Genomic DNA, 70,144 nt, shown 5'->3' on the forward strand with positions numbered 1-70,144 from the left:
TGGGGCAGGACTTCCATGGCCAGTCATGCCTATCTGGGTGAAGCCACCTCCTGGCTTCTCCCCAGAGCTGTCTCACTGCACATGTGGACAGCTTTTAGCAGTTGCCTGTCTGGAGGCCTGGCAATGCCCTGGCTATTGTACCTCCTTGCATCTCAGCCTCCGCATCGCGGCTGGGTTGTGCCCTTGGAAAAGCCATGTACAAGTGTACTTGTACTCATGGCAGCTGGGGCCGGGCTGTGCCTGACAAGCGGCAAAGCTGTTTCTCTGTTCTGTTGGCAAAGTGCTTGTGAAACACAGGATGACACAGCCTCAGAGACGCGTAGGAAATTCCCATCACAACCAGAGAACACCCCATGGTCCTTGAACTTGTGAGGACTAGCAGCTATCATTATGCATGCGGCATCTTCCCCCTGGGTGCCTACAGAATTACAACGCTGGGTTCTCCCAGGCTAATCACTGTTTTGAACAACAAGATTGATTGCTTTCTCCTTTAATTATTTGCAGATCACTGAGACTTTGCAAAACGCTCTAGGTGACATAAACCGCAGTTTAGTGTGTTGGCATTTGCCCATCTCGGGGATTTTTCAAGCTTAGCCACCAGCAGGGCTGTGGGAAAGGAGGAGTGCAAATATCTATGTCCTCTAATGACCTGACTTGCATACCAGCATTATCATCTGCCTTAATGTGAAGCTTTGGGGAGCAGACTGGGTGTCTCATCCCTGTCCCCAGTTCCTTTATGATTACTGTGGATGAATTCAAGCACTTAACAGCTTTTGGCTGCTAATTTGCAGCTCAAAACTGTTGGTAGCAAATTAGCCTGTTGCCATTTGTGTGACACTGACAACCTGGATTCACGCTGTTTGACACGCTGCTTCCAGGCAGCAACACCTCCAGCACGATCTGCCCAAGGTTGTGGGGCTCTTGGCTCATCCGCGCTCCCTGTGCCTCTCAGTTGGAGGGTCACTCTTCTTCCTTCATCTCTGCTGACCTGGAAATTGTTTCTGCGAGTGCTTTGTATATGAGTTCTCTGGCAGAGGCTTTGCCTGGGAGTCTTTGTGGCGTGCTATTTAAACCTCACAGATCTGTGCCTTCTTAAAAGGTCACAATATCTGCATAGACTTTTACAGCTGAAGCTGCTGGAGGGCTGGGGAAGATATTGTGCTTGTCGAGTCACATTCGGCAAAGAGCAGCTATTCCTGTCGTCACACAGAAATAGCTGTTCTTGTTCTGGGGAGGATGCTTTGCTATTGGGCTCCTTCGTCTGCCATGGGGTACACAGATGCCAAGTCAAAATGCGGGGCTCATCTGAGGCTTCAAAGTCACGGCAATGCGATCTCCTCCAGAGCTCCCACTAACAGCATGGTGCAAGCCTGGTAGTTATTCAGCTGACAGAGTCCCTTCCAGCACGTCACCTCCATCTCCTGGCTCCTGAGAGCCGCGGGAAGGAGCCGTGCAGGGACTCAGCTGTCCCTGGGGTGGCCCCAGCTCCCGTCAGGAGCGGGAGGACCCGTCCCAGGCCAGGAAGGAGGGTGCTGAGTGCCACCTTGTCCCCTTGACTGACAATTTTTGTGCTGAAGAAACAAATGAGCTGTAGGGAAATGCATGTCTGCTATATATTTCCAATTAAAGCACAGCTTGGTGCTGATTAGATCTAGAAGTTACATCAAGAAAGGCGAAAAATGTAAATAAGCAGTATTATTTCTTTTTTTTTTTTTGTTCCCTCTTGTCCTTTCGACAGATGGAGCCACGCTGATTAGATTAGCTGATCTCTTTCTAAAGAACAAATTGTTGATGGGAAGCTATCTTTGTGGGTTCGAAGTGCGCCCGGCGCTGACTCTGCTCCGGCTGGGATGACGCTTTGTTTGTTCCCCGCGCGCTGAGCGGCTTCCGCCGGCCCCGGCAGGCAGCCCTGCGCCTGGGCACTGTCCCCGCGCCGGTGGCAGCAGCCACCGGCCCTTCCTGCTGGTGACAGGCTGGCTCAGTCTGCTTTTGGGAGGAAAGGTTTTTCTTAAATGAAATCACTTCCTCAGAGTAATTACATCAGCTAATTAGGGACCTAATTGGCTAATTAGAGAAAAGTGACAGTTCCTTTGCTGTACGGGGAAGGAACACCGTGTAACGGCAAGAAATCTGCAGAGCTCCTCCTCGCTGCCAGCGCCTGTGGTGGAGGAGATGCTGGGTGAAGCCGTCAGCCTGTGCTGTCCTTTGGCTGCCTCGTCAGCCTTGCCTGGAGGGACACGAACTCCAGGCTCCAAGAGCTGCCGTTGCAAGCAGGCAGCCTGCCCCGCCAGTTGCTGGGGATGCGGGAAGGTGGGATGTAGCTGTGTGGGATCAGTGCAGAAGGCCTCACAGGGAAGCAGGACGCCGGGTGCCATCAGCTTCCAAAGGCATCGTTGGAGGCAGCGACTGGAGCATGGCAGAGTGCTGCTAGCTTGATCCCCTGCTCCTTTCCTCTAGGCTTGACTTTGTTGGTGTATCTACTTGGCAGAAAGGTTTGGGATGGACCAAGGGGGAAGGATGGATTTTACTTTCATTGTCTTTTTTGCTTGCTTCAGACAAACCGAGGCACGAGCGCTGCCTGAGTCTGTGGTTTGGTTTGGCTTCATCTTCGGGAAGCCGTTGGATGTGGTTCGGTTGTTGAGGGCCTGGGGTGGGAGCTGGAGACCTGGATGCTTTTCTCTGCCCTGGCACTGATTTGGTGTGGCCTCGAGCAAATTTCTCCACAACCCTAGGCCACTTTTTCTACTCTTTTGCCAGCCTTGCCTTATAAATAATCTCTTTGGAGAAAAACCATGTCTGTGTGTATCCACAGCAGTGCTCTGATCTTGTTTGGAGCCACGTACGCTCCGTCTCTAATTGACTTGAGCATCTAAATACTGCCTTACTAATCCTGCGAGCATCCAGATCTGAAATTTAAGTCCTTGTTCATGTGTGAACTAACCCTCCATGTGTTGAATAGCTTGTGTCTGCCTCCGTCTTGGGATGCGCAGGCTAGGTGTTCCTTAGCTGTCATATCCAGGGACCTTGATCCAGTAAGATCCAGGAGGGCCAGAGCAGCCATCTGGGTCAGCTTCTGGGAGAGCAGAAGGTGGTAGGCACCTTCTTAACAAACGCAGGTTGCACCATGCACCCAGGGCAGCCAGAGACTGAGATGCCCTCGGTCTCCTGGTTGAAAAGGTCACTCTTTGCATGAAATAACGATATATGATCACGGTCAGAGAGACTGACGGTGCCCCAGCTGTGCGGGGCTCCGAGGGGAGCCCTGGCCCCAGTCTGTGCCCCGACGTGTGTTCAGCCTGGCTGAGACCCTCCTGTGCTGCATGTTGGGATGGGTGCCTCCGCTCAAAGCGGCAAATCTTGTGTGTGGTGTTCTCCTTGGCGCTGCCTATCGAGCACCTCTGCGGATCCTGCTGGCCCTGCCTTTGCAGTCTGCTTAGTGCACGCGGGAGGGCTGCAGCAGGAGCCCGTGCAAACTTCCCCTGCCTCACGTGCATTACGATGGAAGTAATAAGAGCTGCCTGTTGGGTACCCGTGCGTTCTCCCTGCCTGGCAGGCTCATTCCCATGACGCGAGGGTGTGCGGTCTCCTCTCTGGAAGCACTGAGGTTTTTCAGGTCGTGTGGCACAACCTTGTGTCTTTCCATATTAACGTGTTCTCTCATCCTAAAGCTCTAGTAAGCTGAAATCGGGGTCCAGCAAGAGCTAGAGGTGCTCCCAAAGTCCATCCGTCCATCCCTCTCATTTCTTAATCATCCCAAGCGCTGTGTTGGTGCCAATTCTCACTGAGCAGAGTAAAGCCTGGCCAGCGAGGCAGCCACGCTGCTGCTCAGGAGCAGGATTACAGCTGTGGGTCTGCCATTTTCTGGCAAGCCCAAAGCCCCAAGCAGTTGGTTACAGTGACTGAATTTAGTGTGAAAACACTGCAAGGTGGAGTTTCTCACTATCTTCATCCGACAATAAAACCAGCAGGCTGCGTCTACACACAAACCAGCCCCTGTGCACCCCGTGATGGATATAACCTGAGATTGGAGTCCAGACTGAGGGCCAAACCCAAGAGAATTTTGTATGGTTTTGAGTTTATTGTGAACATTTCACCAGATTCTAACATACAGTTACTTGTTCTGGTAACTGCTTATTCAGTATTTAAATTACACCAAAGGATACTCCCTCTGACGCTGTAACGCAGTCTGCAATCTTCCTCTTGCTTTATGTATTTGCCACGAGGTACCACGCAGTCATGCCACGGCCCTCTCGGGGGGAAAAGTTGAACCTGCTCTGAGATGTTTTCGCAGCTGGAAGAAAAAGGCCTTGTAATGCGTAAAGATAAATCGGTTTCAAAGTATTTTTGTAGTGCATTAAATAATATTTTATATATATAGAACAAAACGGACAAGGAAAGGATGTTAAATTTTTCCAGTAAATTTCTCAGGGAAATTTTAATTGACTCTGTTTCTACCAGAGGAAAGATCTGACTGTGATCATGATGTTAAGTGCCAAGTAAATGCCTCGACCAGGAGCCAAGGCTGCCTGTGGTCTCCGGTGGCTTGAGAGTGAAAATGGGCACAGCCGAGCGCTGCTGCAGGTAGAGGCTCTTGCTGGGTGGGCAGCACAGTGGAGCAGAGCATCCTTTGGGGCATGTGATGCCTTGCTCTCTGTGGAAACGGCTCTTGCATGGAGCAGGATGGGGAGCTTATGCACATGGGGACAACCCCAGCCCCCTCGGATGGCCCGGTGAGCTTTCCTTCATGGGAGGATGTGAATTAGCTTGGAAATCTGTGTCTTCCTGGAAGAAGAATTTTTGAATGAAAAAACCCAACTTTTTTAAAACGGGTTGTTTGCAGAATTTGATTTTTTGGGGGAGTTTGATCAGCTAACCTAGGAGAAAGCAGCACTCCTGAACAAGCCTTTCTCTTGTCTCTCTTGCTTGAAATAGAATTTTGGTTTCTATAAAGTAAAACAAAAAAAATCAGTTTTGAATTGACGTTTTGACTTGAAATGTCATTTTGTTTTTAATTGAAGAATCAGAGTGAAATGACATTTTAAGTCAAAATGTTAATGTTTTGTTTAGACATCTCCCATGGGAAAATTTAAATATTCCATCAGAGCTGACATTTGTCTGTGAAAGAATCCCAAAACCCAGGGTTTTCTCCAAACAGGGGTGAGAAGGTTTTCCATGCTGGGTGTTTAAACAGGCTCTGCAGATGATCTGCTGGTTAGCAAGGGGCAGGCAGGGGTGTCCTCAGGTGTGTCATTAACCAGACCTGCTTGGGCTGCTCCTAATAGCAGAGAAGGAGTGGATTGAACGCTCCTTCGGCGGAGGTGAGCAGGTCACCAGGCTAATGCTGTGCTATTAAGCTGCTGCATCTCAACGAAATCCTCTGGCACTTGAAATAATGAGCTCTGCTAATTCAGTGTGTTTTTTACGCCCTTGCTTAGATGGAGAGATCCTGCCTTTTCTCCGCTCATCAGGCTGAGCGGTCTATCCCGAAACCTGTGGGTTTCGCTAATTCCGTTTGAAGGAAACGCTCAATTACTGCAAAGTAAAGGTTTGCTTTGCTGGAGAGCCCCATCTGCAGAAGCACCCACTTGTGCAGCAGCGAGACGCCCCTCCCGCAGGGCTTCAGTTGGACTTTGTGGCGATTTTCAGGGAGAAAAGAACAGGAATCAAACGCAGCGAAGAGGTTTTCTCACCTGCATCACGTAACCAGTGTTAGTGGTGAGGTTTCCTAATCCCATCACACTCCTGTGGCACAAAGGCACAATTTGCTCTTGCTCTGGGGACATGTCCACAGCTGAGTGCTGAGTGGCTGCGACATGCGGGAGCAGGTCCTGGGCTGCGTGTTCCAGTGGTGAGGGAGCAGGACGAGATGGGGAGTGACACCTCCCACGAGCAGAGCAGCGCTGGCACGCCTGCCAGAGCCCATTGCAGAGCGGGAGCAATTCCTTACTGCTTGGGGTCAGAGCAATGCTGTGAGGATGAGGAGGGCTGGGGGAAGGTCCTTCCCTTTGGCCACCTCCCTGGGATGCCCCTTGCAGAGGAGCGGGTGCTGGAGCTTCCCGAAGCGCTGCCTGGCTTGGGCAGAGTGTGGTGGTCTGTGTCTGGTCCGTGGTGTCCCTGCTGTGAGGAGCAGGTCTGCAGCTCCCTGCTGTCTGGACCACAACTCCACCTCTTCCTCCCTGTTGGATGGAAGCAGCTCAAAGTCAGACAGAAATTTCAGGGCAGGAACATTACCCAAAAAGGCTAGAAGAGATTTTGACAAAGCAGATCATCTCCATGGCCAGATCAATGAACGGGAAATGTTCGATGACAGGAGAAGGGAAGAAGTGTTCTCACGGGAGGGGGTCTCCTGTGGGAGCAAGAGCTGCCTTGTGGCTGCACTGCTCCGGGTATGGCTCAGAGCAGGGAAGAGCGAGGTTGCCATGCAAGCTATGCTGATGTCCATCAGCACGAGCTGGTCGATCGCTGCAGTGTCAGATCTCGCTCCCTTATGTTTATCGCCTTTATGCAGGTGGTGTGTTCCTGCAGTTGTAGTGCTGCTGGGGGGCTGCTCCCCCAGTGTGAGCAGACACACTGCTGCCCCATGTTACCAGGGATCTGGTGTGACAGCAAGATCTGAGCATCTTTAAACCACCAGCTCTAGGAGGTGTTTGCCCATGGTACTTCCATTTTGACACAGGCTGCTGTTCTGTTATCTGTGTCAAATCAAGGAAAAAAACCTCACCCTCAAAAGAGAACAAAAGAGGACCCTTCCCTGCTGCCTGCTTTTCTTTCTGAGCAACATTTGAGAAAATGCTGTGAGTCTCTGAAGACACCGAGCAATGGCTCCAGCAGCCGCAGAAGCAGTTGACAGATTTGTCTGAGTCTCCTGAAATACCCAAGTCCTGGCCGGTTCTGGTGGTTTTGGCTTCTCCGCACCCAGGGATACATGAGCAGGCAGCCTGCCGGCTCCCGGGAGCCAGGGACAGTGCTGAGTGTCTCAGGAGGAAATTAAAAATACATCGATTCTCATTCTCAGACATCTTGCCTGGGGGTTAATGCAGTGTCTGTTTTTTTTCCCCCTTAACCAGAAAGAAAATAACTTTCAAAAAGCTTTGGTGTTTGCTTCTGCCTTGGCAGCCTCTCTGCTGTGGGAGCGTGCTGGAGGGATGGGCTGGTCTGCGTCAGCGAGGGGTTGCTGGGGGGAAAGTGCTGGGCTTTGGAGCTGTTGCAGGACTGTCTTAAAACCTGGAGAAGATCTGGCCCTGGGGATGCTCCTGCAGGCTCAAAACAGCTGGAGTTCAGCCTCCTTCCCTCTAGCTGTGGGGTACGGGGAGCGCACTGTGCATGCAGAGATACAGAAACAGGACGGGGATAAGGGACCTTGGCTTGGGTATTGCTTCAGGCTGTGCAGGGCCTGTCTTCTGCACAGAGGCACACTTGTAGCCTCTGAACAAAGTTCCAGTTTGTAGCTGATGAATGCTGCCAGCACAGAAAACCACCATTTCCCACATGTGCTTTTTCAGCCTTGTCCTGGCTGCACTTGTGCTGGGCTTGGGTGCTTTGTTGCTTCCTGGTGCAGTTGGGAGCATTGTGGCCCTCTGCTCTTCCCAAGGTTTTCTTCTTTACCTGTTTTTGTTTTGTGACAATAAAATCCTTCCGGCAGCAAAGAGCTTTGTAAGCAATCCCTGCTGGTAAAAACTCATCCAATCTGCATAGCATCCACTGCGATCCAGCGAGATAGTACTGTACTTGGTCTTTGTTGTTTAGTTTGGAGGTGTTTGCAAATAGTAAATTATCTTTAATTATTGCTCAAAACCAACCAAACAACGTATCCAGTGTTAAACCCCGCCGTGCTGAAGTACTGGGCTCCACGGCAGAGCTGGCTGGCAGGCACTGCGGTGTGCCGATGTGCGATGCATCCTCACTGCCAGCAGTACCAAAACCCTGGAGGGGTGATTAGAAGGAGGCTTTTGGCTTGTCATTTTGCTCTTGTGGGTTGTCAAGCTGCTTTGTCTGTCTGTCTGTCTGCGTTCACTGGCTTCTTCTCCCCCTCTTCCCCATCCCCTTTTGGTGAAGCTCGGAGGGAGGCAGCGGCATTGCTGTGACAGCGCCGGGGTGAGCGCTCGGTCCCGGGAGGATGGCAGGGTATGCTGATCAAAGGTGGAAGCTGAGCAGTTGGTCCTTTTGGCTATAGGACACGTCTCTTAATTTCACTTGAAGGTCCCTGCGAGCATGCGCTGGCTCTGGCTGCCAGCATGCGCCCGTCAGCTCACGTTAATAACGCAGTGGGGCTTGCCGAGTCTCCTCTCTGCAGGGAATATCGCAGCTCGTGCCTCTCGTGTGGAGCATCCTCCCCTTTGCCCAGCTGCAGCTCGGTGTTTGGCTAGGGGAGGCCAGGAGGGCGAGCTTGGGCGAAGGGTGAAGTTCCCAGCTTCAGCTGGACATTTCAAGTTTCCCATTACCCAGAGAAACCACAGACCCGTCTGTACTTTAGTTTAATTGCTGCTTTTCTGAAACACTTCAAAGAATGTTTCTAACCGCAGTATGTGGCACATATTATTAGATTTGTTTTTGGAATATAATGATAAACTGTTGCCATTATGGAGGTAGACGTAATTATCTGAAATCTATTTTAATCTATTCTGCCTTTTAAATATTCTATGTTCCCTTTTAATAAGAGGTAGCATCCACCCTTTGATGTTATAGCGGAGGTGTAGAAAGCTCTCCTCTCCTTGCTGCAAATGTTAATTGAATAGCCTCCCTTTTCTCTTCATTAGCTGCATTAGCTTGCATTAACACCTTTTAATATCTCTTTAAAATCTTGTTCAATTTACTTTCTTTAATCTTTTCCTTTCCCAGAGTGTTGCATCACTTTGATCCTCATCTCCTTCTTTTCTTTGATGACAACTTTGAGTTTAATTTGTATTTGAATTGAAATGGAAATTTCCTAATTCCCCAGAATTCAGCATGCATTTTACACAGTTTTGGCATCTGCATTAGCATTTGGTGCTGCTCATGCGGGGAGGGGGACCGAGGGGGGAAGGCATGAGAGCAACCATCGAGATTGCTGCCTGAAACACCCGCCGCTGCCCTGGCATCCCCTCCTTGTGCACACACACACAGGCGAGCTGCTTTGCTGTCAGGTATCTTGAGGATCACAAGACAAGGTTAATAAAGGGCTTTTTGCAACGCCCTGCTGTCAAGGGCCTGGCTCCCAGAGGCTGGGTGTTCTTGATTGTGCCAGGCTGTGCCATGCCGAGTTGTGCCAGCGCTCAGCACCATTGCAGCATGCTTCCATGAGGTGCTCTTGCAGGAGCAATCCTCCGCTCCCTCCACATCAGCTGAGCAGCTCACGAGCAGCCTGCAGAGCTTGCAAAAGCCCCCTCACTGCTTGGTAGCCCCCAGCTCTGAGCCGGGCCAGACAAGGTCTCGTGGGCACAGGCACAAAGCCCTTCATCACGGCCTGCCCAGCCGACACAGCAAGGAGGTGCTTGGTTAAGCCTTGTGTGGGTTTTTGTGGGGGAGCAGGATGGGTGATGCAGTGCTCTTCCCCTCTGCTGGACCCCTCCTCGTTGCTCCCAGGGCTGGTTGGGGCTGGTGATGGTTTGGGCAGGAGAACTGGTGCGTGCAGCATGGCCGGGCCCTATCTGCCCTTACAGAGCTGTGGGCTGCACTGCAGAGGAGCTGGCAGGGAGGCACAAAGAGGGGCAAGTGCTGGAGCACGTTCATCAGGTGTGGGTGTTTTCGTGTTTGCCATTTAGTGGCCTGAGATAAACAGCATGGCAAAGAGTGCTGGCTTCTCTCCTGCCTTCTTTTCCCCGGCAATTTTATGGAGCAGGACCTGGGAAGCACTTCAGCTGTCTTAGCTTTGCTCCTGGGTGAGTAGTATCTCAACTTTTAGTCCTGCACGTGCTGTTGGGGAACAAGTGGTAGTAAGTGCTGGGGGACCTTTCTTTGCTCTTCTGCTGATGCCTGGGATTCACTTGCAGTGCATTTTTGCTCCTGGGCTCTGAACGGTGGAGGATCCTGTTCAATGCCAACTGTTCCTGGTGCCAAGTATCACTGCATCCCGCCCCTTTCTGCAGGGGTGGATGTGTTCATTCTAGGTATGTTGTAGACCTTTAACAGAGGCATTGGTATACTTTTTACAAGTCACCTTAGCATCACCTTAACCTCGGTTCTTCCCAAATCATTTGGCCTTTTAATTACAAACTCTCTGATGTTGATGAGCAGCCTCCAACCAGGACCTGATGCCTGGATAATGATGCAGTGGTTTCCCACTCCCTTGCTGACGCGTAGCACTTCGTGGATCTCAATGCCCGTGAGCCCCTTTCTGCTGAGGGCTGGTGTTGTGAGCTGTGCAAAGAAGCTGTCTGCAGTGCTCAGCAGAGACCTTGGCAGTTGGCAAAGTGGGTGAGTGTTCCTGAGGCCTCCTGGCCACCACAAATTGACATCTTTCTCCCTCAGTCCGTACTTCAATGAGTACCCAGAAATGGGGAGCTCCTGGCAAGGCACAGGCTCGGACCTGGAGGCTGCCTGGGGCTGGGAGGACACGGCAGTAGCTGCCAGGGAGTCATGTCCAAGCTCCTTAGGGGTGTCTCCCGGTGAGCGGTTTTCCTGATACTCATCTCTGGTTTTTGCTGGTTTTCCTTCTTGTTTTTCACATGGACAGTGGTCAGGCTGGAAAGGCTAGCTATGATGAGAAATGAACACATGCATTACAAGGCCAGGAAGGTTTATTGCTCTCTCTGCAATTAAATTAAACACTAGCCATGGACAGTCAGGGTACATATGGGCAGTTAATTGAGTTCTTCATGCCTCCCGCCTCTGCTGGGCTTTCACCTTACAGATACCTGCGTAGTCGCCCGGGCCCGCTGGCTGACTCCATCCCCGTAAGCTCTGACGTTGGCAGCAGATGTGCTGCCAGCAGAGCCTGGTGTCCTAGTGTGGGGCAGCCCTGCTCCGAGCTACCGCTGCCGCAAGAGCTGCTTTGGCAGAAATGTAGAAAGCTCTCTGATTTTTCTTTTAAATTCTTTTTTAGGATTGAAGTATAATAAATCAACTTACTCTTTAGAAAGAAATACTAATTTTTTAAAGACTTCCTGATGCTCTTCATCAGAGCACTTGGTATCTGTTAAGAACAAATTGGCGTGGATTTTAACAATAGTATCAGAGATGAATCACTTTTTTCTGAGCACTTTGAACAGTACTTGTCGAGTCCAAAAGAGGAGAGTGTTGACTGATACATTATTCACAGGCTTGAATTCTACAAATATTTTCTTCCTTTGCGTGCACTCGCCCTGTCCTTCAGATGAGTAACTTTGATATGGGGAAGCCTATTACCATGGGCTGCTGGGTTACGTGGCTTGGGTCTTGTTTTGCAGTGGGTCGCTTAACATTCAAAATTAATAAGCAGCAGAGATGAGTCTGCAATCCTCCCTCCTACCTCCTCCAGCCCAAGTATCAGAAACACGGCAATGGTTTCTGGCAGTGCCGAGTGGATGAGTTGTCTCTGCAATTGCCCTTGACATAACGAGGGACCAGAGGCCACAACATCCACAGGACCTTGCCTTATCCCTTATGTACAACCGTAGGAGTGGTGTAACCTGGAGCTCAGCTCGACGCTGGATGTGCTCCACCCCGCTCCTCACTCTAGCCCCTTCAGCCTCCCAGCCCTTCCTTGCAGCAGGCTGGGAGAAGCTGCTGGTCCCCCGCAGCCCCCCACAGGGCTCAACACCTCCATCACTGCCCGCTGGCAGGGCTGGCTGTGGGGATGTGGTGAGTGCTTTCAGCAAACCCGAGGGGATGCTTGCTTTTCAAATGAAGCTGTCCGCCTTTGCTTTGGCTCAACAGCGGGGGGATGACGCTGTCCCTCTTAAAGCTGACAAATGATCTCTGTCTCCAGTATGGAAATGAATTGATCTCAGATCTCCAGGGAGAAGGTGTTACAGCCGTGGAGGACTCTGCTGTACTGTGCTGCCCTTGTCAGACGACTGCATGCTCTCGCCTCCACAGCTCTGCCTCGGAGAGATGGGAATTTATGGGATGTTTTGCATCTTTTTCCTTTTTTAATCCCTGTAAAGGACGCTCTGATTTTTGAAGCATTGCTCTTTTCCTTCTCTTCCTTTTCTGGGAAGAGGAGCTTTGCTTGGAGGCTTGTGCTTTGCAGATGCTCCTGGGGAAACAGGAGATTTGTCACTTCCAAATAGCTGCGTTTTCACCCGCTCTGTGTGATCCTCCATTTAAACTAGAGGCAGCATCTAAAAGCACCTCCCAGGCTGGCAGAGAAGAGCTGCGTAAGATGGAAGGATGCAGCGAAGTGTCTTTAAGGGATCACAGCTTCTCAGTGAGAATAATGAATTCCCCGGCCAGGGAGGCACCTTGATGTCAGGTTACAGAGCACGACCTTCCCCCAGGCACCTGTCCCTGAAATGGCAGAGTACAAGCGTGTGGCGGATGCGATCATGAAAGAATGAGACAAACTGTGTCTGAGAGCCAGAACTTGCAGTGTTTTCTGTCCTTTCTCAACCAGACGCCTGCTCCTCCTCCTCCTCGCCATAGCTGGGGTGCGTGCCCTCCTGGGCCTGCGTGTGCACACTCTGGGTGCATGTGTGCGTGCTCTCCTGGGCACGACGTGTGGCCTTTTGGATTAAACTGTATGAGATTTTCCCTGTGTCAGGCTGAGATTTTCTCGCCTCTTGCATTGTTTTTATGCTGAAAGGAGCCTAGAATGTTACTTATCTGGATGTCCTCAAAGGGCTCTCGGCAAGTACTGGCTATTTGGGACAGTCAGCGGGGACGTGCCGTCGTGGCTGAACATTGCACCCTGTGATGTCCCCTCCTTGACCAGGTCTGTGGTGGGGGCAAGGACCTGCACCCAGTGTCACCTCCAGCAGATCAGGCAGCAGCTCACCTCGCTTTCACTGCTCCACGGCCCAAGGGTGCAGGGTGAAGAAGCGGGGGTTGTATGCGGACAAGGCAAGCTGCTGTTTCAGTCCCAAATTTGGAATGAACCGGGTATGTGCAATGCTGTTTCGGCTTGCTGTGGTCCTCTCTGTTGCTCTGGATCCCTGGGAGAGAAAAATAACCTGGAGCATTGTTGGTTTTCCTCCCTTTTTACATCCTGGGAGAGATCTGTCTGTAGACCGCGCTTGATTGAAGTGGACTTTTATCTTTCTGTTTATTTTTCCTGTTTCCAAACCCCTCGGTAAGCCTCATGCGCTGGTGAAAACCTCCAGCCGTGAAACCCCAAATAAACCCCAGCCTCTGCGCCTGGGTGGCATGGAGGGGCACGGGGACGGGCTGGTGTTGATGCAGCCTGGAAAGCACCTCCGCCTTGCTGAGCCCAGCCTGCTCTGCGGGGCTGTGCACGCCTCGGGCTGTCCTTCACAGAGCACCAGTAATGGGGGTGGCTTTATGTCCCCTCTGGAAAAAAAAACAACAACCCAAACCCAAAAACAAAACCCACACCCGATGTAGCTTGCGCAATGTCCCATAACAAATTACTGCAGATCCAAAACCCCAACCCGGGAGTCTCCCGTTCCAAACACATGTTGCTGCCTGATCCTGCCTGCCGGGGCTCCGGCACTGCGCCCTGCTCTCGTGGGAGCTTTGCATTAAGGAGACCGTGTAATTCAAAGCAATTTCATTATGAGCATTAAGTAAAGGTCTGACGACTCCATGTCGTGAGAAGCTTTCCTTGCAATGTTTACATTGCTGTTGAGACGGTATTGTATTTTTACATTCAACGGTATTTCTCTCATGATTTGCCATTTTTTTTAAAAAAAGACGACCCAGAATCTGAAAACCTTCCTCGGTCAGGTTTAATTAGTTTCTAGACTTGAAGAACAAAGAGCTCTGAGGTGTTTAGGACCACATCAAATTAAACCTTTGCTTACCGTGGAAGCGATGATGGGGAGATGGCAAATGGGCTGTGCCAGGGGTGCTCTCTGCCTGTGTCACTATTGATATTTCCACGCTACTGTCTCATCTCATGGTGGGGCGATGGGAGCAGGCATGGGATGCTGCTACATAGAGACTATGCGTGTTCGCAGGCTCCTAAACTGTCCCTTGTGCGTGTGTGATGGTGAAGGGCTCCCAGCAGCCGTGCCGCCCGGGAGCACTGCTCTCCCACCACCCTTCTGCAGTTGCTTTAATGCACTCTTGTACATCTCATTACTGGTTTTGACTGAAAAATAGAATAGGATCCTTCTGTGCCTGTGAACTGGTGACCTGTGTGACGGGTGCGATTTTAAATGCTGGTAGACCTGAGGACGTCATGGTGCTGGGAAGCTTTTGGGGGAAGCTGACTTGGGGACCTCTTGAAAAAAGACTGCAACAAAGCAGCTCCTTGGTAATTTTTAAGACGATAAGGAAAGGAGATTTGAATACTGCCATGAGATTGCGCCCACATGAAGGGAAAATAAACCTGGTCTTCCATGTGCTTTGGTCCAAAAAGCAGTAAGCACCCAGCACAAACTCTGCTTTACTGGAGAAGGATGTCTTCTACGAGGGTGGTTTTACTTCAGAGGAGTATGCACAAGAATGATGAATATTTCCCATTATTAAATCCAGTTTTATTTGCTTATAACTGTGCAGTTAGCTTGGGGGAAAAACTTTCTGTGGGCAATGTCTGCTTTAGGTTGAAACTTTGTATTTGGGAAGTTTTGGCGAAAACAATTCAACCACATCTGAGAGCAATGGGAGGGAAGCAGTCTGCTTTGACATGTTTGAAAAGCAAAATAAAACGCACGCAACAGCACTGCTGACATGCTCGTCTGCACGGACGGTGGAGCAAGGCGGGCGCCTGGCTCCGAGCTGCTGCGATCTCTGGGCTCGAGCTTGGTGGGCAGGGGGAGCCGAGCTCTCTGGCCTGCTGGGCTCGGTCCCCTTGCGGCTGGGACATGCCTGTTTGCTGCTCTTGGTGACTGCAGATGCCCCAGCGCAAGATAGATGGGCTGAGCTGGGCTTGCCCTGCTGCTGGGGGCTAGTGAGGCAGCCAGACGTTGCAGCAGCGATCTCATTTAGCATCAAGCCTCCATGCTCCCTGTGCCGGTCCCAGGCTGTGTGGAAGGGCGGAGGAGAGCAAAGCAAGTAGAAAGCAGAGGGCTGCGGAAGAGCAGGAGATGGGATGCCGGGAGGAGCATTCAGGGAGTCCACCCTCCTCAACCCTTACCACAAGGCTCCTAGAGGAAAGTGTAATACTCTTTTATTGCTTGGGCATGTAACGAGGAGAGAAAGTTGCTCCTAAATTTGGGTTTCCATCAGATAGAAGCAAGCGTTGCAAATAACCAGACTGTTTGATTGTTTGGGGTTAATCCCAGCCTGATGTGCTCCATTTCCTGCAGGGTTTGGGTCGGCTGCTGGGTGCCTGCGCGAAACCTCTCTCCCAGCTCACGCACCCAGACGGGGCTGGCAGGCGGAGGCAGAGGGTAATGAGCCTCCTGGCACACTCATGTGCTGCACCCCTTGCACCTTCGAGCCGCCAGTTCAGGCGTGCACTAGGTTAGCTGTGTGGGTGATAACTGATGTTCAAAGCACCAGCGCTGTTTCTTTGGCTCCTTGGGTGAGCTCCTTGTAGCCCCAGATCCCCTCTGCCTTTTGTTCTCCTTCTTGGATTTCCTTTATGTGAATGCTGAAACAAAAGAAACTGTGCTGACCTGTGCACATGCCTTCCCAGCAGGAAGGACCAAAGTGAAGCCCTTTGTGAGGTCTCCAGAGGCTGCATCTTCTATGCATGTCCCGTTGGGATGCTCCAGCCCATGCCTGCTCAGTGCTGCTCTCTGCTCAGGGCAGTGGGTCTGGTGCAAAGGTGTTTCTGTCCATCTCTGGGACCTGTGTGCCACATCCCCATGTGCACAGGGGTACCCAGGCTGTGCTAGCCCTCCCTCACCACCCCATGTGCCGAGGACAGCAGAGTTAGGGTGGGTTGTGCTGTTGGGAAACTCCAGTAGCCCTGTAGGAGAGCAAAGACCTGTTGTTGCTTGCATTAGGGTTGTTTGGTGCTGGTCCACTTGTTTTGTCCCACTTTGCAGTGGTGGAAAAGCGGGGTTTCTTAGGCTGTAAGGCTGGCGTCTGCGCTGAGGCGTACCTCTCATCCAGGGTACCATGCTCCATCACACTCCAGGGAGCCATCACCTGCAAAACGTAGCCACCTTGGGCCTGTAGCATCTTTAATACAAAGGCCAAGAGCCATTTGAGCTATAACATTCCTGGGAAAGAACAGAGCATCCCCAAGGACAGTGTGGTTTTGGAATCAGCAAGGTTGCCCGGGTGCTGGTGTGTAGCAGGACGGATTGTGCTCTCCCAGCATTGCTGCTCCTTGCACTGGGCAGGTCAGATGGAGTTTAGTGGCTTTGTCTGGGCAATCTGGGGAGGCTGCTACAGCCTCCTGTGAGCTGGGAGCATCTCAGGACCATCTTCACTGTTCTGTTGCATCTCTCTTGGCCATATCCCCAGGTCCTGTCCCTGGTAATGAAACCCTGATGGTGCTGCTGGCCAAGGAGGCCAGGGATCAGCAGTGGTAGCAGTTATCAGCTGCAAATACGTGATGGGGAGTTGAGAGTGGAGATGCTCATGCAGCATCTAAACAGGACCACATCACTGATGCTGAATTTATTTCACCTGTCCCAAGCTTCTCTTCCTCCCTTTGCTGCAGCAGAAGAAAAGCACTTTCCCGTTAAAGGTTGGGCTAGGTGCTCCTGGGCTGCCTCTCTGCAAATGAGGCGCTTGCATTCATCTGAAAGGCTCATTGAACGAGGACCCATTTCTTTGCAGATATTTAAATGGAAATCCGGTAGGGTTATTAAGCAGAGAACAGTGAATTTATTCTGGTCATTTATTATTGATAGGTAACATGACACTATTTTAATAATGTTCTCTGATCCTGCTGCAGCACAGCAGTGTGGGGATGGGAGCAAGCTCAGGGGAAACCAGATCTCTTTCCCACATTGCTACAACATGCTGGTTTGTCTGAGAGCCTGGCTAATCCTCAGTGTTGCTCCTTCCAGCTGTGCAGGTTGGTCTGGTTCATGGAGCAAGCAGGGGGGCTGCTGGCAGAGAGGGGGCTGCCTCTGCGCGGGACACAGAATCACAGAACGATCTGGGTTGGAAGGGACCTTAAAGCCCATCCAGTCCCACCCCCCTGCCACGGGCAGGGACACCTTCCACCAGCCCAGGCTGCTCCCAGCCCCGTCCAGCCTGGCCTTGGGCACTGCCAGGGATGGGGCAGCCACAGCTGCTCCGGGCAGCCTGTGCCAGTGCCGTGCCACCCTCACGGGGAAGGATTTCTTCCTTGTATCTAATCTAAATTTACCCTCTTTCGGTTTAAACCCATTACCACTCATCCTATCACTACAATCCCCAATAAAGAGTCCTTCCCCAGCTTTCCTGTGGGCCCCCTTTCAGTACTGGAAGGCCTCTGTGAGGGGCTGCACTGTACATGAGCCCCCGTGGCTCTGCAGGTGCATCCTCCTGCCAGCCCGTTGCCTGCAGACAGCCTTTGCACAGCGGCAGCCGTGGTTCAGCCAGGAACAGGCAGATAATCCCACCGTTGGGTTGGGGCTGTTGGTCTTGCATGGGTGAGGGGTTGTGTATGGACCCCCAGAGGCACAGGAAGGAGAAGTTGCCTGGGGTATTCAGACACAAAGCCCAAGCAGCTGCGGGAGACCCCCAGCCTTGCCCAAGCTGCACTAATCAACTTGTTAAGCCTCGCTAAAATAATCAAACCCTGTATCTCCAAAACAGACCCCCAGTCTTGGCAGAGCTCAGTGCTGGGCTTGGCTGGCCAGCCGTGCATGCAGGCGCTGCCTGCAAAGCCTTGTCCCTGCGAGCACCGAACCCTGGCTCCAGCTCTTCCTGTAGGCAGCATGGGTAGGGAGCAGGCTTTGGCAGGACACCAGCGAGGCCTCATTTGTCCCACTTTGCCTCACCTCCCATTCCGTGGCTGGTTTGCAGTTGTCCCTGTGAATAAGCCGTGGCCCTTGAAAAGCATCCACTGCTCAGCCATTTCCACCAGGCTTCCTGGTGAAGCAGGACCCCGCTGCTCTCGAAGGACCCGTGAGCCTGGTTTCTGTTTGATCCTGTTACCTTGCAGCCTGCTGCGTGGCAGCCGGTCCTGCCGGGGTGCAGCAGGCGCAGGGAGGCGCAGGCACCCGCAGCGCTTCACCTGCCCCGAGCCTTCGCCCCGGCCGCCCTGCCAAAGCCCTGCTCTTGGCTTGCTGCACGGAGCGGCTCCCCGTCCCGCTGCCAGCCTGGCCCAGTGCCCCGCAGGTGCGTGCTTTGGGGGCAAACTCCTTTCGAGATGAGCAGAGATACCTCCAGGACTTCTGAAAGCTATTTATTCTGACGCTGAGCCACAGCATCGCTGTGCAGCTCTGCGCGGAGTTTGCTCTGGGTTATGATGTACAGGGGTCTGGAAATGAAAGAGAATATTTTGCCTTTGAAAAGGAGAGGGATTGTGTCTGCTGTGTTAAATTCAGAGACCTGGATATGAAAAAAAAAAAAAAAAGGTGCACGCGTGTGATGAGAAGCTTCCTGTGAGTTCGTCCCATGTAATTGGGATGAGAGCTCTTGCATTGTGCAAAATCATGATTTTGGTCACAGAGGGGATATGCAAGTGGAGGGGCATGCAGAGACGCAGCCCGTAATGTTGTTTGAACACTGTCTGCAAATCCCAGAATGGGCCATTAGAAATTAAAGAGATGCTGTTAATCTGCGTTGGAAATAAAACAGGACACACATGAGCTCATCTGGTTGGTCTGGACTGCTGCTGGTGTCAGCTTCAATTGGAATAAACAAGTGTTGCTCAACTGTACCGAGCTACTGGAAGGCAGAGCATTGCTGGGAGCGAGAGGCTGCTCTGCTCCCAGATGAGAACCACTTGCCCAATTTCTGCTCATTTTTAAACATAGGCGGTTGTGAAACCAAGAGGGTACTCAGGGGTACTCATTACCACTTCTTCTTTGCAAGAGTTTTCCTCCAGCGCCCATAAAAACACTTCTCGTTCTCACAAGGGATTCCACATCAAATATTCAAGGCAGATTACACCGAGAACCACACAGGAGAAAGGAGAAGAAAAAACTCTAAACTGTTCAGTTGCTTTAATAAAGGATCCAAAAAGGTTAATGCAGAGAACGGGAGGTGGAAGGGAGGGGAGAGGCTCCTCGGTTCCTCCTCGGGGCAGTGCCGCTGTTGCTGAATGCCAGTGCAGCCTTGGTTTTGAAGCGGGTGCTGCTCCTGCTGAGCCAACTTGGGGCACAGGTTATTACCTGCAGCCAAGAGCAAAATCCTTAGCAGGGATAAGGTGCACGTGGCTGTTCCCAAAAACTCCATGCAGTGTTGCTTTAATTAAAAAAAAAAAAAAAAAAAAAAAAAAAAAAAGTGGTGAGTATTCCCGCCCTGGAGGTGTTGGTGGCCTGTTTGAAATGGGTTGGTTTGCTGTTGGTCTACACAGAGAGAGCTTGGCTGTCGCTGCTGCTGCGCAGAGGCTGTTGGTGGGAAGGCTGAGTGCGAGCATCCAGCCAGCCCCCGTGTCCCCAGCTGGGCTGAGCATCCAGCTGGGCTGGGCTGTGGGTTCCTGTCTTGTACCCGAGGATTGCAACAGGGCAGGAGCCGACCACTGGCACTACCAGCCTTGGTTTAAGGTGTGGGTGCTGAGTGAGCACCCTGCTCCTTGCCAGCTGGGCTGTTCCTGCTGTTTGTGTCTTGTTTTGCACCTCGGTCCTGGCCGAGCAGGTGTCTCAGGCCATGTGGATCAGGAGGCGGGCAGTGCCGTTTTGGGGATGCGGGATGCGGGGAGCTCCCCGTGCTGTCCCCAGATCCTGCTCGGTGCTGTGTCCTGCTGAGCCTTGTCAGGACTGGTTGGGCACCTCTGGCACTCGGGAGCGCTCATTAGGGAAACAGCCCTGCTGAGGAATTAACACGGCTGAGCCAAGCCCTTCCTTTGCCTTTGGTCGAGTGGGCAGGGGACTGGCCCTGACCAGAAACAGCTTCAGACCATGAATTTTGCCCCTAACACTGACAGGTGCTGGGACTTCTCCAGCCATTTGTTCCTGCTGCAATTCTCTAAATCCTCTCTCCCCACCAGGAACCTGTGATTGCTGATCCTTGTTTTGCCCCGGGAGATGTGGCAGGGGGTGAGGAGGAGATGGGGCGGGGGGTGAGTGTGCTTGGCAGCTCTGGTGGGGCAGAGGCAGTATCTCTGGTGGCGGGGATGTGTCTTTGCTTGGCAGTGTGAGTTTTCTCCTGGTGATGTAGTGCCACAGGAAAACATTCTAAATCTGTCAAAGCTCCTGAGAGTACAATTTTGCTTCACAGATAACATCTCACCCTAGAAACATGCTTTGCTGTTTCTCTTGCATGTTTTTCTACCGCATAATTGTTTTTCTCCTCCTAATTGTGCTGCAGAGCATAACCCCTGGCTCGCAGGGAGGAGATGCTGCGTCGTGTGAACCTGAGGCCCGGTTTTGAGGAGGCTGCGCCGTCCCGGTGATGGCGGGGCGTGGGTGCGTGCCTGCGGGTGCGCGGGGGCACTTGGCTCCCTGTCACTGAGCAGCACCCGGCGGTTATTTTCCCTTCTCCTGCAGCCTGGAGGAAGGGTGCATGGTGCACGTGTGGTCTCTGAGACTCTCTCACAACTACTGTGTGTTCATTAGGGGATGCTTTGCTGTGCCAGTGCATGGACCAGTGGTGTTTGTGATGCCTAAAGCTGCCCAGACCCTCTCTGGGGCTGCCCCACTCCATCTGCCTGCGGTTGGAGAGCTGTTTGCAGCAGGTGTGCTTTGGATGTGGCGATGAAGTGGTTGTGTTCCCCATGGACGGCCCCGGGGGAGTCATTTTGCAATGTCCCGGCAGCCCTCTGCACTGCTCACACCCCACGGCATCATCTGATGGGTGATGAAGGGTGGGCCAGGGTGGGCTTGTGATGCTGTGGCTGTTTGCTGTCTCATGGGTGTTTGGTGGAGGAAGCAAAGGGGGGGACCCCCAGTGCCCTTCCCACAGCACTTAGCACCTCCCGTGGGGTCCCAGTTGGCCCCCGGTTGCAGCCTCTAATTGCTCAGGATTTTCTTCCCCTCTTCCAGTGTTGTATTGCTGGATTTCTCCATGCTAGCAGCACCTGTAGCGCTCTGCATCGGAGCTCATGAGTCACAAGCCACCCACGTCGAGTGTTTATTAACCCACAGGGGAAAAGCACCGGGCTTTCAAAACGCTGCATACCAGGAGACTTACCCAGTCCCAGCCTCCACCCCACCCAGCCCCACACCGATGGGTGAAGGGTCCAACTCTGCCCCGTGAGGGTGGCAGCACCTCTGTGCTGGCAGGCGCGGGTGGGGGCTGCGGGGGCGCAGGCTGGCTGTGCTCCGTGGTGCAGGTGTGATCCCTGCGCCGCTGCCAGGGCCGGGGCACGGCTGATGCTCTGCAGAGCCGTTGCTCCATGGTGCTGTGCGGTGATGGACTAGGGAGCCCAGCCTGCAAAACGGGAGCGCCGTGGGGCAAATAACCTGGGAAGCTGGGACAGCACCCGGCACCACTTTCCCCCTCCCAGCTTGCTTGTGGCAGTGCAATGGCCCCATCCCTGCAGCCCAGTGCTGGGAGGGCTCAGGCCCCCTCGCAGTGACCCTGGACAGGGCATGGGGTCCCAGCTGGGGAAGCATCAGGGTCAGCTCACAGGGGCGGTTGCAGCGTGTCCCATTGGGCAGGGAGCCCCTCTGCAGCTGGGCAAAGTGGCGGGCACGTGGTGGCACATGTGGTCCTGAGAAGCAGCATGGGCTGCTGTGGTTTTGTGTTCATAAGCAAATGGATTTGTGGCTTCGGTCGATTGACTCATAGCTGAAGTGTTACTTGGCAAGTGGAGGAGAGCTCCCGCCCCCAGCACCACTCTCCGTGCATCCTCATCAGCAAATAACACATCACGAGCGACAGTTTAAGGCAGGATGTGGCCATGGTTTCTTTTTCTTTTCTTTTTTCTTTTTTGGGGGGTCTTTTTTATTTTTTTCCCCCCTCAGGCTGAGATCCTCTCTAAAGAAAACAAATCTCTATGGTCGGGCAGCTGGCAGCGTCCCCGCAGGGCAACAATGCTCTTGCTGATGGCTGCAGGTGGGGTGCAAGTGGTCCATGCCGATGCCGCTCCTGTGGGAGCAGCAGGTCCCACTTCTCCCCTCTGTGCCTGCCCCTGGATGCTGAGCTCGGGGGGATGGGGACACGGGGACAGGGACAGAGTGTACCGCTTCCCCTGGACCACAGTGTGGGAGGCAATCCAGTCTGTGGCTGCTCAAAGGCTCACCAGCATAAAGCTGGTTTCTGTTGAGTAATTTGAGAAACTCATCTGGGTGCTGAAACAGCCTCATGTCCTGGCTGGGTCCTTGGTCCTGCCTCTTGTGGATGACATGGATAAATCCTGCCCTGCAGCCCCACGTGTCCTGCACAGGGCTGGCTCCCAGGCAGGAGCCAGCAGTGATGCTGCTCTGGGATGGCTGGTGGCTGCAGGCTCTGCCTGTGTCCTTGCAGGGCTGAAGGAGGAAGGTGACTGTTTAAAAGGGTGGCATTTTCTCATTTCACTCCCATCCTTCTGCGCAGGCTTGTGCTGCACCGTTGCATCAGCCCAGGAGAAGTGGGCCCACACCTGCTTCCCCTGGCACGTCTGAAACTCGGAGGAGGGTTTTGCCAGCATTGTGGGTGGTGTGTCCTTCCTTCTGGTTGCCGTGACTTTCACCTTGGCTTGGGGGATGTGCTCATCTCAGGCGGTTCACATCCTCAGCCTGGTGTCAATTCTACAGCACTGAGCTGGACAAATGCACAGGGTTTCCGCCCCTGTGCTCTCCGTTTCCTCCGAGCATTCCTCAAGTTCTTCCCCTTTTTCTTTTGCTCTAAATTTTCCACCCCCAGCTTCTGCAAAGCTCCCGTGGTGGAGTGGTTGGCTCTGCCAGGTGGGAAGGCTTTGCAGACGGGGAGCGGGGCAGGCGTGGGGCAGGGAGGGAGGGGAAGGGGAAGGGGGGGAGCAGCGGCGGGGCAGCAGTTTGCAGATTCAGCAAGGTGCTGCACTTTCCCATCCACAGCGAGTTCTTGTGAAACACTCATTGCGAGTGCGAGTGTCAAGCTGGCTGTGTCTGGGCCAGCCATGACTCTGCTGGTGCCGTGCCATCCCTTGGACTCACCCACACCTCCTGTAACCAAAATCCGAGCCAAGGGTTTGTTTCCGTGGGGAAAAGCAAGGAGTGTGAGCGTGGCAGTGCTGGGTTAGTGTCAGCAGCTCTGGCTCAGAGCTTGTTGCTGAAACCTCTCTGCCGTGTGCTGGCGCAGTGCAGGCGGTTGGTGCCGCTGGGCGTGCTGCACCCTGGGCTCTGCCTGCCCCAGCATCACACCCAGCCCCGTGCTGGGGGTCAGCATCTCCAGTACCCTGAGACGGAGGCAAAGGTGGCAGGGCTGCTGGCAGACACCTGCGGTGGCTCAGGAGTCCCTGAGCTCCTCTGAACTTCCCGGAAGGATGTGCAGGGCCATAAAAACCTGTGTCCCCCAGGAAAGATGCCTCCTTGATGGGGGGCTGTGCTGCCTGTGCAGGCAGGCATGAGATGGGTCTGCCTGGGCTACTGTCGGAGCCGGCATGGGATCTGTGGCTACCCCAGCGCTGGACTGGGGCTGATGTGACCAGAATCCCGATGAGCCGAGTCCCATGAGTTTGCCTTAGGGCTTCGCCATGCCTGCCCGCAGTGCCCTGTGGAGCCATAACCTCGCACCTCCCTCACTCCGGGCTCCGTGCGCCCTGCCCTGTGCCCACGTCCCGCCGCCCTGCGCCGGAGCTGCCTGCTGGCAGCAAAGCCCAGGCACGGGGATGCGCAGCCCCTTGCCACCAGCCCTGCTCCTGCCCTTTAATCGCCTGCCGGGACCAGCTGCCAGTAACCTGGAAGGAAGTGGTTTGTGGAATGGTGGCAGTGATGAGCCGGTTCAGAAATGTGGCTATGGCTTGAGGTTTCTGCTCTGGAAAGCTGACTAATTTCCACCAGAAGCACGGCCACAAGAAAAAAAAAACCAAAAAAAAAATCCCAAGAAATGCCTGCGCCACTAACCTTTTTTTGACACAGATCTTTGAAGGAGGCGGAGGGGCTCAGTGACGTGGGAGTGCCTGGAGCCGAGCCCGTGGCTGTCAGCGCCCCCGCTTCACCCCGCGCCGCCAGCCCGAGGGTTGGGTAACACGGGGAAGTCGTCTTAGGGATGTCTGTGCTGGGGGTGTAAAGTCTTTATTCCTCCTTGTTTGTGTTACACCAGAGCCAAAGCGGGTGCCGGAGCGCTCCTTCCCCAGCCAGCACGTGCTGCCTGTGGCCCCACAAAGTGCTTTGGGTTATAGTTTGCCAGGGTTATCTTCTGGCACACAGAATCTCCCTTGTTAGAATTTGGGGGGGGTGTTGGGGTTTTATGTATTTAATAGAAGACCCTGATATAAAATTATCAGGAAAACATGAGAAAATTAATGAGTGGTTCCTTCTGTGTCCCCACAGTCGCTGCTGTGCCATCGGCCCTGGCTCGCCACCTCCCCACGTGAGCGGGACATTGTGGTTTCTTGACACTTGCAGAGCAAATGGTCATGTCACAGCTCTCCCAAATCCTGAGCTGGAACCTGGAAACCTGTCTGCTGGGAGCCCTGGGGAGGTGCCGAGCCCCACCAGTGGGTAAACCGAGCTGGTTCCCTTAGCTGCCACCTTGGGTCTGTCCCAGCAGCCCAGGCAGCTGCAAATGAACCAGCTTTGCCATGAAGGGAGGGCTTAAAAAAATGAAAGGTACTTGCTGGGATGTTGTTTTTCCTGGAGCTAATGCAGAGAAGGGGAACATACAAGGCAGCTCTAAGAGGCCCCCACTTCTGTCTTCCTAAGACTGAAAACGCAGGCCCTAACAAAAGATGCGGCCCTGCTAATTTCTTTCTTTGGTGCAATTTAGTTTCTGGGTGGCAGGATGCAATTTGTGTTTGAGTTTGGCTTTCTAGTGAAACTCTTGGCTTGTCACTCTCAAGGCACAACATGCTCCTTAAATAGCAGGCTAAATTTCTCCACCTAGCCTTAAAAAATGAAATACTCCTCTGCCAAATGAAAGGACATATTCCAGTATTCTTTGTTGTTGCAACAAATTGGGTGGATACTGTCAGACTTCTGTATTCTGGGAATACTTCCAGAGCCTCTCTTTGTGTGCAAGTCGGTTACCATGTAATTGTCAACTTAAATTGCAGTGTTGGATAACTCGGCTTCGGCTGTAAGATAATCTGCCTCTCCTGCGACTCAGCCCCAGCAGTGCGAGGGCAACGTGTTGGGCTCTGCTCCTCCTGCGCAAGCTGCGAGCGATGAGAGGGGTCTGCAGAGCCCGGGGGCTGCCCGGGGGCTCCTGCCCGGCCGACAGGGGCATTTATGGTGGCACCTTTGCTAAAAGCATCGCTGCCCATGGGGGAAGGATGGATCCTGCTCATGCAGCCGGGGCGGGCTGCCTGCATGGACCATGGTGAGGGCAGGAGGGACGGAGTGGTCCCTGCCTGCCTGCTGCCGTCTGCGGTGGCGCGGAGATAAAAAGGTTACTTTCGATGCGATGGGAATCGTCTTCACCCTCTTCCTTCCCCTTTCAAATTGGCAGCTTGTTTTGTTGTGTTTGTTTTAGCCTGAATCCCAATGACAATTAGTGCTAGAAGGCTGGATTAAGCTGTTTTTACTTGTGTTCTTTTTCACTTTGATTTCCACCTCCTCCAAATTCTTAATCCTACTGAATATTTCATCTCTTGTAAGTCCATCAATTGAAAGTCTCCCAGCGGGACGTACAGGACCAGCACTATTAGAGCTGTTTTGCTTTAGCTAATGCTTCTCAACGCTGGGCTGAATTTGTTGCGCAATTTATTTCAGACAAGAAAACCACAGCATCCGCTTCAGCGAGAACCACGCGAGCGATTTGGGAACCGGGCTGTGCAATAAATGAGAACTTTGGTGGTTGATGAGAAAGCAGAGCACCCCTCGTTCCCACCTCACGCCTTCTCCAACTGCAGGCAATTTTTGCAGGTGGGAAACCCCTCGTGTGGCCACAAATAGGAGATCCCGCCATAAATGCAGGAAACTCGCTGCTTGAAGGTGGTTGGTGTGGTGTTTTGTGGTCTCCTGGCTTCTGTCGGCCCCATGGTGGGTCAGCCAGCCTGGAGGTGGGTTGCACCGTGTGAAAGGGGTTTGTTGGACTTGCAGAGTTGTTGGTGGAAGATCCTCCCCATCTGTTTGTGATTCCCCATCAAAAATTGCACTTTTGCCTTTTTTTCTGCTTCCTGGGATGCTCTTGGACTTATGGTTGGGTTTTTGCCCTACATTTGTGCTGTTGACCAAAAAGCTTTCAGATAGCAAAGTGGTTTTTTTCCCCTGTCAAAAAGACATTTTCCAGCTTGAACTACTCCGGGCCAGCTCTCTGCAGGACTGCCCATCAGGATGGACACATTCCCACTTCTGCTGCTTTCTCCTGTCTGGAAAGGAAAGCTGGGGAGAGGGTGTGGGCTCTCTCAAGATTCAAGGTTATGCTGGGGGCTTTGCAGCTGTCCGTGTCCATGTGCTCTCTGATTTTATCACCCCGTCTGAACACACGGGGCAGCTGGTGTTTGTAATGATGCCTTTCACCACCCAGATCGCCGCTTGCTCCTCAATATCCATATCGGTTCGCAGGGACATTTCTCTAGGAGAAACCTGGCTGCTTGCATGGCCGGCTGCTTCTGACATGAAGCAGGGATGCAGCAGCCTCTGCCAGCAGGTCCTTTGAAGCTTGCAAAGCTTCAGTGCTCTTCACCTGGTCTACGTGTTCCTTATCAAGAAAGACACTTATCCTGAAGTGTCTGCAGCCTGGATGGGAAGAGCTTTCACTGAAGCGCCAGCAACTGGCTCCAAGTGCCTTTGCCAAGGGAGCTGCGGTGGCATATGTTCGCTCTCAGAGCAAGGTTACACTCTTGACTCATTAGAAGTTACTTTCCTCATTTTGGGGCATATGCAGAAGAACCTGGTGCCAAGCTGGCAACGCGTGCAGTGGAACAGAGAGGGCTCGGAAAGGCTCCGGAGGAAGTTTGCTCTTGCACTTCTGTCCCCAATTATTTTGTTTTGAAAGCAGCACAAACCCAGCCCTGGATGAATGCTGGTTTAGCAGAGGCTGGCAGCCCCGCACGGCGCCGGCAGGACGGCATCCACTGCCCCACGGGGCTTTCCTCCGGGCTCTGGCACCGAGCGAGGCTGACCTCCTCCCTGAGACCTCTCCCAGGTTATTCCTGCAGACAGGGAGCGCGATGTTTGCTCAGGAACAAAGTCCTGGGAGGGGTGGGACGGGGCAGAGAAAAAAGCCAGAAGACCCCTGGGGCCGGGGTGCAGGTATTAGACGTGGCCAGTGCTACGGGCAGCCCGGCAGCCCCGGTGGCTGATGAGCTGCATCAGACCTGGGTAATTCAGCACGTTCCTAAATAATGGGTCTGGTGGTTTTGCAGGATCTGTAGCCCATACTAATGGCTCATTGCTGAACCATAAGTGGTTGTGTTATACTTTGGATTTATTGGAGGCCAAGGGATTAATTTCCTGAAATATATGGTCATGATGTTGAGGTTAAATTAAGATCTCATTCAAAAGGATTCTTTTTATTATATTTAATTTGTAACCCCTTCTCTATAGCCATTTTACAGCTATTCCTCCCCCTCCCTTAAATGTTCAGTGTCATGTTTCCAAGAAGAATCTTATTTCATGCAGACTAATAGCATTTTTCAGTATAACCTTTTACAGTTCCTCACCGTTCGAGTTCCTCTAGTCTTGGTTGTTTATACACAACAAGGTCTTAAATCCTCTCTTAGAAAATAAAGATGTTGATGCAAAAGCAACAAGAGCTTCTGGCAGAGCTAAAATCCATCCGTTCTCTCCTCCTTCCCCACATGCCACCCCCTTCAATCTGCTGTAACTAAAAGCCCTTTTACTTCAGCGCTTGAGCACTTTGATAAAATACATGTTGAGTAAATCTTACATGACATTTTTACTCTGGGTGATATAAAGTTGAGCTGGCTCAGTGCTAGCCTTGCTTCACCCTTCTTGATGATGCCGTTATTAAACTGATAAATTAACTGTGGAAATCGGTGCTATGAGATGCTGGAGGCAAGTCGGGAAGGGGACGAGGCAGTTGGGAAGGGCGATGGTCTGGATGCAGCCGCTGGCTCCGGAGCAGCTGAGGCTGGGCAGGGCGCAAGGGAGCATCATCCAGCACTCCCTCTGCTCCTGGTGCTCACTCTGCTGCTGGGTGCCGTGGGAGATGGGAGAAACGAATCTCTGCTCTAAATCACTGCTGCTGCTGCTGTGTTCAGCGTATGACCAGTGAGCATCCCCGTTCTGTGGTGCTGTGCGTGTCCCTTTGGCACACGGCAGCACCAGGCTCTGGGCTGGCCCCACAGGGCACCCAACTTGCAGTGGTCCAACCTGAAGGAGAACATATCCCAGGGCAGTTGGAGGCACACTGCCTGCAGGAGCGCTTTCCTAGGTCAGAGCAATAAACTCTGCTGATGCTTTCCCAAGTGACAGTGAGGTGCAGGGAAAGGGTTGGCTCCCTCCAAGGGGTTCATCTTGCAAAGGGTGGCCTCAGTCCTCGGGGTCTGGATGAGGGAGAAGGGGACACATTGAATTCGCCCAAGAGTCCAGACAGGATAGCTTCAGAAAATAAGTCTTTTAGTCCCCAGATCTAGGTTCCCACTCTGGAGGGAAAACCTCAACCCTTTTCTGTGTGCTTGAAATGTCCAACAAATGATGTACCAACTGCACACTCCTAGTGTGGTGAGAAGGAAGGGTGTTCAAGAGCAGGGAGGTGTACTCTTGGTGGTGCCTCTTGCTCTGTGTGGCTCTTTGTATGATGCTGCTTTGCTGGTTGAGCGCAGCAGAGCGTGGAACACTCCGATTCCTTTTGAGCACCCGGCTGGAGTTCAGGCTGAGCCCCCGGTGCTGCCTGCTGTGCTCGCTGGGGTCTGTCAGTCCCAGCCCCCTTGATCCAGGTGGTACTGGCATCTTGCAGGCTGGAAAAAAGCTGTGTCCTTCTGTTTTGCCAGGTGGATGTTCTTCCCCTCCTCGCAGCCAGGCCATACGTGGGTGCTCCTGCATGCAAAGCACAGCGAAGGAGGGAAGAAGCACCAGTTTGGGAGGAAAAAGGGGGATCTGATTGACAGTGGGGCACCGTGAAGGAGATAACTCCAGTTCCAGGCAGGATGGGGACAGCATACTGAGGTCTGGCCAAGCATGGACACCATGGAGCAGATGTGCCAGAGGCAGTTTGAGTAGGGTGGGGAGTGGCGGGGAACTCCCAGGATGGCAGAGCATCCTCCTGCTGCTGCCAGTCCCCCTGAGACTCTGAAGTTTGTCCTGCAAGTGTCCCTTGCCCTGGTTCGGAGGCCATGCTGTGCCATGCCCTGCTGCCGAAGGGTCCTGGAGCAGGGCCAGCATCCCCACCCGCAGGAACACCCGCATACCTCCGGGCTTGTGCAGCACCAGCACCACCACTAGCCCCATTCGGCACAGAATTCCCAGCCCAGCCTCCCGGAGCAGCCTGCCCAGCGCTGAGCTGCCGTGCTCCCAGCAGCTCCCCACCCTGAGCTGTCAGCTCTGTCCTCTGTGGGGATTTTCTCTTTTTTTTTCTCTTTTTTTTTTCCCCCTCCAGAAGTGCTGATGGACAAGTTGAGTAACCGTATCTGCTTGTTACAGGACATCTTGAGGCTGATTGCGGAGGTCAGGACTCAACTGGAAAGACCGCAGCGGGTTGCTGACTGGCATCCACGGTCCAGATAAGATAAAAACAACTGATGACAGCAGGGAAGTGAAACAGTCATCTCAGCACTTGGATTAGTGCCCGGCAAAGAGGAAGGGAAAAAAACCTGAGGAGGGCCGGTGGGGAGGGGAAGGGGGTGGAATATGTATTAGAATAGAAACTCTGGGAAAATCTATCAGGAGGCAGCAGATTTGGGTGTTAAATATTTATGAATTAGCGGCACTTGTCGTGTTCTCTCTGAGCCGCAAGTTTCCAGGACGGGTGTGTGTGTGGCTGCAAACCTGCCGTCGCTGCTGCCGCCGTGCCATGGCAAAGGGGGGTGTGATGGGAAGAGCAAAGGCACGGACGAGCGGTGGGAGCGGGAGGCAAGGTGACCGGCTCCAGCGGCTCCGGTGGTGCCGAGACTCACCACGGTGCAGGATAAATCCAGATGAAGAGGAAGAAGGATAAATGAGGTGCCATAAAAGTGACTATTATTATTCAGAAAATTCTGCTGAAGAGCATTGGAGTAATTAAATCATAATTGCTTATTACTCAGCTGAAGTGACATTGTAAGTGGCTGAAGGTCTGTGACGAGGAGAGGAAGGGAGGTTTTGCCTTTTCTGCTGTGCTCCAGGTTTGCCTCCATCCCACTGTGGATGCGTGCATCCCCGCGGCAGCCAAGCAGAAACCCCGGCCCTCAGTGAAGGTCTTAAGTCCCCCCAGGCCTGTAAAGCTCCTTCCCAGCGTGGCACCTGGACAGAGCACCTGTGAGCGCTGCCTGATCGGCTGTCGTAGGACAGGGAGCTGGCAGCAGCCTCTCCTCCCAAGCGCCAGTGGACTCGCACAGCCCAGGTTGGCCAGTTATTCCTGGAGGTGAGGACCTTTGGGTTAGGCTGACCCAGTAAACTCTGAGAGCTTTCAAGGAGCTGTTCCCCACCATGCAACAAAGAACTTGTAAATCCTGTAAGCACTTAATTACACAGTGATGGTTATGGAACATTTTAAAGGGTTCATGTAACCTGGCAGCACGGAGGAGATGTGGAGTCAAGGTTTGGAAGTGTGAGCCTTCCCGGCGTGCCACGCCATGGTGGACTTCCCTTTCGCCAGCCCTTTGGGATGATAAACTATGTTTTCAGCTTTAGGTGACATGTTCTGAATTTTGGTGGAGTTTCCTCAGTTTTGTTTCAAAGTTGCTCTGTGTTTCACATTCTTGAAATATTCTGAAACGAGGTCATTGAGCATCTCTTTTTTTTTTTTCCTCCCCACTTTTTGCTGCCTCCCTCCCCACCTTGCCCTCCTTCATGCTGCCTGTGTGCAGGGCAAGCTGCCCGTGCCCTGCCACCTGCTCATCCCTGCCATGGGAGCATCTGGGCTGGAGAGCAAAGGACCAAACTGTGGCCGCATCCCACTGGCACGCTGTGCTGCCCGTGGCTCTTCCCCCACATCCCAAGTAAACTTTCCTGATGGGAAAGGAGAAGAGGAGAAGGGCCATTGCTGTTGCTGCCTGCTTGACTTTATTCTGCTCCAGTTCTAGCTGACAGAACAAGGTCTGCAGTTCAGCACTGAGAACCAGGCCGGTTTGGTGGGAAAAGTACCGGAGATGATGGAAAAGAGCATCCCGTCTGCGGCGATCTCGAGGATAACCCCGTGCTCGCCGCACCACACGCTTGCAGGATGCATCAGCCTCCAGCGCTTCGAGGAGCAGAGAAGCTGGTTACGTTTCCACCAGGCGTCTTTATTTTTATTTTTTAAATAGCTGTAAAATGAGTCACCTGGCACGGCAGCAGCGTGCAGCCCACCAGTAAGGAGCACGCTGAGGAACTGCCAGGGAATCTGCTGCCAATAAACCACTCGTGGCTTCAGACAGTCTCTTGTTTTGGGGCTCGCTGGAGCCAGCTGGGAGGCGAGCCCGCGGCCAGTGCCAGCACCGACCCCTTTGCCGGGACCTGCCGTGGCCACGCTCGCGCTCCCGCTGCCAGCCCCTTTGTCTAATTACACGGGGCTAATGGGGAGAGCACAAAAGCCCGTGGCTCCCCTGGCCCCTGCTCCTTGGGGAGAGCCCAGGCAGGAGACACAAGGGAACTGCGCTCCAATAAAAAGAAATACAATTATTTCTTTGCTTCTTGCAGTAAAGACATCCCTAAATGAGAATCATCTGTGGGTTTCTTCCCATCCTGGTGCGTAACCCAAAAGCTTCATCCTATTCCCTCGCTCCGGCAAGGGGGGCAGCCGGGGTACAGCATTGCCGTGCCCATGCCCCCCTGGATGCCCCACTGTCGGGAGCAGCCGGCTCGCCTGGCTCTGGCAGCCTTGGCAGGGGTTAAACAGCTGAAGGAGAGGGGAAAGGGCTCTGGCGATGCAAACAATAAAACTTCCACTGAAGTTTCTTGAGCAACTGGCATTTGCCCATAAATGTACTTAAGCAGAAAATCACCAGAAAAGTGCTATAATCTGACAGATTTTTCACAGGCTTAAATATTCATGAATTAAAAGAATTGGCAGAATTTTCTACATTATTAGCTTTCATCATGGCTACAGGAGCAGTTGGTGCACTGGCTGCTCTTCAAAAACTATTAATCTAGTCTGTCATCACAGCAGCCATTTTTTAATTAGCTACTTTACTGAACGATCTGGTGCAGTAGTGAGACTGGAACATTTAAATGGTATTAAAGTTTTAAAGGTGCCCCTTTCCTTTTTTTATTCTAAGTTCTGAAACGCCGCAATAGGGAAATAAATGTGGCAATGGGTTACTTCATTTTAATAGTTAACTTCTTATTTTATTTTGGAAAAAAGCGAGTCTTGAAAAACTGAGCCACTTCTACCAGGAGAAGCAACTGCAAGAAAAAAATTGTTCTTTAAACTGAAGTTCACAACATTCCTGCCTGATGAAATCAAACTGAGATGTTTGTAGCCGAAACCCCGTGTGCGTGTTGCAGAAGCAGTAACAGGACATGGCACCACATGCCTCTTGCTGGAGCCTGGTTTGGGTCCCAGGGTACTACAGCACTTGTGTAAATCCTCCTCTGGCCACGCAGGACCTGCTGCTGCATCTCCGCCTGGCTCCACGCGCTGCCGGGAGCATCTCCTGGGCAGGTGGAGCACGTTGGGCCCCGATGCCGCCGCGGCTTTTACCACAGTATTTGAGCTATTTTCTGGCACAGGACTTGTTAAGCATTTTGCAGTAACGTAGCCCAGAGCTCTGGCAGCTTTGAAGTAGCTCCTTCCTAAAAAGAAAGGGCCCTGCGGTGAGCACGTACCGACTGCTCCTGCATCCGCGCAGGCTGCCATGGGAGCACATCTTCAGCCTCAGCTGAGGAGCATGCGTGAGCTGCAAGCTTGGTGCTGCCTTCACCGGGCACTGGGGCTGCAGCGATGCTGTTGGCATTAAATCCCACTGCGACCCGTGCTCTGCCCTGGCCTCGGCTGGTAGGTGAGCTGGATTTATAACTGGCCTTTAATCGTGGATTCACCAGCCCCTGAATCATTGCAGGTGTCAGCTTTGGCTCGCTGTGGGGGAAGGCAGGCTCCGGAGGCGGGGATGCCTGCCGCAGTGTCCCGCTGGAAACAGATCCTGAGCCACGAGGTGTGGCGGCTCTGGGCTTTAGCAAGAGGCGAGCTCTCTGGCTTGGAGGATGGGGCAAACCCCTCTGTCCCCAACCCTGGGTGGTCACGGGGATTGTGGTGCTGGGGCAGCATGCGGGGGTGCCCCAGATGTGGGGTCTCCCAGCATGGGGTCGGCTCCAGACCTGGAGCGTGATGGCATACATGCTACGTCTGAGCTTTTCTCCAGCTAAACTTTATCAGCCACACACTTGGCTCGGCATGTTGTGAACCCTGCTTTGCTCTCCGTGCCAGAGATGCTGCTCTCCTGGCTTATTATTTGCATGTGAAAACACAGAAAAATTATGTCTTTATGGTGGCTTTAAATGTGCCTTTTTTGGCATTGGTGGCTACGTCTCCAATCTCCGCTGCTCGTTATTGCCAGAGCTTTAATTTGTGCATTGTAGTGCCAGTGTCCTGCTGACTGGGGGAGGGAATTGCTGTATGTTTAAGACTTTTCCCCCCTGTTGCCATGTAAAGCAAGGAGTGTAAAGAAGTTGGCAGCTAAAATGCCAATGCTGCAGCTATAACCTTTCAAGAAGTTGCTCTTTGTAAGTCCTTCTAACATGAGAGGTCATTCTAAAGGTTTTTCTTTGACTTGACTTGATACCGTACTTACTGTTAGAAAGGACCAAGGCAGGCAGGTTACTAAAGGGGATATATTAATATCGAGTGCCGTGAGAGAAATTCCCAAGGCACTGCCCGTCTTTACTCTGTTCCCAGCTCCAGCTGGAAAACGACGTGCTCGCAGTCAGCCTGGAAAGCTCTGGGGTTTGGTTTTTTTGGGGTTTTTTTGATAATGTGGAATCAGGAAAGTCTAAAACTCAGAGGATTCAGGTAGATTTTAATGCTTTCTGGGAAACCATTTTTTTTGTTTAATTGTAAGTGTTTGCACAGGTGAAGTATTTTGGTAGTGAACGTGGTCCCCTGTGAAGCTCAAACTTTGCATGGAGATCCTGATTTTCAGGAAAAGGGTGAAAAAATCCCAGCCTGCTTCATAGCTTCAAGGGAGGAAGATGGGGAAACATTCCCAGAAAATCTTTTATTTACAGTGAGTGACTTTTCTTAAGAGTTTTCTTGGTTTGGTTTGTGGGTTTGTTTTTTCCATCAGAAATAAATTTTCTGCCTCTTGCTGTCATATGGGTTAGAAAAGTAGATCCCAGCGGGATCTGTGAGGGATCTCTCAGGCAAAGCCTCGGGGAAGGACTTGGTGGTTGGGATGCAGGTTCTGTGGCTGTACTGCCGGCACAGGCAGGCTCAGCGCTGCCTCACCGCTGGAGGGGAACGGGGTGCACCTCCTGCAGCTCCAGCCCCTCCAGGGTGACTCATTAACTCTCGACCCGGCGTGTGACGTGGGCTGGAAGGGGGCATCTTAAACCAAAATCACTCCTTTAATGCTTCACCGTGTGGCTGGCGCGGCACTAGTACGGGCTGCCCAGAGAGGCTGTGGCTGCCCCATCCCTGGCAGTGCCCAAGGCCAGGCTGGACGGGGCTGGGAGCAACCTGGGCTGGGGGATGGTGTCCCTGCCCGTGGCAGGGGGGTGGGACGGGGTGGTCTTGAAGGTCCCTTCCCACCGAAACCATTCTGTGATTCTGTGAATGCACAGACGGCTGCTGTCATTTACATTAAACGTTGGGCAAAGGTCTGGTGTGGTGAGATCTGGTGTCTGTAACTCTGTAGCTACTTTTCCTTCACACCACATGCCTCTGGCTGCTCCCACCACTCATTACCCCACAGGCACAGTTGCTTCTGCGCCGGTGCCGGTGCCGAGCAGCCCTCGCTCCGGGATGCACGTCCCAGCAGCATCACAGACTCACAGAATCGTGGCGGGTTTAAAACTGCTGGGCTAGAAAACAACGGGATCAACCTGCTCCTCTTCCCCTGCAGCGCTGCTCTTCATGTGCTGTGTGCATTTGAAACATCACGTTAGGGCTGGTGCGTTAATGAGCAGGCTCTCTCGTTAGCTCGATTGCAGCAATGGCTAGCGTCGCCTGCCCTTGCCTTTTGCAGAGCAGCGTTGGGGCTTCGCAGATTTGCGGCTTCGCAGCAAACAACTGCAGATGCGTGGGCTGGGGGCGCGCGTTGGGAGGGACATCAGGGCATATATCAGAATGTCCAAATTTATATCCCAGACTCTGGCTGTGATTTATTGCGTGGTTACAGAAACTTCCTCACTCCTCAGCAGCCCCATGAGAATCCAGCCTGCTCATCCTGCAAAACACTGGGAGCAGGGAGGGAGGTGGGGAAGGACAGAAATTGCTGTGTCAAAGCTAGGCACTCTTACTGTGGATAATAATTATGATTTTATATTTTTTTTTAACTCTGCTTCATCATTTTTAGTATGTAGTCACTTAAATGAGGCACACGCCCTTCTTGGCAATTATTTGTAATTGTTCCCTGTGAGTTCTTGAACAAAACACTCTTTATTAGTACTCAAAGCTTCCAAAAGCATTGCAGATCTGATAGCGATACTTTATTCAGCGGGCTGCACTACATGCTAGCCCATTAATTAAGATTGCTAGATAGGATCATTTATTAGAAGAATGTGCTCAATATGTTCTTTAAAATGTAGGGTTGGCCCATGCTTTCTGTTGTGTAATACACGGCTCTGCTATTTGCTATTTACGTTTGGGGATAAAAATGAGCCTTTTACATTTAAATTCAAATGAACATCTGAACAAAATGACTGGGTTTGTGGCAGAATGCCCCGCTGAAATCTTACCATCCTGCCATGGGGTCTTGCATAGTCTGGAGTAGCTGGGAAGGAGGAAAACACTGCTGGAGTGTGTGAAAGCGATGGGGAATGGTGGAAGCGTCAGCTGGGGCTGGGCTGGGATTTAGAGGAAAAGCTTCTGCCCGGAGTGGAGATGGGAGGGCAGCTCTGCAGCTGGGCTTTGATTTACGCAGCGCACGGTTTCTGTGCTCCAGAGCCCCGTGGTATGCAGCCTTGGATGATACCATAGGGCCTAAAAGAAACTTGCACATCTATTAAAAAAAGAAGAAAAAAAAAATCGGCTTTATTTTTCCGTGTTTGAACAATGAAGCCATATGTGTTTCTTCTCATTAAACCCCATTTTTTTTTAAGGAACTCCACGGCAGAAACAAGCATGGAAGCCGATATAATTAAAGGCTTCTTTTTCCCCAGCCATAGTCCTCTGGTCTTTGAAGAGCTCGGGGATCCCTGAGGAATGCTCTGAACTCTGCAATATTTTGATAGCTGCAATAACATAATCAAAAGATGCTTTCATGAAGAGAGCACCTTGTGTGAATTGAGGCCGCCCCCTCTCCCCCCACCGATCGCCGATCTAATGGGGTCCAGAGCTCGAGCGCAGATGGATAGTTTTATTTTCTGCCTGCGCTTCTCCAGGGAAGCTGCCTCACGTGATGCTGAAGTGCTTTTTGGAAAGAGCTGGAACATTTTCCTGCGTTGTGGCCCCTTGTGCATCTGCCCCGAGCCCTGCGACGCTCGGCTGGCAAGCCTGGCGGGGGGCGATGGGGGGAGCTGGGGCTGCAGCCCGCCCTCACCAGCTTGGACTCTGCTGCCCTTCACATTACTGCAGACAACAACTCTCTTCTGCTTGAGAGTCCGCCAGGTTGTTATTCATCCTGAAATCCTCATTAAAACACTTTAATTTCTCCCTTTCGTTAGCTAACTGGCTCATCTGTTTGCATGAATCCTTCTCTCTGTGCCCAAGCCATTGAAATCCGGATTTTTTTCCATGTTGTCTCTACAAGCTGCAGCCCCATGCGTGTCCTCTCCACCTGAGTTTTGGCAGCGAGGGCTGTTTGGAAAGAGGAAATTGGGGCATTTCTTTAATCATTAAGCTGGAATCATTAAGCTTTAATCAGGCCAAATTAGGGTTTTGAATCCCGCCGCCTCGCATCAGTCTCTAATTGTATGGACTCAGCCACTCTTGAAGCAAAGCTGTCCTGGGGCTCTGTCCTCGCCGGCGGAGGCAGCGGGCACGGTGCCACCAGCGTCCCCCTCACCGGGACCCCACGGCTCCGGCAGCAGCGATGCCTCCGAGCCTTCTCGCTGCCACGGGCTTGTCCCTGTGGCAGGTGGGAGCACCCTGTGGTGGGGGTCCCAGGGCTGCTCCGTGGGGAGCCTGCCTGGCCCCGCGTCCCCAGAGCATCACGGCAGTGCCACTCACCGGTGGGATGGCTGGCCCTGTAGCTACAGCCGAACAACCCCGTTACCTTTCCTCCAACCCTGAGGGGGTGGAGAGGTTGGGTCTGTCCCTGCAGAAGCTGAGCCCACTCTTTCCCTTCCCTCTGCTCCATCTCTGCTCATCACCAGCCTTCCCTGGGTGCTTCTGCGGCAGCCCTGGCACGAGGGGGAGCGGGGAGCGATGATGCATGGTGGCATCTGTGCCAGTCGTCTCCGCTCCGACTAGTTCATCACCTCTTGTCTCCCATAAAAGCGGCTATTCACAATATAATGTGAACGAATTCTCATTAAAGCCTGCTAAATTACTCCGAGACAAAGCAAGGCGCCGGCGCGCGGGCTGCTTTGCCAGTTCTTCACGGCATGTTTAATTTACCGCAGAGTCCTTGCCTTCAGATTTAGGAGGGTGCTGCTCAGCCAGCACCTTCCTTCCCACAGCACCCCAGAGCTGCACCCCAACTGCTGTGCTACGGGGGCTCAGCTGGGGCCGGAGCTGCCTGTGCTAGCCGGGGGTAGGAACCCCAAAAGCTGCCCTGCCTTGAGGAGAAAGCAGCCGGGGAAGTCACAGCACCGTCTGCCTCCTCCCCTTGCCCCACGCTTTGCTTTTGCTCACATATTGCTGTGGGCAGGACCCCGACTGGGTGCAACCCCCGTGAGTCACAGCGCCGGTGACTTGCCACCCCAAGGGCACATTCTGCCTTGTGCTGCGCCAGCCAGTGTTACACCATCCAGGCCAAAAGCGAGCCGCGCAATTCTGTTGCAATACAAGAGCAAGAGTAGAATTCGCATTGCTGATATAATTTCACAGAATTTACCCTCTTCTTTTTTTTTTTTTTTTTAATGCATGTATTTCCCCATGCTCTCTGAATTTCCCGTAGCTCAGCTGACTGCGCTGACTTTCCTCCCACTCACACGTTCATACCAAGACAAGGCAAGTGAGAGGAGGATGGGTCGGTTTTGCCCTGATAACGGTTCCCCAGCGCAGCTTATACAGTTTGGGGAACAAATTTTGGGTTTTTATAGTTCATAAGTACTTTCCCCAAACCAGCTGAATTTGCACTTACCTGAAATCTGGCTTTTCTCTACAGCTGGTCCCCCAGACGTGATGCTTTGGAGACAACTCCTGTAGCTCGATCATGAACCTGTGATGGCCAGCTGGCTTTCTGATGGCCACGGAGGTGGAACCTTGTACAGAGCAAACCCCAGGAAGGGGCTGGGGCCGGCGCGGTGGGAGCTGGGCTGGGCAGGGGGGGAGTGGCAGCTTGCGCTGATCGCTGCTGTTTTGGTGTGGACTTGAAACTTCTCACGCAGGTGTGGCTCTGGTGGGTGACCTGCGGGAGGGAAGCTTGGTCGGTGATGTGAAGTGAGATTTTGGGGTGCACTCAGGCTTTTCATGGCAAGGACTGCTGCAGCCAGCATGAATGGGTGCGTTTTGGTCAGTGCCGGTGGTGGCCGTTGAGGCTCTGCCGGCTGCTGCCTCGGAGGTGCTGGAGCCATTGACGCCTCTGACAGCTCAAGTATTTGCTGTGAGTCTGTCTTGTACTTTAAGCCATGACTTTGTGTGATGGTTTTTGCCCTGTTGACGTTTAGGACTGGTACCCAAAGTGCATGCACTGCCAGCAGCCTTGCATCCCCCAGCCTCAATCCCCACATCATAAAGCCGCATGGCCGAAGGTACCCGACTTGAGCCTGCCCAGCACAGGGGACAATGACAACCCCCCTCATCGCCAGCCCAACTCACGCCCCCAGCTATTATGGATTCTCACAGATCACTTGGCATCAGGCCGTGGCACGGTATCACCGGGTTTGCATTATAACCTCTTATTACAAAACCCTCAGCATTTCTCCGGATTGTTTCGCCTGTTATCATTTTTCCCACAATGCGCTTGCATGATCCTCTCTCAGGCTTAACCACATGGCAACCACATCACATAATGCAACTTCTGTTCTGAGATTATTCATATTTTTTTCCCCCTATTGTTGCTTTGCCAAGTTTTTCTTCTAATTCTGAGAAGCTGAATTTAAAAGAGCAGTGTCTCCGGTGCAAGGACATGCTTAGGAGGCAGCGTGAGCAAATCAACTCGACAAGTGTGTTCACAGGAGTCAAACCAGGGGGGAGCTGTGAAAAAGCAAAACAAAAGCCCCTCCAAATGTCTATTTTTATTTTATTTCGTTTTCTGGAATGTCTCATCACATGAAATAACAATGCATCCCAGCGAAGAGACTGCAGACAGGCTCCACTGAAAGGGCAGCTGAGGAAAAGATTGCTTTATAAGTAGGTTTTTATACGCAATCTATCACAAATGCCAGTTCCCAGCAGAACAGGATAAACAACACAGAAAGGGCTGCGCTATCTGGGATGGGTGTTTGCAGTCGTGCTGCTGGCAGGGAGCAGAGCCCATGGCCGCGGGTACGCTGCCCGTGTCCCCTGCCCACGCGGGGGACAGTGTGCGGTAGAGGGGCTGGGGCGCGGGCACCGCTCGGGTACCACACCGGCTCCAGGTCCTGCTTCCCCGGCAGGATGCGAACGGCTCAGAGCTGGTCTAGCAGGGAGGGAAAGCATGCAAGGTCTGGGGAATGTGACCGATGAGGGAAGATGGAAAGAAATGAAGTTGTTTAGTCTGGAAAAGAGAGGACGGCAGGAGAGGGGAGCGTTTCCAGGCCCTTTGGCTGCACAGGAGCTGTGATATGGAGGAGGGGGCTGATGCAGGGACACCAGGAGCTGCTGTGGCTGAACCCTGGCCTTGGCGCTGCAAAACTGCTGCCGTCCAAGCCCTATCGGTCTGACGAGCGTCATCTGGGACGATGGGGAAGTGCACCAAAACCCCAGCATTCCTGCCCAGTTTCCCATCTGTGGCGGCCACCAAGGCACTGCCCGCTTCTTGACATCATTTTGGCTGTACGTACTCACAAAGGGCAAAAAATAGTGAGGGCTTCTGCCCTGCCTCCACTGTAGTTCAGTATTTTACCTAAAACTAGCACTTTCTGATTGATTTCCCTGGGAGCAGCCAGCTGATGTGCTGGTGTTACACACGAGTGCTTCCGATGGGCAGGCGTGCGGGATGCGGCCAGGGCCCCTTCGGTGTGGGCGGCAGCAGCAACCGACACCTCCGGGGTGGAGGGGATGGGTAAGGATGTTTCAGTCTGAGCTTTTGCTTAGATCTGATTTTAATAATTGTAAGCATGCGCTAGCTTCGCTGAACATCCTGGCCTAGGTGTCCTCCATGGAGCTGCTGCCATCAGATACGACAGATGCGCCAGGCGTGCGCCGGCAGCGGAGATGGAGAGGGACCGTTGTTCCTGAAACACCTTCAGACACAAAGACCCTTTTAGTTCCTGTTGCTTTTACTTTACAGCTGCTGGAAGCTGGCTTTGTTTAGGACCAAGAATTTCCACTTTGCATCTTTTTCCTTGCAAAACCAGCCTACCTTCATTTTTCCTTCATTTCTGCATCTTCTAATTCTTGAGTCATCAGCCGTACTGGCCAGTTTAGCATAAGAAATGAAATTAATTCTCATGCTCAGGCTCCAAATGTAAATTTGTTTATTAATAATTTAAATAGATTTATTTATGCAGTTTGATATTTTTCAGGTTCAGGGAAGCAATTCATTTTTCTCGCGTTGATGATCAACAGACACCGTCGTTAAGCTCTCCCCCCTCCCCACCCCCCATCCTCTCCTTCCATCTTAGCCTGCTAAACAGATAAAAGATCGGAGCCCGCTGGTCTCGGCAGACTCCCAGGGAAGCTTTCCATGAGCTAATGTAAGTAAATAATTAATTTGACTTTATCTTCTATCTACTTCGGACATTTCCTCCCCAGAAAAGGGATGGATTTTCCTTCCAAATGTTTCTAGTCACCGCCATACACAGAGTTTCTGCCAGATGGGTTGAGCCTCCACGGAGAGCGGCAGCAGCTACAAAACACCGCGGCGGGGCTGGGGGAGATCATATGGTAAATGTCGATGTGTTAATGGCAGCCGCAACATCGTACTCCTATCCAGATCGGGATAAACGGCAAAGCCGGCTCCATGGGATGTGGTGGAATATTTTAAGCAAGTCACATGTATTTACTTAGAATTAGATGTCCCTGAAATGAAACCCTCCATCTGAAAACCCACAAGCCCAAGCCCACCTCATGACAGCTTTTTCCACCTGGTTTTCATCTGTATAATGGGTCCGCCCAGCCCTCGGGGTAGGGATACCACAAAACCCTGGGAATGTTTGAAATTTAGATCCGCTTCCTTGTGGTTTGGACCCCTCTGAGATGAATTGAACATTCTATCAATCTGGATTTGCTTTTCTTCTTCTGTGAGATGAAGTCCCTCTGCCGAACCCTTCAGACTCGCGTGAGCTTTGCCGGGCTGCACGCTATGTTACAAATCTGAAACGTTATTTCAAAGACTTGCCGTTTTTTGCCCAAAACTGTTGAGCAAACCTGATCGCATCGACATGTGGCCTTGGAGTCAGGGGAAACTCTCGGTTTTTGCTTGCTGAAGTGCAGGGGACGTGGGCTGTGCTGGAGGTTTCCCTTTCATCCCAGGCTTGTCAGAGGCACAGAAGATGAGAGCTCTGTCGTACCGCGACACCAGCAAAACGCCGGCTTGGCTGCGTGGCCAGCTTCCCCGCCATCCCCCTTCTGCTCGCTTCTGCGAAGCGAGAGCATTTCTCTTTTATCTCACTCTTGCGAGCTTCAAAGACGCCGTGAAGCCCAGTTCTACCTTCCTGCAGATGGGGATTAACCAGCTCGTGCTTCCCGTTCTCGTCCTGCAGAACTGGAATTGATTTATTTTGGTTTCAGCAGCAACTACACAGCAGTTCCTGGACAGATGCAAAACCAGGCTTCTCCGAGGCTTTTTAGCATCCTGGCTCAAAGACTGACGCCACCATCTTTGGCTTTTGATTGCAAAAGGTTATGCAAATCAAGGCCCTCTTCCCTGTTTGCCTGCACGGCCTGTTCCTGCAGGCAGGAAGCAGCATGATGTTTGCAGGAGCCGTTCTGTCAGAAAACTCCCGAAAATCTCCCTGCACCGGTCCCAGTGCACTCCGGTGCGCGACCACGGCTCCTCAAAGGAGCTGTGCACCAGTGCCGGCGCTAGGAGCTGGGGTCAGGGGAGGCTGCTGGGAGGAGAGGGCAGTTACCTGCCTCACACAAGGGGGGGACCGGCCGCTTGCTCGGCAAACCGGCTCATCCTGGGGGAGGTGGGTCCTGCCGGTGACGGGGGTGAGGAGCCCCCCAGCATCCATTGCAGGGAGCTGGGAGTGGGGCCAGCGCAGAGGCCAGGGGTGCGCCGAGGGGATGCTGCAGGCGCACGCGATGGCACGGTGACAGTTGTCCCACCGCAGATAAGCAAGAGAAAGCCACAGCTTCACGAGATGACAACACTCATGTTTCTTGGATCACAAGCCTGATCTGTCAATTAGCAGACGGAGCATCGACTCCAAACACCATCCCCAGAATAGCAGCAGTGAAGTGTTAAAGCATCTATTAAATTTATTTTAAACCACGCAAACTGAGACACGTGGCTCTTCACGTTATTGCAGCATTGCAGGACGTGCTGCTTGGCTTTCCCCGGGATTATTTTTGTCCCTGTGTGCAGTTTTGAGCGGCGTGCCCAGCAGTATGGCTCAGGCCAAAAGTGTGTTTAACCACAGCGCTTCCTCAGCGAGAATGGATGTAAGGGATGGGGTACAGCTCCTGGTGTGTGTCCCAGCTTCTCTTCTCCGTGCTGTCCTCCACCAGCTTGCTGACCTGGGATAGCCTCCGATGGGCCGACACCCTGGGAGATAGGATGGAGCTGGCGGGGAAGCTCTGTGGGCTTCTCGCCTGGTGCAACACCTGGCTTTCCCCCGGACAGGGATTTCCTTCACTTTTTCTGGAGGATGCGAGAGCACAGGGGTTTGGGTGGTTGTTTTTTTGTTGGGTTTTTTTTTGGCTAAACCACCATTTGCTGGGGAGCGTCACCAGCTGCTTTGCAAGCCAGCAAAGCCAGTTCACCAGGTTAAGCCTCGCTCCCTTCCCGGTGTTTTAAAGGCTTAGAAGAAGGTTTTCAGAGTGTCTGTGCCATTGGAAAAGTGGGCACTTGCTCTGGTGCTGCAGCGGGTGCTTGGGAGGGAGTCCTCAGCTGGAGGAGCTGGCATGCATCGCGTCCCGGCCACTGTCACGCCGTGTGGGTGCAAGGTCCCTCCAGTATATCCCAGTTGCTGTCACCTGTGTTCCTTAGTGTTCCTTATCAGCAAATGTCCCTGAGCATCTCTACGGGACCAGTTTGTTCTTTGCATAATTTCAATTAGGTTTGATGATTAATTGCCCCACTGCAGGATCGCAAACAATGGACTGAATTGATTGAAGCGTGGTAATTCGTGAGGGGGGGGATGCTTTTAAATGTGATTTTGCAGCAGATAACGCTCCTTGTGAAGGATTACATGTGATACTGGGGATGTAAAACACCGTGGTTATGCAGATAGCGTTCCCAGCCAGGCTCTGGGCTGTGTCTCAGACACCTCCGTGTTTACCTGCTGCATTTGCCTCTTGCTTGGCTCCTTTCCTGGGGTGCAGAGCAGCACGGGGGGGGGGGGGCGGGGGGGGGGGCGCAGCCGGCAAGGGCCGGGGTGTGGGGCTGGCCGGGGCTTTGCTCAGGGAAGCAGAGATGAGAAGCCACGCGTGGAGTGGATGGTGCGGTGCCCCGGCAGGGTCTGCGTGCTTTTCAAGGAAAAAAAAAATCTTTTAGGTTGTTTTTAAGGCAAATGATACTCATGGGCAGCGGGTGTTCACAGTATATTTCTCTGGTTTGTTCCATATTCACGGAAAAGGATGGACACTTGGGCTGGTCTTAGCCATCCTGAGCTCACGCTGGAATATTGGCGCGTGAGAAAATAAAAGCTGTTTTTTAAATGGATGTGAATGGTTTCGGGAGATGTACCATCAAAGGCTGATCATGTTTTCAGTAATATTTCTGATTTTAAAATGTGTGTTTGGAGGAAAAGCCAAGCAGGCTGTGGGTCCCTGCAGGAGAGGGATGAGGAGAGACCCCAGAGCCACCGGCAGCGGGGCCACAGGGGTGCCCGGGACCTCCCGAGCCACCTGCGATCCCCCTTTCCACACAGTATTTTAGAAAATGCCTTTCCTAATTTATTAGTTTTTCTTCCTTGCAGGTGGAGAAATGGAGGGCAGCGCCGTGCAGCCTGCCGGCGAGCCCGGCTTCCCAGGAAAGCGGTGGAAGGACATTGATTTATGATCAAAAGGGAGAAAGCAAAGCAGAATAAAAAGAATACTTAAGACTTAAAAACAGGGAAATCTTGTTTCTTCCTGTGTAGGTGTTACCTGGGAATCTTTCATGTTAAACTTAAATGGAATTAAGAATGAGGGGAAAATCACCCTGGGACTTGCGTGATCCTTGTAGCCCTCTATTAAAATTAATCCAGGCATTGATCGGTACAATTTATTAATAGCTGGGTGCGGGGAGAGGAGCCGCTGTGATAAACAGCCCCAGCCTCGCTCGAGCATCCCGGCTGCGGCAGGTTCCTGCCGTTGTTGTCACCTTGACGCCCGGTGATTTTATAATTGGTCTGAGTCGTTACCGTCCAAACCCCGCAGAACCAATTAGCCATCGTCCTCCCTGACCTGGGCTTTCTGCGGCGGGGGGAGCAACTAAAGACTTAAAACGAAAAACCAAGAGCAAAGACCTAAATCTTTTTGGCTGCCTGATTAATAATCCTGTCAGGCCTATCACAGGCACTAAACAGTAATGCTGGTTGCAGCTGAATTTTTTATACTTTCTATTAATCTTTAATGATAGCTTGGTCACCTAGTCTCTTTTATCTTGTCAGATAAATGTATGGTTAACAGGATAATGAGATTTCTAAGGCTCTGTTCTAGCTTACAGCCATGCAGTGCATGGGGTGACCCCTGCCCCTGCCGGGGAGCAGAGTGGAGGTGATGGTAATTGCTGGATGTGCTGTGAATGTATTGGAAGCTGATGGATGGTTTAAACTTTGATTTGAGGTCAGGAGGTCCCTCGGCTCTGGAAGGCAACTGTGGTTTTATTACTTGCAGGATCTGATGGGGATGTAATTAGATTTAGCTATTGCTTTATTAATAAGTAATTGTTCCTACTATTGCTTTGGGTTAGCAAATATATTCCACTGATAATTTAGGGCATTGATATGGCTTTATTTATTAATAAATGGGAATGTATATTTTTGCCTGTAGCAAAGACTAGCGCAGAACTCTGGCCACTTCTCCCGGAGTGAAGGATTTGTTCTTTATTAATTCAATAATTAACCTAATTCTGGGAACTCGGCTCTGCCCTGGAAAGTGTGCGTGAGCTGGCTGTGACACTGGCACTCGTGCAGCTGTGCGTTTCATGCAGCACGCGGGGTGTGCGCAGGTAGCACCCAGGGACAGGCACCTCCAGGGAGGCTGACGTTCCCCTGGGTGCCCAGTGCTGTGCCCCAGCTCTCCCCTGCTCGAGGCTCCCCCAGTCACCTGGCCACCAGCCCCCGTGCCACCCCAGCCCCTCAGGGCATGGTCGGGCTGCTGGGAGAGACCTCGGGGTGGAAGGAAGATGGATTTGCTGGGGAGGGCTGATGTGAGCATCACTGCGAGCATCATTGTGAACACACAAGTTTGCTCACAGAGTCGATTCTGGGCCATCGGAGCCCTCTGGACCACTTACTTTCCCCACGTGTGTGCTGAGGGTGGTCTCCACCACAGGGAGGGACCCCTGAGCCTCCTCTGCCTCCCCGAGCATCCACAGTGTCGGCGAGCGGCTGCTTGGAGCGCCTGGGTTGCAGCCCTCCACAGGAGATGCATTGGGCTGGTCCCTGCCGGATGCCTTTTCTTTCCCCTTTGACTTTTTTATTTTCCAGAAAGCGCTAGGCTAGCGAGGTGTTTGTGGCAGTACCAGCACGGTGCTGAGCACCTTGCCCAGCCCAGTTTCCAAAGGACTGGAGATGCTCAGCGGGGACACGCTGGAGCTGAGCACTCCCCGCACACAGGCGGAGCAGGGTGCCTGTATTTCGGTAGCAGGATGGCTTTTTGTTGCTTTGCTGCTCAAAGGAAGCTCCTTGCATTAATTATCTTACCATGTAGAAAGCTCTGGCCTGTCATATACTTTCTTTTTTTTTTTTTTTTTTTTTTTAGCTCTGTTTTTCATAAAGTGGTCCTAAAATGACACGGAAAGCAGCTGCTTAAGCAATTGTGCCAATTAATGGGTCTCTGAAATTAAAACGCCTACACAGTCTAGATGAGATTTCTCCAGGAGGGAATTCAGCAATTGTCTTCATGATAATCAGGCTTGACTTGTCTTAGCACACATTAATAAAAAAGCAAATGCATTCAAAGAGATGCCCTTTAGTGGAGAATATCCACAATATAGTAATGAGTCTCCAAAAAAAAAAAAAGGGGGGGGGGGTTGGGGGGAGAGAGGAGGGATGCTGAGTTGGTTCCAGCCTTTCCTTGGGGGAGGGAGACTTGTAATTCATGTCATGGACTTGCTGGATTCTCTTGCTGCATCTGCTGAATGTAAATCTCCACTTGCTGCCGAGGCTGAGCGGTGGCATCGGCTGGACAGGAGGGTCAACATGGGGGCTGAACCACAGCCGAGGGCACCAGGGGCTGCGGGGACTCGCAGCCCACCAGGGACAGGGATGGGGCTGGGCTGGGGGCTGCAAGGAGCAGCACAGGTGCCAGACTTGTTATTTGCCCCCCGTAAAGATGCCATCCAGCACCCCATGCTGCCCTTGCCTTGTCGCAGGGGATGGCAAGGGGTTGGGGCAGGCATGTCCCACAGGAGCTGCTGCTTGTGCCCTCAAGCAGACTGCCCTGGGCTTTCTCCACCCCGGCTGGGGGTCACAGGAAGACAGGGGGACAGGGGGACAGGAGGACAGGGTTTGGCAGCAGCAGCGCTGCCTGCCTGCAGCAGGGCTGGTGGGCACCAGGGGCTGTACTGGGCTCCTGCTGCACACCGTGGGCTCCTCCACCCTGCGCAGGACAGGCAGTGTGTCCTGGCTGCCGGGACCCCGGGCACCTGGGGCTCTTCCCAGCGGGATCTTGCTCTCAGTGATGGAAGGAGAGTCCCTGGTATTGGGAATGAGAGGCGCTGCGTGGTGCTGGCCACGCTGCCGCGGTGGCTGGCGCAGGTCTGGCCGGTGGTGGGCTTGCCGCACGCCATGGGCAGTGTTGCCGGGGGCGAGGATGAGGATGGGCACGCTGGACCACGCAATGCATGGCACGTGATGGGCAGCAGGTCACACTGGAGCAAGCTGCCCTGCTGCTGCCTCGTCGTCCCCTCCAGCCCTTCAGCTCCAGCTCTTCAGTCCCGGCTCGGCAGGGTCAAGGCTGCTGTCAGCATCCGAGGCACAGCCTGGCAGCCGCTGGCTTGAACCCAGCCAGCTGTGCTGGTGTCTTCTGCAACAGGGCTCTGTGGAGGGGCTTGTAGTTCAAGTGCAGATTTGCAGCTGACTGACAAGGGGTTTTGCTCCATGTAGAAGTGGAACATCATGGCCACCATCTGCACTCGGGGTTTTTTCTGGCATTTCCCTGGCCAGCTTGCTGCTGAAGGAGCTCGTGGCTCCACTACGGAAACCTCACAGCGGGGCAGGGTGTGATGGAGAAGAGGTGTCTGTGGAGCAAGATGTTCCCACTCTGCTGGGCTCCTCTTGACTTTATAAAAATAAATATTTTAATAGTATAATAAAATATTATAAAATGTCTTTGGCTGAAGACAGGAGAAATGAGAAACCTGTACTTCAGCCAGGTTTGTTCCCGCTCTGCAAAGAAGAGCAGGACAGCCACGAGGAGCTCACAGGGCTCTAGGGCTCTTCTTTGGCAGCTGTTCCTGCAGCGCGCAGTGGTGATGCTTGCTGTGTTTTAGGAGGAAGCCAGCAATGGTGGTAAGCAGGGCTAGCAGCAGACAGGGAGCATGGCTCACACCTATGGGCTTGTTTGGGAGCCACATGGGCAGCCAAAAGCCCCTGGGAGCTGCTGGCCTGACAGCATGATTCCTACACGTGGTGAACGGTCAGCTCGCCTGGAGTCTGGAAGAGTCAGGTCCCTTCTTGGCCCTGCTCAGCTGCATCCCTTCCGATGCTAAAAGCACCCTGAAGAGAGGATGGGCTCTGTCACTGTGCCCTGAGCCCTTGTACCAGGGGATGAATTCACGGCGGGTGGTTTTGCTGTCACCAGTAATGTCAGGCGTGGGAAGGGAAATGCTGCAAGTAGCATGAGATGTTCGTTTTCCAAGTTAACAGCAATAATAAACTCTGTTACTACAGCAGCGTTTCCAGCGCTGTCCCAAGAGTGTGTGTGACAGCTGTGGTAGTCCCGGGGTTTTTGCAGCAGAAAAAAGCACCGGCACTGGCAGCAGTGGCATGATGGAGCCTGCCCGAGCCAGGCACGTGGTGTGGAGCAGCTCGGGGGGGAGCAGGGGATGCTTTGCTGCTGCTGCTGCTGCTCTGGTCCCAGCTCCCCGGCTGCCACCCCTGCACATCAGGGTATTTCAGGGGATTGTGCTGCAGGCAGAGGCAGGAGGCACGGGGCAGGTGTGTGTCAGGGGGTTCTTCCATTTCAGCCCTTTGCCATCACGCTTAGGGCAGGTGGGTTGGGGAGGCAGGCTGGGGCGAGCCCAGAAGCGGGGGTGCACACTTCCATCTCACGAGGCCAAAGGGGTGGGATGTGAAGCTGCTCCTGCACTTAACTGCAGGTCTGACCCGGAGGGAGGGATCTGACCTCGCCAGGATGTGAGTTCCCCACATCCCTACCCGTGCATCATTACACTATTTTCGGAAACAGGGACTTGCATTAGTGTTTTGGCCACCCCATTTTTCCCCAGTGTAGACAAAGTTTAGGAGCACAAGTTAAACCATTCAGCTCTATCCCATGATGCTGAATGAGGTTGTTTGGTCTAAGAGCATCATCCCAATGAGAAGGCAAAGGCCAGGCAACGCAGACATCCATGCCGGGATACCCTGTGCCCCCAGCCCAGCATCCTGGCGGTGTCCCAGCAGGGACCAGCACTGGGGGGAAGCTGTGGGTGCTGCAGCCGTGCATGAATGATGCATACGTGTGTGCGTGTGCTGCAGCCCCAGGAACATGCACAATTTTCCCTGCGTTAGGCACCTCATTTCCTTCCCCTCTTAATTAACTACTCTGGTGGTGGAGCTCTGTTTATGTTTGTTTGGCGGCTGCAGCCTGCTGACAGTTTGTCTGGAAAAGTCTTTTTTTTTTTTTTTCTTTTTCCCCTCCCCTTGTTATTTTCATTTCAAAAATTTAAGAGGCTTTAAAAACCAAAGTATTTAGAGCAAACATGATCTTTCTGTATGCAAAATTGATGAAAGAAAAAGACTTACAGCTCTAAAACCCACCTCTGCTGCTTACATATGAAAGCAGAGCCTTGAGTTCCCATAAAACTAATTAGAGGGGGACTAGCACGAGCGGCTGCTGGGCTGGAGCCCCTGACAGGGTCCCTTTGGCCATGCTCTGGGTGTCCTGTCCCTCACCAGCCCCCCGGGGCCATCCCAGGCCACTCCTGCAACCTGGACCCTCGTGGGGTCCAGTCCCACAGCCCCTTGGTCACCCATGGGATGGGCACGAGCTGCCAGCATATATATATCTATATCTTCTGCAAAATAGTATTATTTTTTTTTTAATCTTTGATAGTGTTTTAGATTTTCAGATCCATCCTGGTTTAAGCAAATACTTCGATTGCAACTAAGTGAGAACATAACAAATGCTGTTTAGACAAAAGCAGCACATTCACTATTAGTTTTAGACAATTTGTCCTAATATTGTTTTGAGTCATGCATTTATTCCCCCATAAAGATTTGATTACTTTGCTTGTTTCATTAATCTTTATTTGTTTAATCATCTGCTAAATCTGTTTAATCATTGGTTTAAGTGGAAAGATTACATGACAATACTAATGCTTAGTGCCAGAGCTGCCCTGACATCTAATCCAGCGCTGTTGTATTTTTGCCCTAGGTCCTTGTTTTGTGCACCTGGGCTCCCACCACTGGGATTTTCCCGAGCTGTCCGGCATTTCCCAGCCCGTTGCCAGCAGTGGGTGGCAAAACCGATGGAGAAAACCCTGCCAGCTTGCCTCGCTGCTGTAATGCAAATGTTTACAGGGTACCAGGGATGCTGTGCAGGATGCGGCTTCCCCGGGGTGGGGTGGGAGCCGGGAATGAGGGTCCCCATCCCGCAGCATCTCTGTTCCTATGCCTGGATTCCGTGACACGAAGTCCATTCCCCCGGGATGGGTGCAGCTGGAGATGGGTGCCAGCATCTTTTTTTACGGACCGTGACAGGGGATTTTGAAGACCTTAAGCTTTGGGGGCAAAACCGGGTGATTGTGGCTGCGGCAGCAGTTGCAGGTTAAAGCCACCTTTAAGCCTGAGGAGTATGTCTTCAGCAATTTAGCAAGGACACTGGGTGCAGGAGTTTAATAGCGACTTTCTTTTTTCCTTGGCTTCTGCCCCCTTTCAGCCAGCTCGCCAGCCCCGCTCTGCCATGCCAGCCACCCGTCCCACTCCTCTGCCCCCAGCCAAGGGAAGGGATTAATATTGCATGCGACGGCGGTGTTCTTGCTTGCAGGGGAGGGGTAGGAAACATGCAACATTTCACCACCTTTCATGTTTGTCTGCTCCTGTAATCAGCAGCCTCAATCACGGGTGCGATATTTTATGAATTAATAAAAAAAAGATCATGGACAGTCTGGCGGGACTCGGGGAGAAATGCGCACGGCAGAATTTTAATAAGCACAGTGGGGAATTTCAGCCCCCACTCCCCCCCCCCCGCCCTGATGGCTTTGCTGGGGGGAGCGGGGGGGGCAGAATTATTTTTTTTCCCTTTTCCCCACCTTTTTTTTCTCCAGCATCCCCGTGGGGGTGCACGGTCCAGCCTCCCCTGGGCTGGGAGGTGCCGGCCACCCACGGGGCAGGGCTGCACCCGCGCCGGCACTAATTGCACCGACCATCCGGCAATTTGTGGCATGCACCGGGCGCTGGCAGATCTTTTATGGCAGATCTTGTACTCATTACTGAATAATTCATCGTTGCATTAATGTCTTCAGATCCCATCGCGCTCCCGCTCTCTCCTCCTCTCGCTGCTTCGCTCTGCCCACTTGGGAAAACTTTATTATGCCTTGCTCTGACGACAGAGTATACAGATAAAAGATAATTGCTTGGCTTGACTCCCCCATTGATATGAAAATAAGATTTAAATTATTCACTTCAGTTTAAAGGTTAGTTGAAGGTTATTACAGGGGATAAAAAAATCACTCTTCATAACATTTCTGTTGGAGATGAGACAGGTTTGAAAGGCCTAATTTGCACGGCAGGCCGAGGCGGCTTGTTGTGAATAAACCGAGAGACCCTCAAGAGATTTTAATCGCCAAGAAGTCAATTATTTATAAGCAAATTACGCTTAGCTGCTCGGATATATACAACACAGTTAGTCATGAATAGGGACAAGATGGAACCTATATAACTTAATATACCTCCCATTGTACAATAGCAAAATCTTTACCCGGTGCTTTCCTGCCTCTCTAATCCCGGCTGGAATTTAATGAGCGGCTGAATTTCAGAGGGGGGGCCTGATCCTGGCTCCCTTGGACTCCTGTTTATTTTATTCTTCCCCTTCGGTCTCTCGGCTTCCAGCCTCCGTCTCCAGCTTCCTTTTGTGTTGCCGCCTTGTAAATGGAATTAAAGGATTGTAAATTTTCCTGCCGAGCAATAGGTCTTGAAAGCGGGACGTCACTTTGCCGAGCGATCAGCTTTATCCAAGCTTTCACTTAATGCTCTTTTATGTAGGAAACTATTTTAGCGTCTGGTGCTGGGAGAGTGGCAAATCTCCTGTACAGAGTTAATAATTAATGCCGCCGCGGCTTCTGGAAGCGGGGCTGTATTTCAGCAGTGGGCTTGCCCTGACCGCAGCACTCTCTATTAATCATCTGCAGTCGCTGCTATGCAAATAAATAGCTATGGAAAACCAAAATTGTTGCCCACTGTGCAACGGGATCCCAAGCCTCTGCATATGTAATACGGCTGCATAAATCACTATTTCTGTATGACTATATGTGTGTAAAGTATACATGTAATAGAGAGATTATGTATTCAGCCTTCAAACGTAGGTGCATTAAAAAGACATCTACATCTTCCAGTTGGATGCCCGCATTAATACAGGGAAATGCAAATGCACTTCTCCACCCTGGGGTGAGCATCGCTCCGGAGAGGAACACGGGGCTGGTAGCTCTTTCCCCCCTCTCCATCTCACTCGATAACCTGCTTTGCTGGAGCTCAGCATCGCCGCTCCATCACTCTTGTGGTACCTGGTACCCCCGTGGGCCGGGGCTCCCGAGGGCTGCGTGAACCACTCACCGCCGGACCTGCCTTTGGTTTGTTACCGCTGCCCACCGTCGGATGGCACAGGCTGAACGCTCGCCTGGGGCTGGAATTATTTGAGTTTTGGGGGAACTCCAGCTGAAATAATATATCTGTTTCCTGGAGTGCGTTTAGAGGGGGAAAAAAAGCCTTTGCTTTGGCTCTGCATGCTGCCGGCCGCAGTCTGTGATTGCTCCAGAGAGCCGCTCCAGACCTGGATGTTGTCAGGACAGGCTTCTCTGAGGGATGTGCCGGGCTGGCTTCACTGAGAAGCGGCCACGTCTGGCTGAATTAGGAGCCTCTGGAGAGTTTCCATATGGAAAACCCTCCGTATAGGGCAGCAGCTCCAGTTCCCATTGTCCTGGGTCTCTCCCACCTCCGCAGCCCTGGTGCATTGAATGGTACCTGAGCCCCTTTAGATAAGCCAACGTGCTCTAAGGAACGTTGTTAAAAAATACAGTAAAATTATTCTAATTAAGAAGAGATCAATTCTAAAAATAATTAAAGCCACCACCACAAGGATGTGGTGCCCCTTGCATCCTTGTTGATCACCACTTTGACGAGCTTTTAGAAAAGGATGGAATTACTGCCAAATGCAGCTACATTTAAAGGGAAGGTCGGCTGTGACCGACAAAGCAGCAGCTTTGTGATCTGCACTTGCTTCACTTGTGCAGTGCAAACTTCACTTTGGGATTTGAAAATGTTTTATCACAGTTTTTTTACGTAATAACAATGTAAAATATTTTCCAGTGTGCTTTAGTTGTGTTGCCACTTGACTAGGATATTCTGCTTGGTTTTCTTTTTTTTTTCTTTTTTTTAAATGCCACTGGTTTTCAATGAAATTGCCAAGCTTTGGCAATGACAAAGGGTATAGGCAACAAGCTGTGTGGTCCTCATTGGACCTAGAAGATATTTTGCTTTTTTAAACTAGTTTTCTCACATGCATCCTTGGGTGCAGATTCCTATCGATACAGCTTTCTGCTTGTTGCATCTTAAAAACACAGACCTCACATTTTCCAGCAGGATTTGAGAGGGAAGAAGCATTGAAGGGTGCAGTCCCGCTCCCCAAAGGCAGCCTGTCCAAGTGCCAGCACTGCTGCTCACCCTGCCTTTGCAAGGGGCTGTCGCTGCAGAAGTGCTGCTGATCAGGCATCCTCCTCCGCAGCGCGATCAGAAAGCCTGCGAGCTGTCAGCTAGCGTTATTTATGCGTGTATATTTTGTTTGAAATGAGATGTAAGCAAAGCCCATGTGTGCCTCCAATCTCCTTTGTAGCAGAAGAAAAGAAAGAGCGAAGAATATGTTTGCAATCATGTCTGGCCCTTGATTTGTAGCTTTGCTCAGTGTCGATCCGGGGTCTGGAGTGTACCTGCCTCTGTAGGAAAGCAGGAGCTGAGCTATTTCTGTATGCTCAGAGGTGTCGTGTTCGAGTTAAACCCTTTTACCTTTTATTTAAAATTCACAGAGGCTTGACAGGTAATCTCAAGAGCTGGATCATTATGGCAGCCAAAGCTAACCTGTAGCAAATGATGCCTTGTAAATCCCCTGGCTAAAGTAATGGACTTTATTCTGCCTCCCTTTTTCTTTTCACAATTAGTGCTCTAGACCCCAGGGTGACAACCCTCGCTCTGCAGCAGAAGGAGGATGAAGCTTTGGAAAAGCACGGGGAGTTGCTGGTGTCCTGGTGGGGAGCGAGAGTGATGTGTGATCCTCCAGGGCTCTGGGCGAGAAGGGGACAAGGAACCCACCACTGCTGGGTGCTGGCGAGGGGACACAGGGTCTGGGCCATGTACCCCTAACAGAAAGTTCTGGGCCATGTGCTGTTGTTGGGTAGGTATCAGGGGCTCTGCCCTGCATTTGGGGTTCAGCCCCCACATCCCTGATGGAAAGCATGGAAAATCAGGAATTGTTCACTAGGATGCCATGGCCGGGCGCTGTGCTAGTCCAGAGCAGCTGTTGGTGCTGTGTGGGTCTGGCCCCTGCCATAGGCAGCATCTGCAAATCTTATCGATGCATCGGGAGGAAGAGAATGCAAGACCCTGGGTAAGGGCTGAATTTGTAAGAAACTCCCCAAAATCAGAGTCCCACTGAGCACGGCAGCCCTCAGCAGGTTTCATACGGAATCCTGCCAAGGTGAATAAACAGGCTGGAAATTATTTTTACAGATACCAGTAACGATGATGATGATGAAGATGATGATGATGATGATGATAATAGTAGTAGTAGTTATAATAAATAAAAAATATAATAATAATACTAGTAGTAATAATGCTTGGCTTCCGTGCAGCCCCAGCCCTGTCCCAGCGGCACTGGGAGCCGGGTCCTGGCGCGGCGGCTGCCGCCAGCTCTGCCAGAGCAGCGGAGGCTGCAGTCTGCGTTTTCACCCAGCCATCGCACGGTGCCTGGGCGGGGAGAGATTAGTGAACTAATTGGGTGGAATTGGTGGAGCTGGAATACATATTGATGGGGTTGTCAGGATGATTATATTGCTGAGGGCATGTACAGCTGGGGAGGGAACGCTTTGATCTCACAGAAACCATGTTGCCGTCTCCTGTTCTCATTATCAGAGGTGCCTTGGGAGCCTCTTTTAGAGCACCCCCAGACGCCTGCCCCCGGGACCTGGGAGGTGAAGGCAGCTGCTGGGGCAGGAGGGCTGCGGGGTGAAAGGGAGTGGAGGCGAGAAGTGGCCTTGGACCCTGCTCCGCTCCGGCAGGGGTGTGAACAACGCTGGCCAGGTACGGGTGGGACTCTTCCAGGGATGTCCCGTTATCCGCTGGGAATTGCTCTGCCTGTTACCTGGGGAGACTCGGATAGTGCCTGGCCGTGCTCCGCAGGCAGAGCGTGCTTGCCTGGCTGCGCCGTAACCTACGGCACCGGGTGTCAGCTTTCTGGGTGTTAAGTGCCCGTGAAATGAAATAGTCATCAGGGACAAAATTGCCTGGGAGGGTTAAATCGGAGTGCCCCACACAAGGCAGCATCTCCGGGCGTTTTGGGGGGTAAGGAGGTGCCGGCAGCGCTTTTCCCCATCCCAAACCCCGCTGCCTTAGGGGAGCCTGGAGCAGAAAATACTGCCCAGCTTTTTAAGAGCTAGCAATGAGGCTGGGCCCCTCGTGCACTCCCACGTTAGCCTTCCCTCCATGTTCAGAGGTATAAAAATTCCTCTTAAATCATTCAGTGGTTCTCTAATGTATTCACAATGTGGACTATAGAACAAGATCTGAAACACTCTTTTTTCCAGTAAGACTATTAAATGGTGACACTTTGACACCAGCAAGAAGTATATGAGATTAAAAAGTAAAAACTGCATAGAAATCTAAGTGCCTTCACATACTGTTAGAATAAAAATTGCTGTTAGGAGCATTAAAAAAGAGTACTTGTCAGGAGCGATGGATTCCAGAGACGTGCCTGCTGGTTTCTGTGGCATCAATGCATGTGGTTTCCTCTTAGGTAAATTACAGAGCATTTAGGGGAGGCAGAGGATGCACTCGCAGGCATTAAGGTAGAGGATGAAGGTGCAGAGGGAGGGATGGACGGCACGCTCCCGGGCCAGGGCTGGGATGCAGCCTCTCCTCCTGGGCGATTTGGCTGGTGAGGGACTCGTGGGGTCCTAAGGAGGCCGTTTCATCTGCCCGTGACATTTGAAATCCCCTGGAGGCAGCTGGTGGATGAAAGCAGGAGATGAAGGAGCCGGCTTTTCTTGGCACGATTAATCATTTATTAGCTAATCAAGAACGGTCGCAGGAGATGAGGAGAGAGAGAAGCTCGTTTCTAATAGGAATTAGTTAGCTTATGGTTATTTTTTCCCTTTACTCTGATTTCCCAAGGAAATGATGCTTGCAGAGGTCTGCTTTTCCAGCAGTCACTACCCTCCCCTGCCTTCCAGCACCCCGGGACCCCCTTGCAACCTGGCTGGCCTGACCCAGAAAGCCACTCACTGCCTGAAATACACAGCACAGATCAGCAAGGAAGCAAACCAAGGGGTACTGGCCCACTTCAGACAAAATTTCTGCTTCTGGTAGCACGGGGATCCTGCCCCACGTGCTCCCCTGGGCGGCACGAAGGGGCTGTGTGGCCGCTGCAGGAAGCCCCAGGGACTCCCGGCTCTCCCCACCGATGCAGCGCAGTGCAGGGGCGCCGTGGTGAGCTGACCCCAAAGGCTGCTGGCTATGGAAAAGCTGTTCTGACACCGCTGCTGGCAATCGGGCACGTGCCAAACTGGATTGACTCCTGCTTGGTTATGATACCATTCTGCCCAGCAGGAATCTCTTTGAATTGCAGCTGGCAAGGCAGGAGCTTGCAGCACCATCAGCCCTGTCAGGGAGAAGTGCGTTTACAAGCCAAGGCAAATCTGCAGCTGTTGATGCTGCTGAGCAGCGTACGCGCTGACACGGCTGTACACGGGCTCTGTGCTGGCACGGGTTCGTGCGGCACAGCTGGCAGCGTGGAGGTGTGCGTGGAGCTGCTCCAAGGGCGCGCAGCATCACTGTGTGTAACATCTCGGTGTCCTCGCAGGCTCTCGCCGGCTCTCCATCTGATATACGCAGCAAAAGGAGTCTGGAAGTTGATGTGGAGATCATCCTGGATGCCCACCCTTGTCATCTTTGGGAAACCACGTCTCAGAAGGGTGCTGGCATGGGAAGCCATCAGCGCTCCGCACCTTGCTGCCAAGGTCAAGCCTAGGGCTCCAGCAGTCAGATTGGATGGCACGCTCCCATCTGGGATTCTCCCCCACTGTGTCAGCATCATTTCTTCATGCCCTACAGTCAAACATGTCATGGCCTGGAAAAGAGAGGGAGAAATGGGAGAGGTTTGTCATTGTCAGGAGCTGAAGAGCCCGAGTGGGCAGAGAGGCAGGAGGAACCGAGTGTCTGCAGGGAGCTGAAGGACAGGAGAAGCCTGGGGGGAGGCAGCTGGCCCCGGCCCTGGCTGCAGCCCAGCCTCAGGACAGGAAGGTGGCCAGGTCTGGATGCTCCAGCCATACTGACAGGCACATCCCTCCAGCATCTCTGCCCCGGCACAGAGCGAGGGACGGGAACGAGAGGGGAGTGCGGGGCTGGGCCAGGTCCTGTGGAAGGGCTCCCTGGGCTGAGATGCTGCTAGCAGAAGCTGCAGCAGGCAGGGGCAGGATGTGTGCCTGCTCCGGAGCGAGGGGCTTCCCTCAGCTCTGCACCAGCCCACAGTGCCAGGGCGGACTGAGCTGTGGGAAAACGCTCTCCTGAGTTGTGGTTCTCCAGAAAGATGCCTGGAAGCACCTGGAAAGGCATCGTGGGCATCAAACCTGGAGATGTGCACGAGGCTCTGCAACGCTGAAGAACATCAGCCACCAGCCGGGTTTTCCCGTGGTGTTCCAGGGCTGCCGCTGGCCTCCGCCGCCTCAGCCCCTCTCACAGGAGCAGCAAAATAATTAGTGGCTTTTGTTAAACATCCAGCTCCTGGAATCGTGTTAGGTGAAAATCTCCACTTCCTTAGAAGAAAGTCAGATTTCAACCTTCATGGCTTGAAAATATGAACACTAGTCTCTCAAGCTAAATAAAAATAAGACAAAATATATTACATTTTAAAATCTTGTGACATTTTGGGGACTGACTCATGATTTTTGAATGTTTGGAACCAGTAATGCTGCAATCAATTTTGCTGCTTCCTTGGATGATTGCTTTCAGAGAGGTTTTAATTCTACTATAAATACTTCAGCTTTACAACAGCAGTCTCGGTCAGATATGCAATAATACCCAGTTCTGCATTTCAGGTAAGGCTTTAAACTAAATTAAATCTCCTCAGTATAGCTAATCAGAGATTAGCTTTGATCACAGTTTGTTAGCCCAGGCCAATCCTATTCAAATCCTCTGGCAGACCTAATATCAAGAGTGCTTTGTCCTGTACTTATAACGTGGAGCCCCGTCCCCAGGGCAGGGCAGAGGAGGGTTTTTCTCTTCTAGTTTTAGATACTTCTCTACATGCAGTGAAAGGCGTCACTGGTGCAGTTGGTGTCTCCTGCTGCCCTGGGATCGTTGGTGGTGGATGCCCCATGCACGTGGCTGGCCAGGTGGGCACTGGCTTTAGGTCTGACCTCTGCCAGCTCCCAGCCTTTCCTCTGGGCTTCCCTCTGTCTCCAACGAGAGGGGGGAGACCCATATTGGAGATGGGAAAAGGTAATGGAAACTGGAGTTTGGGCACTTCGCTAGAGCTTGGCTACAGAGTTCCAAGGAATGACAACCATGTCAAGATTCTCAAGCGCAGATTTAGTAATTTCTATTTGCTGCTTTCTACTTTAGAAAGTATATTTTAAAGCAATGGAAATGGTGCCTCTCTCTTCCAGCATACAGGGTGCCGCAGCAGAGTGAAATCTGGGGGGATCTTGGGGCAGCTGAGGTTACCTTCCAACAGCTCCCCGAGATGACGGGAGTCCACAGCGGTTGCTCTGCCTGTTCCCTGCGGCTGCATGCATGGACATGTGTGTGCACATATGTGTCTGCCAACCGGGCAGTGCCCTATCCTACACCTCTGCAGTGTGTGCGCTGCCGCGTCCTCTGCCAGCTCGAGCAGAGCTGAGGGAGCAGCCAGGCTCATTTCGCTGCGATGTAGCTGCAGAGGACACAGCATAACACGGGATGCCTTGCTCTGAGCTCTTCCTCTCCTGCACCCGGCACGGGACACTTGTTGCCCTGATGTGTAGAGGGATTATAGAGGAATGAAGGCAGGTTAATTAACATTGATAATATACAGCTGTGGGCTTGCTTCAGGGGCGGTGGGTTGGCTGATGTGGATAAGGTGCAGCTGTGGCTGGTTCCTGCTAAGTAGTTAAATAGCTCTAAGGGGTACGGAAGAGGAGCACTGGATGAAGAGAGACCCAGAAGAAGCAGAAGATGTAGGACTGACTCCAGATGTAGGAGAGACAAGGAAGAGGCCCTGGGAGAAGCAGAGAGAAGAAGCGGGGCTGGGGATGCAGCAGAGGGAAGGAGTAGGGGGGGGCTGACCTGAAGAGGCTGAAGAAACAACCTTGACAGTAGATGAACTTTTGAAAGCTTGGGGGGGATCAGTGGCTGTGCTAGGGTAAGGTGTGATAACTACTTCCTGAAGTTAACCTGGTATGGGATGGTAAAAGCCTTGTTGCAGCCAGCTAGTTTTGATAATGTTGTGACACTGCTGTAATGAGTTGAACCAACCCTTTCTCCTGGTTAGAAATGTTCTCTGTTGTTGTTGTTCCTCTGTATTATTTATAGCCCAGTAAGCGTCTGAGATCACAAACTCTGATATTGAGCTTACTTAGCTACCCAGCAGTATTCTTGTTTGAAACAATATAGTTTGACTGTTGCTATTGATTTTAGGGGGTTGTGCGATGGGTAACAGTTCCTTTGAGCCAACTGGTATATTAAGCAATCATTTCTATAGCAGATGACATAACTCCCCCGGCATCAGTTTGCCCTAATGGGCCTGGTATTACTCATGTGCTAATTGATTGGGCATGGAGAGGAGAAAAGCTAAATTCACTTGCGAGGTGATTTTTATGGCCAGGCTCATAACAGAGGTAATTTGCTGAAAATGTTCAGTCCCTCTCTGGTTATGTACCATCGTCTGTGCTCCTGCACTCTATTTCCATGCTGCGCTTCAATCAAACTGGGCTTTGTTTGAGGCATCTGAGGTAAAGTCCCCAAGGAGTCACCATGACAGAGTATTTCTTCTTCCACTGTGTTGTGCTAAGGCATACACAGAGACCAGGATCAAAATATTTCTGCAGCAGTCGGAGTTTCATCCCCAAAATGTTTGTGCCTGCATCGGCTGCACACAAATCCACAGGGATGGGGAAATCAGAGCAACCCCTCCTCCTCTGCTGTTGAGAGACCTGGGAGTTTAATGGCCCTGGGAAGGTGGTTAAAACTTGGACTTGACCCCTCATCCCAAAGGCAGCCCCTTGAAAACCCTGGATCTGTCCCATGTCTCTGCCTGGGCGATGCTCAGCTATGATGGGAACAACCTGCGGAGCCTGGGCAAACCCTGCTCAAGGGCAGATGCTTTCAGGCGGTTGGGGCTATTTTCTAACACATGAGGACTGGTGCCTTTGAAGCTGTCAGCTGCCTGCCTGAAAAATCAAGACTGGAGCTTAGAGCAGCTTGGAATATCACTAGATCTTAGATGTCAGAGACTGGTCCTCATTATCTCACCAAAGACTGATGGGTTTCTAAAGCCAACAAGGTGAGCTCGTGTATGTGTAACGGCACGTAACATCTAGCTAACCTGAAATTGCTGAAATTTTCCTGGAGCTGGAAGAAAGCCAGTCAGTCTTGTAGGGGGAAAAAAAAAAAATCATCTTTGGGTATTTTGGCTTGTTCTGGTCTCTGCTGGGTGATGCTGTTGAGCCAGGTCAGATGCACTGTAAAATTTTGTGCAGCCCTTCTGTTGAGACTGAGGAAAAATGCTGAGGTATCTCCATCCATCCCAGCAGAGTGGGAGGTGGGTTAGCCCTTACCTGGGAGGTGTGAAGGATGCTGCTGCAAAGAGGTGCTGCTGGCTCCATCAGCATCAGGCCAGTGTAGAGGGCAAACACATCTGTCATCGTGTGCCTGGGTGGGGCATCTAGGCAGGGACCAGCCGTGGCCACAACCTGCATCGTGCTTATCTTTTGGGAGGGACGTCTCGAGAGGAGGCTTGGGGAAAGGGCTTGAGCTGGTGGGTGGCTTGTCCCCCATCCCCAGGGTCCTGTGAGATGGGTTTGCAGGAAGCCTGGGCAGGGTGTCCCCCTGCCTTAGCAGAAGAGCCACAGAATCGTCCTATCTTTCAGGTTGGAAAAGCGCTTTGAGATCACCCGGCCCAACCGTTACCCCAGCAATGCCAAGCCCATCCCTAACCCATGTCCCCAAGCACACACCTAGATGTTTTCTGAACGCTTCCCGGGACGGTGGAGCAAGACGAGGGAGGTGACATGTGGCCGCAGAGGGGGCGGCCGCTGGGGCTGCGGGAGCCGGGCTGGGGCTGCACGGCCGCCCGCAGCCGCACGGGGGTAGGAGCGTCCCTCCGCCGAGAGCCCCCGCAGCATCCCTGGGCTCGCCGCCCTCCCCCCCCGCAGCATCCCTGGGCTCGCCGCCCTCCCCCCCCCCGCAGCATCCCTGGGCTCGCCGCCCTCCCCCCCCCCCGCAGCATCCCTGGGCTCGCCGCCCTCCCCCCGCAGCATCCAGCCTGCCCTTCCTCCTCGCCTCCCCCCTGCCAGCTGCCGGCGCTGGCTCCAAGCGCTGGGCAGGCACTTGGCACTAAGCCCGAGCAGTAGAGCTGCTAGGGTTGCACTCGATGACCTTAAAAGTCTTTTCCAACCTATATGATTCCATAATTCCTCGCTGTGGGCTTCGGCTGGCTGCTGCTGCCCCGGGGGGGAGCCCCGCACCGCCCAGCAGCCGCTGTGCACCCTGTATTTGTTCAGCCAGGATATGTGCATCCCATTCGGGTTGTGCCGGGAGGATTTCTAGGCATTCGGGAGCTGTTTGTTTGGGTATGACCTTTGTATCCATGGAAAAGCCTCCGGCCAAGGTCGGTTGTAATAATGACAAGGCTGTCTTCCCGCGATCGATACGGGCGCGCTCCCCAGCACAGCTCCCTTTTGCACCGTCTGCACATCGCGGTCCCTCTGTCAGACGGTGTCACTGGCAGAAATGACGTTAGAGACACCCAGACACCAAACACTGAGTGGGAGGAAGTTCTCCTGCTGCCAGCAAAGAAATTTTCCTCACCTGTTGATTTGTTCCAAACTAATCCCTTCTTCAAACTGGGCAAACAGTTTGGCTTGGCTGCCCTCCCGAGACTCATCAGCAAAATATTTAATGGATCAACCCCCCCGTGGCTAAACCCGTTGCAGCGCTATCGGTGAGGCTGTGCTAACAGGGCCATTGAGACGTAGCTCTTGAGTTTGGGGTGAATTGTGTAATTCTGATACCCTCTTGCACTGGTCACAATAGGTTGCTTAGAGACTTCAGAGTGTATCAAATCTACTTTTCATAAGGAGATTTCCAAGACAAAGCTAAATCCAAGAGAAAAAAATGAAAAGGGATGCACAGCCTCGGTGTTTTCCCGGCAGAGCGCTGTGGATCTAGGGAGCATCATTAAGGAGCTGTGCATCGGTGGTCTCCATCGGAGCAGGGTGGGATGCGAAGGGCTGTGGTGCAAGGGACTGACCCTGTTCAAAATGTCATAAACCAAAACTTCCTTTTCTGCAAAGGAAAATACCCTTAAATTCATTCCGGGTTCATGAAAACATTTCACTGAAGATCTGACTTCGCATTTAGTTACACTTATAAGAGATAATAGTAACAATAGGTAATGACAACACCTCAGAAGATTAAACGACAGCTTTTTATATGATGTCTTTGTTGGAAAATTTCTGTTCACTTCTGGAATGATTTCTGCAATGTAGTGAGATCTACACAGTGTTATATCCGCTTGGGGGGGCGGGGCGGGAAGGAGCAGAACAGGGCTGCAGGAGCTCAAGTTCCCCCAAGAGGCTCTTCACTCTCCCAGGACCCACCCCAGCACCCATCGGCATGGGGAGCTGGGGGGTTGCGCTGGTCCTTTGACAGGCTATGTTGGGGCCATCCCATGTCAACCTGCTTGCAATTAAGGCCACAGCTTGGTAATTAGTGCATAGCCAAAAATTCCTGTACGAAGTGCTAAGATGCTGGTCAGCATTGGTGTGGGGTTCTGAAACGCTACATCTCAGCCCAGGGTTTATATCTGCCTAACCTCAGAGCTTCTAAAATCCAAGTCCTGCACATGAGGAACTTTAAATTGTATTTGATGGGGAATGTTCTCTTGTGCGACTGATTGATCAGGCAGGACACTGCAGGCCTGACCACCTAAGTGCTCAGCCTTTCAGCTGAGCTTTGCTCCAGGCTTCATTAAGAACGTGATCACAGCCAGGCTGTTCGGTGGCTTTGGCCTCCTCTTGGGGCAGGCTACCAAAGGGATTTTATTTCAAAAATTTGAAAAAATAAGGGGAAAAAAAATCTTCCTACTGAAAAGCACATTTCTCTCACGAGCAGCAGCAGACCTGGCTCACCAGCAGCTGCCTGCAGCACAGCTCTCCCTCTGCCCAGCCCCGCAGAGCTCCCAGAGCAGAGCCCAGCACCTGCACCCTGCCCTTCACTCCCACCACACACCCCCAGGGGCCCTGAGCAGCCCCGCGCAGCCGTGACCGACACGGCCGTGCTGCTCCTGGCGCTGCATAACAACTTGATCAGTTACTGATGCTCTGGTGTTCCTTGAAATGCCAGCAAACCCATCTGTTAAACCCTTTCCTTCCCTTCTCCTCCAGGCTGCCGCCTCCCCACCGGTGTTGCACCAGTGCTTCCCAGTGCCCTCTGGCTGCAGTGACATGGGGGTCCCTGGGGAGATGGGGATGTTTTGTTTGCACAGGGTTGCGCGTGGCCCTGGGGATGCTCATCGCATCCCTGCCAGCAGAGCATATATGTACAAAAAGGATGCTGTGCTGGGGTGGCAAACCCGAGCACCGAGCCCTGTGTTCCTTCTCACCGCTGTTTTGGTGGCACATCATGGCAGATGGTTTCCTGCTTTTTCCTCCCAAAAGCTGAAGCAGGGGAGCCGTTCCCCGGTGTGCTGGCTCCGTCGGCCAGGAGGATGAGCAGGGATGAGCATGCCGACACCGTTAGTCCCTCCTGGCTTGTAGCCTGGTGTTTAGCATTTAACCTGCTGCTCTGACATCTCCTGGGCAGGACTCCCACCTCTGCTCCAGAAATACAAATCTAATAAGAAAACGCTGGTTTGCAGCAGCAGCCGACCAGGCTGGGAGCTCGTGGCCCTGACGGGGCTGCCCTGTCCTCGGCTGGGCTGGCTTGGGCACCCCGCACTGCACCCCACTCTGCGGGGCTCTCTCATTTTTCTGGGTGCTCTTGGCTGTGGTATTAAATGGTCCACATGCAACAAATTTGCAGCAGAGGGGTTTGTTTGCATGCGACAGGGAGAGCTGGTAGGTGCTGGGTCAGCAGTGGCTCACCTGGAGAGAGAGAGAGAGAAGTTTTCCAAAAGGAAAGCTTTTGCTTTTTTTGGGAAAAAAAACCAGTCTAGAGTTTTCATTTTAAAAATAGAAAATAATTAACATATTTTCAGTGGGCAGCTTCAGGTGTCGAGTTTTGCTTTTGGCTGCAACTGTCAATTGCTTTTGATTACAGCTGCCACGGGTCTTTGCTGGTGTTGTCCAGAATTAAAATTTCAGTAGCAATGGTTGTAAAAAACAATGCCAGGTTTGCGAGGGCTTTTTTATTTAAATGTGTTATTTCAGTTAAGGTGAATTCAAAGCAAACAGCATTTGCTGCCACATGCTGTATCTCTTTAATGCAGGTGATGTGGGGGGATGCCGGCAGCATCCTGCTTGCCCGGGCTCAGAGCACCCGGTGCCATTATCTGTGTTTGAACAGAGGGAAATATCAAGCAAAACCAACAAATGGCCGGAGAGGAGCTGTCTAGGATCAAATCAAACCAAGGAAAGCTGGGATTTATGGAGGGAAATGGCAACTTTTTTTGGTTTCAGTCGAGGCTGAAGGCACATCTGTCCCTGGGCCCTTCCACAAACATCTGGTGAATAACGCAGCAGTATCCAGCCAGCTAAATTACTAGTGGGAGACCAAGACCTTGGTGTGATTCAGGCTGAATAACCACAAATGGTTTGCACTTGTGGTGGGCTGGGATCCGTGGCCAAGGCGGCTGCCAGCAGGGTCCGGTGGCCACTGTAGGTCCCTATCGGGTGGAGGCAGTCGCTCAGAAGCATGATCCAAGGCAGCTCCCAGCCACCTTCCCTCCGTACCTGGGACGGGGCGAAGGGACCCAGAAACGATCCAAGCTGCTTCCCGAGGAGCCCTGCCCTGCGAGCACGCTGAGCCGCACACTGCTTTCCTGACCTAGTTTTGGGTTTTTTTTTCCTTTTTCACAGATGAGCACTCCATCTGCAAGAGATTGTTTCTTGACATGAAAAATTTACTTTTTAATGGGCCAAACTGCTGCAGTGTCTAAGCTGGATCCAAAATAACCTCTTAGCACATCGCTCTAAAGGGATCTCCAGCCATCACCCATAAAACTGAAACACAGTTTGTACTAAAAAGCCATTTACAAACCATTCTCTCCTTGTCTTCTTGGTTTCGTGCAGTTGTAAAGCTCCAGTGCTTGCTTCTGGAAATGGAAAATGATATTTTGGAACCATGCTACTTATGGCTTTTGTTTTCAAGTTAAAGCAAGCTCAGAAATCAATACGTTTGGGTTGGGGTTTTTCCTCCTGCAGGATCCAACAGCGGAGGAAACGCCAGCAGGCTGGCCAAGGGGAGACTCGTGGCCAGTGGTAACAGATGGAGGAAAATGCTCTGGGACATTTGTAGGGGAAGGTGGGTGCTGCCCTGGGGGGGTGGGCAAGACCCACGGCCAGGAGCGAGGTGGGTGCCTCTGTGCGACCGAGGCGAGCACCCTGGGGAGCACCATGTCCCCACTGCCCCAGCAGCACACAGGTCTCATGTGGAGCAGATTTTTGGCAGGGCTGCAGCCCCGGCAGCACGCCTGGGCACCACAGTCTCTGCAGGGGGTGAAGTGCTTGTGCGAGGGATGGGGCACTCGTGTCCCGTGCCACAGCCTAGCTCTGCAACGCAAACCAGCCCCAGGAGGCTTGCACAGCAGCTCTGCCCGTGTCCTCACCCCCTCCTTCTGTGCAGCTAGACCCAGTTACAGCAGATGCATGACCATGCCTTAGATGTGTCAGTCCCGATGCTCTCTCAGAACAGACTGTCCTGGGGAAGCTCATTTCTACCAATAAAGGGCAGAAGAGCAATTCCATTTACAAATGGGAGCCGGCTTGCTCTGCTGCCTGGGTGTCCTGCCTGCCTTCAAAACATCCAGAGGAAAAAAAAGAAAAAAACATGGTGAATAAGAAATAGTTTTCTTTGCTACAACGTAATAGGAGCGGCATAGCTGGAAGAGCTTGGGTGAGAGGCTGAGAGCTGCCTGTGCAGGTGCCTGCCTCTGAGCCCTGACACCAGCGCTGCCTGCACGCTTGGTGCTCCCCATTCCTCCTCCCCAGGATGTCTGTGCCCTGTTGGGCATGCTCGTTGCTGCTGTGCTGGGTCAGAGCAGCCATGCCGCAGCTCAGCGTCGCCTCTTTGGCATGTGCCAATTGCAGAGAGCGGATGGTGGGGCAGCGGCGGTGGCTCAGTGCGTGCCACCACCGAGGCTCAGTGGCCCTGCCAGGATGCCACTGCCTGGCCCGGCGGTACCCCTGTTATCCAGCAAAGGGCAGCAGCCAAGGATGCTCACTGCAGGGGCTGGAGCGTGTGTCGGTGTGGGTGCCTCGCTCACAGGTAGTGATGGCACCCGGCGGTGAGTGCCCGGTGAGCAGGCAGGGAGCGGGCAGAAGCCCTGGGCTGCCCACGGGCTGTGGCACTCCTCTTCCCAGAGACGCTGGAGCCCCATGAAAGCGCTTAATCTCACCCTTAATCTTCATCTTTTGTTTCAAGCTTTTAATTGTGAAATATTCTGTGTGCATTTTGTACGCATAATTATGGGGCAAAAGATGGTGATAAAATAGTTTAAATTAATAAGATTATTAAGTAACCTCTGCTGCTGGTAATTCCTCACTCGAACAGGCGCGCAGTTCACTGTAATTAGTTTTCTGCTTCGCTGGAGCATGCTTAAAGGAGCTGGGAGGTTTTTTTGGGAGAGAAAGCTGTAAAGCCAAGTTCATAGCAGAAAAGGGTTTTGTCAATGGAAGGTGACAGTTGGGGGAAATGTCCTTCCCAGCCCCGCTGGCATGGCATGGTTGTGGGCGTTTGGTCTGTATGGTGGCACGGAGTGAGGTGAAGGAGCGGGGGCATTGGCACAGGATTTGCTTGCTGCCCACGTCCCCCTGGGCAGGACTCCCTGGCAGAGGCTGCTTAGTGCCTCTGCTCACAGCTTGTACGGTCCATCAGCGCTCCAGTAATTGCCCCATTCTGCCAGATCGCTGCCACAGGATTATTTTTTTCTCTGTGGGTGACTGACTGTAGACTGCTCCGTGAAGGGTGGTGCAACATGAAAGGAAAGCCTTACAATTTATTGCCCAAGTAAATAACAAATAACAGGTCAATGCCATCAGCCTGAGTTTGCAGAGATAATCAATGGTTTCACAGGCAAATCATCTCGTTTGGGATATAAAACAACATCCTTCTGCGAGGAAAGAGAGTGAATAAACATCTGTCCTCCTCCTGGCCACAGTGGTGGTCAGTGCTGTGCAGGCAAGGCACTCTTCAGATTTTCACATTAATTTTACTGCTTTTTATCCATATGGAGGGCTGGTTGTCCAGCCCCAGGGCAATCTGTGAGCGGTGCCACTGTACAGTGCAGTGGCCTGACTGTGAGCATCCCTGCACCAACGGTGTGCCTGCCTGCCCCGCTGCCTGCCCCGCTGCCTGCACTGCTGCCTGCACTGCTGCCTGCCTGCCCCGCTGCCTGCATCGCTGCCTGCCCCACTGCCTGCCTGCACCAGTGTCTGCCCACGCCTCTGCTGCACAGCTGTGTGCTGCACGCAGCCAGCAATTCAAGCCCGGCAGGGAAGGGCAGCTTGGGAAGCAGGGCCCACACTGGTGGTTTTTGGGGGGTCCATGATGGTTTTTGGGGGATCCATGACTCCCAGGCAAAGGGCAGAGGGCTCGAGCCCTCAGCACCGCCGGAGAGCTGCAGCTGGGGCTCTGTGCGAGGCATCGCAGGGCTGGCGATTGCTGCAAATAAACCCGGTTGCTAATTTTGTAGTGTCAGTCGTTCAGCAGTTCGTTTTGGTTAGCTAAAGGCAAACATCTGTGACTCTAATGCAGAAAGCCTCCCTATTACCTATGTCAACAATTTTATTTTTAAAACTACGCAAAGTGAGAGGTGCATCCCTTATCTGGTGTACAGCGGCCGCATATGTAACACCATCATATAATTAACAGTCAAGATCATTTACATTGTCGCTTAGCTAATTTTCATAATGTTTTCTTTATTATCAGAGGAAGAAATTAACCCAAGAATTTATTTACATACTAGTCTCAAACAGTAACAGCTTGCTAATTGCCTGTTAGGTGATTAATAAGCTTACAGCAGATGCTAATGAATCGAGAGCTCACTGTTTCAAAGGTGCTCTTGCAGCATGCTTGTGTTTTGGCAGCTTAATTAGTGCAATAATTATGTACTTGTTGCTCCTTCTTTCAAGCAAATACTGTCAAATGCTTAAAAGATTAAAGAGAATTATATCGCTGAGAACTAGCTGTGCTTAAGTATTCTGCTTTTGCTGACTTCCCTGTTGTTTCCGAAATGGGAACGGATAAATGCAATTATGGCGCAGGCGAGAGCAGCACGTTTTTAGCGGGTTTGCTGGTGGTGGAAGGAGCAAGCAGAGCCCATCAGATGCTCCTCACCCCCAGCCCCTGCTTGCCCTTGTAGGAGGGTTTTGCAGAGAGAGTTTGATCGACATGGGGACTGAAACCCAGCGAAAACCTCCTGAGCCAAGCCTGTGGAGGCTCTGCAAGCCCTTCTCCTTGGCAGCCTTTCAAACCGCCTTTTGCAGCAGGAGGAACAGGAGGTTTTGCCATGCCGTGAGGGAGAATCCTGGGTGAAGGTCTTTGCCCTGTGTGATGTGGGATCTGGACTACGTGGTCCCATTGGTCCTCTGTGATGCTGAAGCCGCCGCAGGACCCGTAAGAGTCTGTATTTGTGGGCGGCTGGTCTTGCTGATCATTCTCCAGGAAGAGGAGGTGGAGGTGGAAGGTGAAGGAGAACGGTGGCTGTGCTGCACCAGCCACTGTAAGTTTCCACCTTGAGGGTGAAGAAGTTAGTCTTTCAGGGTGAGTTGGAGAGATGTCCCTGTTTGCCATCATGGGTTAATGGCTCATCTCCACCATCTCTGCCCACCCAGAGCTTTGGAGACTTCCCTCATAATCCACCTTTCCTCTGCCTCCCAGGCTGGGAAGTCCTGCCCCATCCCGTCGGCTGTCTCAACCACCCCCTTGGTTTTGCCATCCCTGCCTGCACCCTGGTGCCACCAGGCAGGGGAGCTGCCAAACACAGATGTCACCTTTCCCTGCACCTTTTCCAGTTCCCTTCAGTGCAGAAGGGACCGGGGCAGATGCAGAACTCAAGGTGTGAGCAACCCCAGGTCCACACCACAGCACTGAGATGTTCATCTGACCCTCCCCAGCACTGCATGGGCATGGCTGGGCAGAAGTCTCTGCACAGAATTCCCCGTGATGGCCCTCGGAGCTCCTTCTGGAGTGGTACTATC

General features: G+C 52.4%; 2 long non-coding RNA genes across 2 annotated transcripts; both read right to left on the minus strand.

Moving 5' to 3' along the window:
* Positions 1–19,064: 19,064 nt before the first annotated feature.
* Positions 19,065–28,270, minus strand: LOC129736524 (uncharacterized). The gene is made up of 2 exons (XR_008733260.1): positions 24,042–28,270; positions 19,065–19,320 (listed from the first exon to the last, which is right to left on the minus strand). It is a non-coding gene; the product is annotated as an uncharacterized LOC129736524 (long non-coding RNA).
* Positions 28,271–31,231: 2,961 nt separating this feature from the next.
* On the minus strand, positions 31,232–38,548 carry LOC114017014 (uncharacterized). Its single transcript, XR_008733259.1, has 3 exons — positions 37,535–38,548; positions 36,057–36,319; positions 31,232–35,555 (listed from the first exon to the last, which is right to left on the minus strand). It is a non-coding gene; the product is annotated as an uncharacterized LOC114017014 (long non-coding RNA).
* Positions 38,549–70,144: the final 31,596 nt, after the last annotated feature.

The sequence above is a fragment of the Falco cherrug genome, chromosome 7 (assembly GCF_023634085.1).
Source record: "Falco cherrug isolate bFalChe1 chromosome 7, bFalChe1.pri, whole genome shotgun sequence".
NCBI lineage: Eukaryota > Metazoa > Chordata > Aves > Falconiformes > Falconidae > Falco > Falco cherrug.